A 71,290-nucleotide genomic window follows, 5' to 3' on the forward strand; every position below is an offset into this window, starting at 1 on the left:
TCTTACTTTTTATTATTTGAATCGTTTATTTAACTATAAAATGAAATATGAAATTTATATTAAGAATTGCAGCTTGGTTTTAACTATAGAATGAAATATGAAATTTATATTAAGAATTGCAGCTTGGTTTTAACTACAGAATTGAATATTGAATTTATCTATAGAATTGCAGCTTGGTTTTAACTACAGAATTGCAGCTTGGTTTTAACTACAGAATTGCAGCTTGGTTTTAACTACGGAATTGAATATTGAATTTATCTATAGAATTGCAGCTTGGTTTTAACTACAGAATTGAATATTGAATTTATCTATAGAATTGCAGCTTGGTTTTAACTACAGAATTGAATATTGAATTTATCTATAGAATTGCAGCTTGGTTTTAACTACAGAATTGAATATTGAATTTATCTATAGAATTGCAGCTCGGTTGTATTTAATAATTGCAGCTTGGTTTTATCCACATAATTGAATATTGGGCAGCTTGGTTTTATCCATATAATTTAATATTGGACTTATCTATAGAATTGCAGCAGGCCCGTACACAGCCGCCAAAACTCGGGGGCGCTCAAATTCTTTTTGGGGATGCCAATTCTTTTAGTCATTTTTATATCCCCACCTATGAAATTAGTAAATTGGGGATGCTTAAGTTCTCATTTGGGGGCGCTGAGCATCCCCTGGCGCCCCCCCCCCCCATGTACGGGCCTGAATTGCAGCTTGGTTTTATTTACAGAATTGAAGCTTGGTTTTATCTACAGAATTTCATATTGGACTTATCTATAGAATTACAGCTTGGTTTTATCCATATAATTGAATATTGGACTTATCTATAGAATTGCAGCTTGGTTTTATTTACAGAATTGCAGCTTGGTTTTATTTACAGAATTGAAGCTTGGTTTTATCTACAGAATTTCATATTGGACTTATCTATAGAATTACAGCTTGGTTTTATCCATATAATTGAATATTGGACTTATCTATAGAATTGCAGCTTGGTTTTATTTACAGAATTGCAGCTTGGTTTTATTTACAGAATTGCAGCTTGGTTTTATTTACAGAATTGCAGCTTGGTTTTATTTACAGAATTGCAGCTTGGTTTTATTTACAGAATTGCAGCTTAGTTTTATTAACAAAATTGACTATTGGACTTATCTATAGAATTGAATATTTGATTTATCTATAGAAATATAAAACTAAATCTACAATTCATCTATAGAAATATAGAACTAAATCTACAATTCATCTATAGAAATATATAAATACAGAATTCATCTATAGAAATATATAAATACATAATTCATCTATAGAAATATATAAATACAGAATTCATCTATAGAAATATATAAATACAGAATTCATCTATAGAAATAAATAAAGAATTCCCCTATAGAAATAAATAAAGAATTCCCCTATAGAAATAAATAAAGAATTCCCCTATAGAAATAAATAAAGAATTCCCCTATAGAAATAAATAAAGAATTCCCCTATAGAAATAAATAAAGAATTCCCCTATAGAAATAAATAAAGAATTCCCCTATAGAAATAAATAAAGAATTCCCCTATAGAAATAAATAAAGAATTCCCCTATAGAAATAAATAAAGAATTCCCCTATAGAAATAAATAAAGAATTCCCCTATAGAAATAAATAAAGAATTCCCCTATAGAAATAAATAAAGAATTCCCATATAGAAATAAATAAAGAATTAATCTATAGAATTATAATCTACAATTCATCTATAAAATTAAATATAGAATTCATCTATAGAAATAAATAGAGAATTCATCTATAGAAATAAATAGAGAATTCATCTATAGAAATAAATCTACAATTCATCTATAGAAATAAATCTACAATTCATCTATAGAAATAAATCTACAATTCATCTATAGAAATAAATCTACAATTCATCTATAGAAATAAATCTACAATTCATCTATAGAAATAAATCTACAATTCATCTATAGAAATAAATCTACAATTCATCTATAGAAATAAATAAAGAATCCCCCTATAGAAATAAATAAAGAATTCCCCTATAAAAATAAATATAGAAATCATCTATAGAAATAAATAAAGAATTCATCCATAAAATTAAATCTACAATTCATCTATAGAAATAAATAAAGAATTCATCTATAGAATTATAATCTACAATTCATCTATAAAAATAAATATAGAATTTATCCATAGAAATAAATCTAAAATGAAATCTCAATCGTATCTAAAGAAATGAATTATCGGATTTATTTTCGCCCAGATTATCCTATAATGTGTTTTAAGCTTTTCAAGGTTACAAACGAGCGTGGCAGCTGGACCCAGCTGGTCTACTTGAATAATTCCCGTATTCTTAATTCAAAACGACGGTTCGAAAAGAAACAAATGAGGGGGGGGGGGGGGGTGAAAATGTGTTCTTCAATTACTAAAAATCCCCAAAATATTTAATGACTCGTTTACCCCGGTGGGCGCGTTCGTGGTTATTTGCGGGAGGGAACGAAAGTGGGTCAAGACGCACGAGTGGCGGAAGGGGGGAGGGGGGAATATAACATTGAAAAGTAGAAAATACAAACGACTCCTTTTTCCGGCAACTTCTTTTTGTAAGAGACACACTTTCTAGGTGTATTTAACGCTGGATAAAAAATAGACCAATACATCTTTCAAAAAAGCCTACCTTAAAAACGTAGCGTAGAAACTTGGTAACGAAATTTTTAGGGTCAGCCTGTGGTAGAAAATTGATATTACCAGAAGCTCATAATAACCTCCTTTCGGAGGGGAGTGTCGAACTCATTATTAATTAATAATAAAGTATATTATTATTTCAATGCCATGTTGTATCTTTCTCTTAGTAAGAAACCATGCCAATTTAATTTTTAATTTATGGCAATGACTAAAGAAATTACTTCACGATATTAACGGAAAATCAATAATATAAAAAGTAAATGATAACCTCCTTTCGGAGGGAAGTGTCGAACTCAATATTTTCGTCCATGTTAATTAATAATAAAGTATATTATTATTTAAATGCTATTTTGTTTCTTTATTTTAGTACAGCCCAGTTCACACTATACATTTAATTGGACCACTTAATGGTATCCAACTAATTGTAAGCAAGAAAATTGTATAGTGTGAACAGAAAAAGTGGGAGTTATTGTTACAATTTTTCTGTTCACACTATACAATTTTCTTGCTTACAATTAGTTGGATGCCATTAAGTGGTCCAATTAAATGTATAGTGTGAACTGGGCTTAAGAAACCATGGAAATTTAACTTCTAATTTATGGCAATGACACATGGCAAGAAATTAAACACCAACTATATTAAAATTTATGCAAATATTTTTAATAAAAATAATTTTAAAAGTCACATTTGGAAAAATATTACTTTTAAAATTATTTAAATAAAAATGATTGCACAATTTTTTATATATTTGGTGTTTTTTTTATAATGAGCGTGCAATTAGGAATCGGTAGCTTAAGAAATTACTACACAAAAATGAACGAAAAATCAATAATATCAAAAGTAAATAGAGAGATAAAATCTCATACTCATACCGAAAACTCAAAGAACCAATAGAAAGTCTTTTAAAAATGTGCTCTTATAGCCAGGGGGCACAGGGGTCACGTACCCGCCCGAAACGTATGGTTGTATCTGCAATTGTTTTTTGAAAAATGTTCCACCTCCCCCCCCCCCCCCCGAAACAAAATCCTGACTACGTGAAATAAGTAATTGTTCAATTGTTAATTAAAATATTATTTATTATGACTGCAGATAGAAATAACTGCGTAAAGAGATATAGAATGCAAAATAGTAGACACTTAAAAGTTCGTTTTCGCCTCGAAAACAAGCGAATTACTTTATACCGCGGCGGAGTATACTTTTTAGTAAAATCTCTGTAAACATTTCTGGGGAGTAGATGTGAAATCTAAAAAAAAATAGTTTGCTCCACCAATTGAAGAGTTTGTACCCCAGCTAAATTTAATATTAGCAGACTCCTTAATTTTAAATATTTTAAGGGTCCGAAAGCTAGCCTATGTAAATAAATAATAATAAATTTTAGCCATGAAGTATCTCGACTTTTCATTATAAAAGTTTGCTTCATTTTTAATTAGCAGACTGTGTAGCGGACGACAGTGTATTTTTTAGCCTAGAAATTGCTAGCCTTGATTAGCGCTGAGAAAACGGAAAACGCGCTCAGAAGCAATTAAGTATCAATTGAAAAACGGCTTTGATTGACACAAATCCATCAATTGTTGAAATTAAACCGGCGATGAGCCATCTCGTTAGCGTACACGTAGTAAAGGCTACGAAGGGGGTACAGTCAGCGTGGAACGGATACTAGGCATCTCGCACGCTGGGAAACGGAATTAGGCATTGAGGTTTTTGGAGTAAATATTAATTCAGTAAATTAGTACGTTAATTTTATTTAAGTTATTCCGGTTTAATTATAACCAGTACTGAATATAATTGACAATATCCCCTTGTTTATGAAACCCTATCCATTTCCAATATACATGTGTTAAGCCTAATCAAAAATGCACCCCGAAGGGGGAAGAAGTCTTATTTCAAATTCATTGAACCCCTTAGTAAATAAATATATAGGCCTTTCGCGTAAATTATAAATAAAAAATGGCAACAGAATGTCAGCTTTCTTTCACGGCGTATACGGAACGCTAGTGAAAATTTAATGAAATATAACGATGTTTTGTTTATAATACAAAAAGGTATTAATTAACGCGTATTTACAATTTTTTTCTTTTTTTAACGTTTGCATTTTTCAATATTCGCTAAATATATTTACAACACTTGAAATAAACAGGAACAATTAAAAAACAACGGAAGATTTTGGGTCTATAAATATAACTCGCGAAGTAACGCTACTTTTTTTGTTAAAATATACAAACATGAAAAAATGGGTTTTTTAAACCCTATCACAGGCTTAATAAACAACCGACTTTGTGAATAATAAAAATATTTACACGACAAAACTAATATTGACCATCTGAATATTTTTTACCGAATAACGCGTAAAGGCAAAAAAAAGTCTTTTTTTTTAGTCTCTTCAAGGAGCAGTTTGAGCTCTGGTCCTGGCGTGGAAGCCGCGGGTTCCGTCAGGACCGAACGGGAGTCGAATGACGCCCTCAGGAACTAAAGTACGAGATTGAGTATGACTATTGAGCGAAGAGCTGGAGTCCCTAGCGGCCAACTGCATCCTCCTTTGAACCCAGGGACTGGCGGCGGTCTCGCTTTCGCTGAGGCTAAGATGCGGTCTGAATGGCCTGGAGTTAGAAGAGTGTCTTCTAAGAGCGGCCGGGCTGTGGGTGTTGTTGTTGTTGGCGCGGTTGACGCAGGACGGACCGGTGTTGCGTCGTTCGGCGAAGTACTCTCCGATAGACATCGACCTGGGAGAGCCGGAGTAGCAGGAACTGATGGAGGAACCGCTAGAGCGTCTCCTGATTTCGGGAGAGTACTGGTCGCTTTCGGAGCAGCTGCTGGCCGGGTTGGTGGTGTCGCCGCCGTTGCGCGCCGAGTTCTGCAAAGCGCTGATCTTCTTGTTCTTGCGCTTCTTGATGGCCGCCGTCCTGACGGACTCCCTTTTGGCTTGCTCGATGGAAGAGAGTTGTTTGGGCTGGGAGTGAGGCACGTTGGAGAGACTTTCGCGACGATGGCCGTTGTTATTTACGTTGCTCACGACGTTGATCGGGGCGGATTGAACGGGTTTGTTATTGTTGAGTGGAAAGCTGTCGGCGTTCTTGTCGGCCAAATGGAAGGCCTTGATCCCCTTCAAGTCTTTTCGCTTGTTGAGATCCTTCATGGCTTTGGCGGCGAATTCGTGTTTTTCGAATTCGACGACGGCGTAGATCGATTCGGCCACTTCGGGGTGTTTGACTAAGAATTTCTTGAGTTCCTTCATGTCCGAAGACGGGGCGCCGCCGCCCGGCCGCAAGATGCGGATGAGGGCCACTTCGCCGTATTTGGAAACCATCTCGCCCACGTTCTCCATGGTGGGCTTCTCGAAAGGCAAATCGGTGAGCAGCAAAGTGCGGGAGGGTACGGTCTCGTCGTGGTTGGGCAAAGGCTCGACGCGACGGACCTTGGTGTTCTGCTCGTTCACCTCCAACTTGGAGGAGCGCTTCAAACTGTAGGCGACGACCTTCCAGTTTTTGGTGAAGGTTTTGACTTTTCGGAAAGTCGCGATCAATTTAAGACTGACGTACCCTTCCTTGTTACGACGGACGTGTTTCAGCAGGAAAGGGTCCTTCAAGATATTCTCGTTCGAGAAGTAAAACTCCACTTGGTTGATGATCTTGGCGACCAGTTCCTTATCGGGCAGGTCGAAGGTTTCGTCCTGATCACCGGCCGAAAATTCGATGCCGGAATCTTTATCGTGGTCGCACTCCTCGACCATCTTCTTGACCGGCGAAATGGGAGAGTCCGATTCGGAGTTTTCGCCGTCCCCTTCGTGACTTCCGTGATTGGAGCCGGTCTCGTCCGAATCCTCCAAATTCATTTTGCCCTTGTCCGAAGGTTTCATCGAGGAAATATCCGAAGAGACGAAGCTCTCGGTGATGGTGGTGTAATCAGCCTCCGTGTTGGCCGACAGCAATAAATCGCTCTGAGGATGCATTTTCTTCGAATAACAACGTTCGCTGGTTGGCGGGAAAACGGGTCGAGAGTTTTTCGAAAAGTTCTCCGCGACGAAATCGAAGTCCCCTCGACACTTTCGGGAATCTTTTTTGCCAGCGAAACAGCGAGACTGAAATCGTCCGTTGATAATGAACGATTAGAAGAACTTAAATGCGAAACGGATTTGAAACAAACAATAATAATAAATCCGTGGAACGAGAACTCTGATAGAACGCGCGCCTTCGAGCTCGGAAAAACAACGAAGATATTCCGAAAACTCTAGGTTTTTCTACTACCACTTCTTTTAAGACCGTTGCTTAATAACACTCGGAACGCGCCTCCTCGCGCTTTTATAGAAAACTCGCGGCGAGCGCGAACAGCGCCTGCGCCACTCGGAGGGCCGCGATTGGACGGCCGCTGCTGTCGTCATGGAGAACACGCGGTTCCAGCGCGAGGGATGCCACGTTGTACGCGATGATGAAATATCGGCAGAGCCGGCTCGCGGGGGGCCCAGCGCCGACGGGAGGGGGGGACGTCGTCGACGATTCCTACCCGGAATATATTTTATATTTTCCAGAAACGATATTTTCCAGAGAAAGGGGGAATCAAAGCGGGGGTTTCCAAGGAAAGCCAACAATTTCGGGCGACCAGCGGATGCGTTCCAACCCACCTTCGCTTAATTGACAAGGAACAATATTACCATTTATCTGGCAAATTAGACATATTTGGCGTTGATGATAGTAAATCATGGGGTGAAAATACAAATATTTCGTAGAGATTAACGGAAACGGATTAGGGATCAGGATTAAATCGAAAGCTCTTTATTACACCTGCGTTATTTCCCTGCGCTGCTGATACAGACAGATAAGTCCTTGAAGAAAACTCAGATAATTTTTTTTACAACGTTGGTTTAGGGGTTACTTTCTAACCAAAAATAATAGATAGTATGTGTGTCACCTTCGGCACGTAAAATGTGTCCTAGATTTAGGGTGGATGTTTTCACACGTGTTGTGCAACTGTTAGTGAAAGAGAATATGACTACATGATGCACGACTTCACAATCCCAAGTTCATTATCAAATGTACAATTAATTCGTTTCGTTTTCAGAACCACATGGGCTATTTTCCACGATTCCTATTTAAACTAATTTCAATAATGCCGAAGCAAAGATATTAAATTAAATTTATTAAATTCCAAACGCAAAAATAATATTATTGTCCACAATTTTACCGCTACTTTGAAAACCAAGCAGTTTGGAAAATTTATAATACCGTAATTTCAATATAACTGCAGCAAAGATTAAATTTAATTTAATAATTTATAAACGCAAAGAAAACATTATTTTCCACCATCTTAACCCTTCTTTGTTCTTTCAATAGCAAAAAAATAATTAAAATTAATTTAATTAGTTAATTCCAAAGGCATAAATATTTTTCCCAGTGGTTTTTGCACACAGGTAAGATACGTGATAAAATACAGGTAGGATACGTGATAAAATACAGGTACAACCAAAATATAAACATAAATGAATCATAATCATGTGAAGAGGATAAATTCGCGTTAAGGTACTTTCCACGTCATTATGTTTTCTGGAATAATAGTTAAGCTCTTCGGGTGACTCATCGTCTAAACTTCCACGCGGTCAAAAGCGCGTGGCTGTGACACAGTCATCGAGTTTTCGGAGAAATCGGCCAGCGTTACCTAGAATTGCGTCAGCGTTTTTTACCCCCGCTTCGCCCCCCGTCCAATACGAATACAGGTATATAGCGAGATACGAGATATTCAAGGCAGAGGAACTTACACTTGTCCGCGTAAAAGTAGATTAGGAAATACGCGTTTCTGAGATGGTGGCGCCATCTATAAATAGTTTTCAACAACTCCATTTTCATTACGGGCAACTTTGTAGAACGGCGAAAGCCCGCGAAGAAGGTGTGGTCTGTAGTTTAATTTAGCTAGTACCTATTCCAGCTCACACTTTGCAGGGTATGGAAAATAACGTTATCCTTCGGGTAAGGGTTAGAAAATGGCTACATATAGCATCTCCCTGGAAAAATTCAATGTCTTCGAAAAAGTTTCGGCGGGGATAAACAAGTTAACCTTAAGAATTATTGGGTATTTCGATAAAATGTCTAGGTCATATTGCGGGTTTCTGTAAAACTGGCGGAATAAAGATAAAAAACATTCTCTAATACTGGTAAATATTTACTAAAATTCTTCGATCTATTATTAGTAAAAGCGTGAACTGTTAAAGCAATGAAATCGACCTTTTTCAGTGAAAAATCATTTAAAATAAAATTTTAACCAATTTTTTGGCACCGAAAAGGTCCACTTTTATTTGGGTGGCGTGTGGTCCAAGTGGCCCTCTGTGTCACATAACGGTACGTCTCTGCATTAGAGTATGCTACGAAGAAAAGCTAATTCCGAATTTCTGATCCGGCCAATATTTGATCTATTTACGCCTGTACAAGTGCTCCAACGGCAAGGTCATAGCGTTTTACAAATAAGCCGACCCTAGCATCTCTAAGGGTACTAATCATTTATCTCGTAAATCTATGGCGGCTACTGACGAACTAAATACCATTATTATTTTGTAGAAATTAGTTAGTTTATTTGAAAAAGAACTAGGGATGCACCGATATGGGTACAGCTATTAGTGGCCGATATATCAGCGGTAATATCGGTCGATATTAACCAAGTTATCTATCATAACAGTAGTGTATATGATAAAATCATTGTAAAGGACGGTTCAGTACACTGTCATCAAATTTAATCCAATTTTTCATGAAAAACGTTCGCACTAACATATCCGAATGTTTCTTTTCATTTTACGTTATACATATTTTCTGTCACAAATCGAATATCGTTGTTTATTATTAGTTTACACTCGTAACCCCGTGTCTACAAAAAAGGTATGATCTAGCCTGGCGTACGTGGCGCGGCCAATCAAATAAAATATTATAATTAGTTAGTTAGTCTATAATTTTCTTATTTTTAAATGATTTTCTGAAAATATATCGGTTACCGATGTATCGGTGCATCCCTAAAAAGAACGGGTCGACGTACCTGTCTTTAGCTGTGCTAATCGCGGTTTCAACCCACCCTCAATATCAGGAGCAGTTTTCGATAGCAATAAAATAAAATTGATGGCTTTGGCCATATCTTTAAAAAATATAGAAAGGCAAGTGGGAGATTCTGGACTAGATAAAGACATTTCTAACTGGATACAAAAAATCAAAGCAAACGTTCATTTTCCCCTGGTAAAGGTATTCTCTGTAAAATTATCTGAAAAAAATTTAAGCACCATTTTTCTATGCTTCGAGTAGCGCTTCCAACCAATTCTCAGATCTCAAATGCGCTATCTGAACCGATAAATAATTACGATAAATCTGATATCAAATTATCCGCATTTACGTTCGGATATTATCAGATCTGTTGATATGGGCTAAAATGGAAAACCAGATAGTTTAAAGCCGAAAGTAATCTGAATTAATTGTAAACCGAGCGGAATTAATTGTAAACTAATCTGAATTAATTGTCAACTAATCTGAATTAATTGTCAACTAATCTGAATTCATTGTAAACTAATCTGAATTCATTGTAAACCAATCTGAATTCATTTAATCTGAATTAATTGTAAACTAATCTGAATTCATTGTAAACCAATCTGAATTCATCTAATCTGAATTCATTGTAAACTAATCTGAATTCATTGTAAATCAATCTGAATTCATTGTAAACTAATCTGAACTCATCTAATCTGAATTCATTGTAAACTAATCTGAACTCATCTAATCTGAATTCATTGTAAACTAATCTGAATTCATTGTAAACTAATCTGGGGATAATGAATTCGATATAATTTTAGATCAGATTGCTGAGGGGGGGGGTATAACGTATAAACTTAATATCATTAACTAATTATCTTCAGATATATGAAAATTTAGACGCGAATAACCTGAACGTTTCTTTAATTTACCAATTTAAACAACCATACCCTGAGTAAAAGAGAACTTTCGTTAAGGGTAAATACAATGGAGTTCCATATGGGTCAAAGTTCTTGGCCCCGTGCGTCGCTTGCAAATTTTTCGATGGGGAAATGATTGGTACATCGAAAGAATATAGGGGGGAGGGGGGAGCTTAATAGTTTTAATATTGAATCCATCATCGCTTTATGTTTTTGCCATTTTTAGGGAGACATTGCCAATCACTCATAGAAATCAAAGATATATAAAGATAATATAAACTGTAATTCGATTATTTAACCCAAATAAACAGCCATTTACAATCAGTTTCGAAGGCTTTATAAATTTTCAATTAATTTTTTTTAATTAAAAGTGTAATTTATGTAATTTAGAGTGTAAAGAGGTTTACAAAGATGACGTCATGGTGTACCCTATATAGCGTGATTAATAATTTGATTAAATGAATATTTTGTTGATTTAGTTAATTTAAAGGTGCAGACGTTTTTTTTAGCAAACTATATTTCAGACAAATCAGACGTGTTTTTAAAATAATTTAGCAGAATATAATTCAGACAAATCAGACGCGTTTTTAAAGTAATTTAGGAGACTATAATTCAGACAAATCAGACGCGTTTTCATATATTTAGTAGACGACAATTCAGACGTGTTTTTAAAATAATTTAGCAGAATATAATTCAGACAAATCAGACGCGTTTTTAAAGTAATTTAGGAGACTATAATTCAGACAAATCAGACGCGTTTTTATATATTTAGTAGACGATAATTCAGACGCGTTTTTAAAATAATTTTTCAATCTATAATTCAGACCAAATCAGACGCATTATTTAAATAATTTAACGGACTATAATTCAGAGGAATACGACGCGTTTTACAAATAATTTTTCAGACTATAATTCAGACCAAATCAGACGCATTATTCAAATAATTTAACGGGCTATAATTCAGAGGAATACGACGCATTTTATAAATAATTTTTCAGACTATAATTCAGACCAAATCAGACGCATTATTCAAATAATTTAACGGACTATAATTCAGAGGAATACGACGCATTTTATAAATAATTTTTCAGACTATAATTCAGACCAAATCAGACGCATTATTCAAATAATTTAACGGACTATAATTCAGAGGAATACGACGCGTTTTACAAATAATTTAGGAGACTCTAATTCAGACGAATATGACGCGTTTTTAAATAATTTAGCAGACGATAATTCAGACTCCATTATTTAATAATTAATACTCTTGAATAAAATATTCTACACAAAATGCAAAGAATAGAATAATAATAAAAATAATGAATTTGTGACCAACTACTACATGGAAAATTGTTTAATTAAAATCTTAAAATGGGAAACTTTAAAATCGTTACAACTCATTATTTTTCAATTTATCGATTTAAATCATGGACCAATGTAACAAATCTTTTAGAATTAACCTATGCCTAGCTGGTTATGATTATTATTATAGTAATAAACTTAAAAATAGCAAAATGTATACCATCATAATTTACGAAATTACATTAAATTTTTAACTGATTTTTTCCACGAGCCCCGTTTATTTCTGAATGGGTAACTACTCTAGTTTAAAATTAATCATAATATCATTTGTAACAATGCAGCTTAACAGAAACTAGCGAACTGAGGTTTAGTTTAGTGACGTTAAAAACCAATCATAGCCCGTGTTAGCAGACGATGAACTGACATAGAATATGCTCCATTTAACAAACTATTCCTCGAATCACAAGTTACTTTCACGCTCAATTAAGTTTTTCAGTTTACAGAACCTGTTGGATTTAGGTTTGCTAAGCAACCAATTTTCTACTTTTAAAGTACAATTCGTCTGATTAGAAGCCAAAAATCCAGTAAACTGAAAAGATTATTTACTCAAAACATAAGGCCTGTTCACACGAGTCAACATTTTGAACCAACTTCGTTGGTAAAGAAAGTTTCCTACTCAAGTTGCTAAGATTTCGCAGTTAAAATTACCAGTAACTCTCCTAGTAATGTCAATTGGCATTATAAAGGTAATAAATTGTAATATTCGCGACCGAAAACTACCGCAACGCCCCCTTTGGTTCGCCGTTGAAACCTAGATAGGTATAGCGCCTAAAGCCGACGCTAATAGTTTTTCCTCATCGACGTTATTCGTAAATTTGACTTTATAAATAATGATACAATTTTTCCATCGTTTGCTTACATTTTGATAAGTTTATTTAAGAAAAAGCGTTCTTATAACTTTTTAATTTGTCTGTAGCAGACGCTATCATAGGAGAAGCTAGCGCCGTTACGCCACCTGGACTAGCTGGTTTTGGTCGCGAATTATCATTTAGTTTTCTGCGATTGACCGATTTCAAAATTACGTTTTTGCACGCGACAATACCTTTACATTATGAGGTATAGCGGGCTTATTTATTTGCTTTTATACCCTAACATGGCGGCGTATTTTCACTCGCAAAATAAATTTTAAAATCCACCATTAAAAAGCGTGTATATGAAAACTACTAGAGTAGATTTAAATATTTGGCTCTAAGCCTTGGCCATTTTGCAAAACTTGCCCAACAAAACTGTTTTCGTGGTCAACACATTCACGCCTAACAATTCGGTTTGGGCAACAATGATTTTCATAAATGTTGGCACTTGTGAATAGGTCTTTACACGGAGTGTCCTTGGTGTTACCATCAGGAACACGATCCGCCACATCCACGTGAGTTTTGCGCCTTTCCGGCAACACCATCACGGGAAAGTCGTTTTTGGGCTCGACACGAGGGTCTTAAGGAATATTTAATTAATCTTAGCCGCGTGATCTAATGGGTACCTCGGTACCCCTCCGAGAACACCACCCATTTTTTTTTGGTTTTTGCCTGTTACCGTTTTTTGACTTTCCATATTACGTCGCATCCCCGGCGATAACAAGACGACCCGGATCGCGACATCAATTAAGCAACGTATCGGTAACAAATGGACGGTTTTAATTCTTTATCGATTTTTACATGATAATAGAATATCAAAAATAAGAGTAACGCCGTCGGTTCGATGAAGTAATATTTCCTATATCTCTCTCTCCCAGAGCGATCCACGAATTGGAACAGACACCAAAAGGGTTGATGAACCTGAAAAGAGGGAACGGAGGAACGATACGGGCGCGTGAATACGCGTAGAAAATCGAGCATTACAACGCACTTCATTTGACCTTTTTTTTTCAGCATGTCGGGAATTCACGTGGAAAAAGTTCGATTCCATCGTATTTTAATCACTTTACGAACGCCGATATGGAACTAAAGCGAAAAAGTTTCCGTAGAGGTTGGGCCAGTGCCCTGGTATTTTAGGCCTTGAGAGAGACGAAAATTTCCAATTCTACACCATCATTCTACGAACTCGCGTACTGTTAAACAACGTAACAAGCAACTCTACTGTAAATTTAGAGAATTTAAGCAACTTTAAGCAACGTACTGTTTTCGAGAGTTACTTCGGTTAGTTAAATTACCGTAATTTTATTTTAGGTTTATCTTTGGGGATTTTTGGCGGGGTATTTAACCTGTTATATGAGTCATACGAACTGGTTAGAAAGAGCTAGACTTACTTCAGGGGACGCGTTTTCTCTGTCTGCTAAGGCTAAATGCGGCGTGCGTCAAAGCCATCGTCCGCGGCGGGTCAACGTTCGTGAGCCCACCTACTACCATCTCGTTTTTGGGTTTCCAAACATATCCTTCCGTCTCTTTTTAACAGCTAAATAACTACGCACATGTCTTAACAACCGGCGTTTCGTGAGCGTTGTCCGACAACCGTAGCAACCCGCGTGGTTGACAACCGTACCCAACTCTGGTAAGGAGACGTCGCTTAATCCACGCGAAGCTCGACCGGTACGAGTCCGATGTATCCTACGAAAAGGCAACCGCCGAATTGAAAGATTCTATCTATACCCTATCTTAGACGGCCGATGTCCGACCGTAACGTTACAAAATACACCGACAATTACGACACTGGAAAAAAACTAACTTTCGAATCCGTCCGGCTCCTGACTCTCAAGTTCGTCGTTCGGAGACACGAACGAGTATGTAGCTACAAGCTTTTATGCGTCGGACAAGACTTGTCGAGATTGACCCGTTATGGTTCCGCCGAGAGGGGTAAAACCAATTGGGAACGAGCCATTTAAACATCTCTGAAAAAACAATTGATAAGAAAGCGACTGATCAACAAGAATTGGGAAATGTATACAGCCGTCCCCCCCCCCATCCCCCCTTTAAATACAATTACTGAAATCTTCGACAACCGTTACGAGAATACAAGTCTGGCCCCTGAGGGTTCGTAAACTCCTGTGGGTTCGCCAACCTTCTATAAGTATCAAAACCCCCGACCAGTAAAAACGTTGCTTTAAGGTGCCTTTCACCCCGGCGCTCGTGTTCTCTACCGTTTCTCCGAGATGGAAAAAAAATTTGTTGATCAGCGAAGAGTACAAATAAGCGAAGTTGGGAACTTCACATTGCAGGCCTCGTGAGCCACCACTTGGCGACGTATGGTAATCGCGGCCTCTTCACTTTAATCGCGCCCCATCCGTTTTTAGAACGGCAAATCCCCCCTTATTTCGATATTTCCATCAATTTCGGAGGATAATAAACTTTTAATTCTTTCTTCCTGTTTTGTTTTGGATACTCGAGCGTCATTGCGCTACTTCCCCCATTGTGTGGAAACTTTATACCGCACTCGATTTTATTATTTTGCCATTTGCCAATGGCTATCCATTAGCTTTAACTGGAAAAGGTCGCGAATATGCCATCTTTGTTTTCTTCAAATTGCGTTATTAATGTTTCAAACCTTTTAATGAGAGAAATCTGTAGTAGTCCCGTATCAGGCTTCTTAAAGTCGTTTTTCTAAGCCTAGGCTTTAAAAAGTCGATAATCCCATTAATCGGTCGATCTCAAAATTCATTTTGCGCGTGAAAACACGTCGCCATGTAAAAGTGGGTAAATAAGACTGCTGGACCTCTTAATGTAAAGGTCATTTCGAAATTGGTCCTTTCGAAATAAAGATTGAAAAAGTGGTCGGCCAAATTAGGATAAATTTTCTGCGGCGGAAACGTCCGCCATTATCGATGCGAAGAAAGCGCTGCCAGCCTGCCAGCAAAACGTTTCATCAATCCCATTTTATTTAAAAAAAATTGTGATCGGCCAAAGTCATGTAACTCAAGTGATAAAAATTCCTATTTTAGTTCTGAGTTTACTGACAGGTCAAGCAAAATGTTGGCTGTCCTTCTGGTTTTTATTATTTTATAATAATAATAATAATAATAATAATAATAATCAGCTAGGCTAATACCCAAGGCACCACCTTAGGCCTAAGTCATCGAGCGACTATTGAAGCCATTAAATCAGGTGGCCGGGTTACCCCCACTATTCAGTGACTACGAAAATAAATTAAAATAGGAGGCTGACTACTTATGTCCAACCCTGGTTGTGCAAAGATAATTTTGAACGAGCAGACAGCTTTCATATATTCAATTTAAAACTCGGTCGGTAGGCGGCGATAATTATGACCAAAATTTAAACTATACGTACGAAGCCTATAGCTGATATTAAATCGCTTCAATAAATGTTCGGTTCTTCAATTTCGCAATTTCTGATTAATGATCTATAACTAATTAATCGATAAGCCGTTGAAATTAAAGTTAAGCTGCCGATTTTAATCGCGCTCGTCATGTAGGACGCGAAAATGAGTCGCTTGAACTAGACCTAATTGGCCGTGCGAGCAAGGACTAATAGTTAGCCTCCAAATCTTTTTTGTTTTTCGTCCTGACGAGATAACTAAGTTAACGCTAGATTTCTTCAAAAAGGTTGGAATTGATATAACTTTGAATGCTGTAATTCTGTAGCTTAATTTTTGTAAGAAAACTCAAAAATATTTATGCGTATATTAGCACCTCTTAAAATAGTTTTTGTTCAAAATGGATGAATACGTGCAATACTACTTTTTCTTGAAAATTTAAAAATAGATTTCTTTGTCGCTTCGTTAAGATCCACTTCTTTGCATGGTTTTTTCAAATTAAACAATAAACTTCTAAATCATTAGGCTAAAATCAAAGTTTACTTTTCACTTCTGCGCATTGTTTTTTCAAATTAAACAATAAACTTCTAAATTGTTTTTCGAAGATCAAAGTGTAGTATCTTTTCACTTCTGCGCATTGTTTTTTCTTCAAATTAAACAATAAACTTCTAAATTGTTTTTCTAAGATCAAAGTGTAGTATCTTTTCACTTCTGCGCATTGTTTTTTCAAATTAAACAATAAACTTCTAAATTGTTTTTCTAAGATCAAAGTGTAGTATCTTTTCACTTCTGCGCATTGTTTTTTCTTCAAATTAAACAATAAACTTCTAAATTGTTTTTCTAAGATCAAAGGGTAGTATTTTTCCGAATCAAGAAAATAGATAACATAGTAATTGACGGCTTTTAAAATTCATTTTGCGCGTGAAAATACCTCTACATGTTATGGTCAAAAAAGCACGCAAAGAAGGCTGTGTGCCCAAGACATGTACCTGTAGTGTCGCGCGCTAAAACGTCATTTAAAAATCCGTCAATTGTTTTTCAAATTTAATAATACATTTGTTCATCGTTTGTCTAAGAACAAATTGTAGTTTCAGCTTTTAAATATATATCGCCACTTAAACCATTAAAATTGGATCTATATATATAGTACATACTAGTTGCATCGTAATTAACCAGTAGGTCAAACATAGGGGGCGTGTTTGTACTCTTACTTAACGTGTCAAAAGGTCACGCCTATTTTTAAATGGCGTTTCCTTTTTTTTGGGGGGGGGGGGGGGACTGTTAATTAGAAAGGGGGACGATCCGAACATTCTAATTGGGAAAATTAGTTCAAAAAGGCAATGATCGTTTCCCTATTTCGAGATATTGATGTCCGTCGGATGCCGATGTTTTTATGCAACATTGCGAACGGTTACGTCAATGGCAGTCTTTTGACTATAGCGGAACCGCTTCCGAACCGGTTAGGGATCGTCATTAATATTCAGTTAAAACGGATGGAAGCGAAAATATGGGCCAAACTATATCGAAACGTCATTGAAAGACGTACGGCACCCTCTCCCCCCCCCCCTCTTCGCCTGTGGATCCCCCCCAAACCGGGGGTCTAAAAATAAATATGAAAAAAGTGGTAGAAATAAGCCCATGTTTTCACTGTTTAATTTTGAAAGTGTTTTTTGTTGGAAATAGAGAGCAAAAAACGGAAAGCGTTGTTGGGAATTAATTTGGGGAAAAGGAGCACTGTCGGGGTCGATAACCGTCGAAGTTGGCCCACACCTCCGCCTTAAAACGCGTTCCGTTGTTGGCCTGTGACTCAGCCTTTGCAGTGACGCATTACCGTCATCGCGATTGCCTTGCCGCCTGATTGTGAATCAACCGGCGGCCGTCTCGGACATTGAGACAAAAGCACGTGTACTAATAGGCCTACCTACTCGCTTACCGCCCACATGACGCTAGCCTAAGTTGATAAGGTACGAAAACAAAGTGTCTCGTGAAACCACCTTGTAAATATTTCGTATTTGGAAGCAACAAGATTAGCGCGAAAGTTTTGCGTCAATTGATATTTATTAACTGCTTAATCTGGGATGACGGATTATCTCGTTTCAACGAAGAGTGATGGGACGTCATACCAGTCGAAAATTTATAAAATAAAATAAAAAAATTTAGGAACCTAAAAAACTTTTCGAAAATAAAAATATTGTGAAAACAAAAATATTTAACGAAAATAAAATATTGTGAAACCAAAATATTAACGAAAATAAAAAATTGTGAAACCAAATATTTAAGAAAATAAAAAATGTGAACACCAAAATAATTTTTATAAAATAAAAATTTTTAACAAAATATTTTAAAGAAAATATATTATGCGAAAATTAAAATGTAAATATATTTATGGGAAAATAAAATGTAAATATATTTATGGGAAAATTAAAATGTATATATATTTATGCGAAAATTAAAATGTATATATATTTACGGGAATATATGTTTATGTGAAAATAAAAAAATGATTAAGAATTAAAAATATTTCGGGAAGACTAAAAATTAAATATATATCGGGAAGACTAAAAATTAAAAATATTTCGGGAAGATTAAAAATTAAATATTTCGGGAAGATTAAAAATGAAATATATATAGATGTGAAAATTAAAAATTAAATATATATAGATGTGAAAATTAAAAATTAAATATATATAGATGTGAAAATTAAAAATTAAATATATATAGATGTGAAAATTAAAAATTAAATATATATCGATGCGAAAATTAAAAATTAAATATATATAGATGAGAAAATTAAAAATTAAATATATAAATATTGTAAATTAAATATATTTATACAAAAATTGTAAATTAAATATATTTATGCAAAAATTAAAAATTAAATATCTTGGGAAATTTAAAAATTTAATATATTGGGAAATTTAAAAATAAAATATATTTATTCGAAAATTAAAAATTTATTTTTTTTCGGTAAAATTACGTACTTTGGGGAAATAAATATTTGTGTGCATATTAAAAATTTTGCATTTTGGGAAAAATATTTGTGTGCATATTAAAAATTTTGCATTTTGGGGAAAATATTTTTGTGTATATTAAAAATTATGTACTTTCACTACTTTGGGAAAAAAATATTTTTGTAAGTTTTTGCAAGTTGACGATGCGACGCACATGAAGACAACTAACCAAAACACAATTAAAGTTACAAACTCAATTAAACCTATAACCCTACTACAATCCAACCACGTTATTTGTCGTCGTGTAACCCTCGATACTAAATCCGTGCTCGTTCTCCGTACGTGTTTTATTTTTTACAGGCTTAAGGGGGAAGAATACAGTAAAAGCCTCTTTTTCGTTCAAGCTGAACGTTTATTTTTAACTATTACATAATTGAATTATATTTTTCTTGTTAGGCTGAACCTTCCTCTAGTGCTTAAAATAATTTGGATAATTCTAATTTTAATAGTTAACGAGATATAAGGTCCTAACTAAAGGGTAGTTTGGGCGCTTGCCCAACTGTTTAGCTCCGGGGGTCCGAATTAAAACATAATAACTTAATTACTTTTAAATTTAAAATTATCAAAATTATTTTAGTCACTAAACCAGAGGCTGTTTTACACTAAAATATTAATTTTTTAAGTAAAAATACTAAATTAAAAGAGTTCAGCTTGAAATAGCGCGAAAATAGGCAATGGCCACTGTAGTCTTCCCCCTTAAGCTCTCTTTATATGGAGCTATTTATAGACATTCTTTTAACATCGAAATTCCAATATAACTTTTCTTACCCACTGATTAAAATCCCCCAGCCTATATCAACACCTTTTTATTTTGAATATTTCAAGGACTTTACTTACACCAATCATATATTCAGGTGAGCAGATAATACGAGGGCAGTCTCCTGATTCCCCGGAGAAAAACCACGCCCATTCGCCTTTCCTCGAGTAATCATTCTCCCGGGAAGGGGGGAGGGGAAACACTTCGGTACAATCACCGGCTCTATTTACGTGTGGGCGGAGAATATCGTCCGGGCATCATGGAAACAGAGGATATAGTTACGCCTTCATATTCTCTGTTGACCTGAATCTATTCTTGCTCATATCTATATTTTTATTTTTATCTCTAACGGTGCAATGTTTTAATTGAGTCAAGACACTATAATTAAAACCGGGACGTTATCAAATTAATACGTAAATGATAACTGAGCTTCCTCATCAAATGAAACGTGAGAACAACCTCACATGAAAACACTCGAGAACAAATCAAGGACATCAAACACATTTAAATTAAACAAAACGGAAAAGATTACATAAAGTCGTTTTATGATTTAAAAAAAAACATTTTTATTGATAATAATAATTTAAAAACTTTTAACAAAAAGTGAAATATATTGGCACAAAACGGATAAAACGTTATTTCACGTATTACAAGGGAGATTACGGAGTTTCTATATAGTATTTTCGTTATTTTGACAAATCTATTACAGAATTATTATTCTTCGCGTGACCTAATAACAATAAAATAATTTATCCCGATTGAATTATTAAGGTTACGTCGTTATTTTTATATTTCGAGGTTGCGGTTACCAGTAAATTGCAACTTTGTATTGGCGCCCTTATAAGACCCTGGGTCGTTCGCGTTAAGGAGTTTATGTTAACGAATCTTATAATATTACGTTAAAACCTACGTAAATATAAAACATCTTGTTACGGAGCCCAATAACGTAAATTTAACTTTGGAAAATTTTATCATTAATAACAGGGGGTTTTTTTTTATAGAAGTTTGAACAAACTTAAATTTGTACCTAAGGAGGGGGCTCAAACTGGAACAGGGGGAACGAATTTAGGGTTCAAAGGCACTTTCTTATATTTTGTTTTTTTCTCCTAAATGTCAACTAACTTTGATACTCGGGGTGAACGTGGCGACGCGAAGCTGAGCGTATGGATTGAGAACTATGGGCACACCACGAGAGATTTCAACATACGAATAATTACTTTTATTACATTTTATTATTAATATTTCAAAATTAAGTTAGTTGAAGGGGATGAGTATTTAGGATTGGGGGCCCCCTATTTTGGAAACAAATCTCACAACTTATTCTGTTAAACTAATTTAAGTGATAATTAGTCAACAGATTTCCAACTTTCTATTGACGGGTTCAATTTATTTAAAACAATCTATTTTATATCAGAAGTTCATAATATATAACTTACGAGAGAAGTAAGCATCTAGGATATTAAATTGAAACGTGTACCTTTGTAGGCTGGACTCGTATTCCATTGGGCGCGACTTTCCCGTCAAACCGCGGATGTATACACCGCATTACGGCTTATCATTTAATAAGCGATGTAAAATGTAAAGGTTTACACTGCTTAGGGATATGTACTTATTTATAAATTATATTTTCTCAATGGGAGCCTGTGAAGTTACAAGTTACAAACAAATAACGTTAGCGGGATGGACACTTCTCTCCTAAGAAAAATATTATATACTTCTGACTATATCTTCAAATTTAAAATCCCAAAGGCTAATTTTTATTACGACTTGTTATATTAAGTTAATAATTAAAATTAAAAACCGATTTTAAACTTTCTGAAGATGGTTTAATGTAATTATATTTCGGACAAATTAAAATCGAAATCGTATTTATAAAAATCTAAATGCCAAGGGCGAATTATTTATCGAGTTGTAAATGAGATAAATTTGAGCCGTAAATTCATAGTTCCAAATTGTTAAGAATCCACTTTGAACGTTTTTCAAAGGAACTTGAAGAAAACAGAATTTTCCAAGAATAGAATAGAACCGAGAATGTGAAGAGTCCACTGCTGCAACGACGTACCCGAATTGCGCACCCTTTTAATATTCACTGATTCTAAGTTGAGAAAGGAGAAACAAGCAATTTAGTCCCTAAAATATACTTATTGACCGATACAAATTTGACGAGGGAGAAGATCCATTCGAGGACGATTTTTATATATCCGAAGTCTTACCAGATGGCGCCAGCTGTCTTGAAACGTAGAAATGTTAAAACTATCTAAATACCATGAAAAATATTAATTGTTTCGCATTTCTTTTTAAATGCTGAATTTTGGAATATAAAACATAACTTAAAAATTGGTTAGAACATGGACAGTAAATTAAGAGGACAGGTTTTTGATAGCCTTCCACAGTGCATTTGATTTCTCCCCGCGTATCAATCAGCTCGAGAGACTCCGAGGGAGTCTTGCAAGGTCGTTTGTACCACGTGATCTTAAAATTTCAATATGGCAATCTAACGCGGTTGATATTGTTACGTAATTTTTTGCGCTTTATATTTTAGTAATTTTTAATTTTGGTTTTTTAATTCAATAAAAACTATCAACTGATATTTAGTATATCATATTTAATCTATAAAAACGTGAAAAAATACTTTTTGGCGTAAAAATGTACTTCGTGTTTATTTTTTCTCTTTTTTCGAACAGTATCGTCCACTCTTAGCGATACTTGTTTTTTCAAATAACCTTGGACGACTCCCTTAGTGTGATTGGTTTACGGGGGCTAAAAACCTAGGCTTTTTACCGATCCTCTAAAATCTACTATCCATGGTTAGAAGTTAATTTTGATTATAAATTATAATTTATTTATTAACGAAAGGTTTAAATTAGCGCCATCTAGTATAATTAAAAGCATTAAAAGATAACCTCAATGGGATTCGCTATAAGTGTTTTTTTGTGTGATAAATTAGTGTATATGTATATCCTCACCGCCAAATGTTGCAATTAGTGCCATCTAGTATAAATAAAAACATTAACATCGTACCTCAAATGGCTTCGCTCTAAATATTTTTTTTGCTATTGTAATCAGGAATCCATACTTCTACTTGGAATGCTTATCCTGGTGTATCGCGTATGGTAAGATCACTCTGACGGCTTTGGCCCCGCCTACGAGAGAAAAAACCCCTCTGCGCGCGCCCCTCTCACGTTGTTGTTAAGTTAATATAGTGACGTCAAAAAACAGTCAGCCACATCGAGACGAAAATCTGCCGCGATAAGCATTCCAAGTAGAGATATGGATTCCTGTTGTAATAAATGAGTATATATTTCTTTCCTTCGTACTGAAGTTGCAATTGGAGCCATCTAGTATATCTAAAACCATTAAAATCGAACTTCTAAGAGCTTCACTCTAAAGCCACGCAGTGGCGTCACCGGGATTTCAAAACTGGGGGCGCTTAAGCCATAAGCACTGGTCAGGGCGTCCTAGTGAGAGATATGGGGGAGGGGGGGGGGAGCTCCTAAAAAGGTTTGTAAAGTTGAAACAATGAGGCCGCCTAGGTAAAATTAAATTTTTTATGCCCATTTTTAAGTTCGAAGAAACTTTTCGACAAGTGAATTGGAAAAATTTAGGAGGCGCTTTTCGGAAATTTTAGGTGGCGCTTCAGAAATTTTACAGGTGGCTCAAGCGCCGCCTAAAACACCCTAGCGACGCCACTGAAGCCACGGTCACACTAGATCTTTAGTTAGTCAGTTTGAATGCCAGTTTTGACCAATGAAATTGAGATAAACTTTTAATTAAAGCTTGGATTCAAGTGACAGTGTGAACGTGGCGTAATGTTCTTTTCCCCATTTGCGAATCGGTCTATTCGGGTGTTACCTTTGACGCTGCGAAATTGGTAGAACGCCTCGAAACCCGTTCCGTCGAATCGATCATTGGACTTGAAAGTAACACGGAAATAGTCGCCGTCCGAAGACAGTTTATCCGGTTTCTTGATACCACAATGACGCGGAAGTTTCCGATCCACCGACCGGAAGTTGGAGAACTCCACGTAGTCGCTCGCCGTCTCGGTCGTGCAACTGAGAACAAAGATTTAAGTACAATCAAGGCCTGTTCACACGAGCCGATATTTTTGTAAAACATTTTTGGCAAACGCTCTTAAAGGGAATATAACCTCTGGTATTTCTGTCGCCCTCCGAGGGTTCCAATATTGTCCGCTGCCTCCCATGGCTTTTCACACCTGCGGCGCTTATAATCGCTGATTGTGAAGGGAATAAAGGAAATTGATGGGGTCTTCCATAAAGAACGCGTTGGAGGTTCTATTCCCTTTAAAGAACGACCGGTTTTTAGCTTAAAATATTTAAATTTCATAATTTTCTTAATAAACCATGAATCATGAATGTATTCATTTCAATCATGAACATCCAACTGCATAAGGTAGTCTGGCCTCAGTCGCTAGGATGGGAGGGGCTTAGTTATTATGACTAGCTTATTAGCGTGAAATTTAGTTTCTAAAATTTTAATACACATCTTTTTGATTGAACGAAAATACTATTATTAATATTATCAAATAATTTTGTAAAAGTACAGATATTTTTCTAGGAATCACAAGTCATTTTCTTCACGAAACCCCTTAAAGGCCTAGGATTTCTTCTGCCTGTTTTCCTTTAAGTTTACTTCCCGCCACGCAAATATCCTGGTGGTAGGCCAACGTGTTCCGCGGTTGGCCTAACACCAGGATATTTGCGTGGCGGGAAGATAACTTCAAGGAAAATAGGTAGAAGAAAACCTAGGCCTTTAAACGTTTTGTGGATCGAGTCGACGATAAAAGTTTGTCTCCTGATTGGCTCAACTGATTACGTAAAACGTAGAAAGGCCCCATATGGTAGAAAGGTAATGATATAGTTGGATATTTATGGTATTAATTAAACTAAATGATAATATTAATAATAAATATCTTTATTAATACATATTTTGTATTAGAAGAAGAATTTTTTTAAATTACGAGTCATTAGGAAGATTTTTACTCCAACTATGCAGAAGATGGCGCTACACAACATTTAATAGGCGCGCGACGCACGCTCGGTGTCACGTGTTAATTGAAATGCGCGTTCCGTTATACATGGACCAAGAATCTAAGGGGACTCACTATTCAGGCTTTAAAAAGCACGCGTGAATACTGGGAATAGGGAAATCACGGCTAATTTTAGTTCAATGTGGACAAACTTGGCGTCGCTGAAGTCGATTTCCGGTGAAGTTTCGAAGTGAAGCTGGAGCATTCACGTTTAATTTTGGCAAAATGGCGCCGTTGTTGTCGGTTAAATGATTAAGCTTAGTAAATTTTAGACCTTTTATTTTTGAATTTGCTTCTTTAAAAGTTTAAGTAACGGTAATGAACCATTGTGTTAAGTAAAATTAACTCATTTCTGAACTTAAAAAATTTAATGAACTAAGCCTAGCCTAACTTGCTCGCACATACTGTTGCCCTAGGAGCAACAAACACAAAGAGAACGCAGCTAGCCTTTAAACACGCTAACTCAGTGTTGTGTACAAATTTCATTGGACGAACCTTTAGCTAGGAATTTATATCGAGCAAAAATCGAAAGCAGACCAAGAATTATAATGGAGATCGAGTCTTCATTCTAATTCTTGGTCTGCTTACATATAGTTATTTTGAAACTCGGCCGCTAGGGGCGAAACTTCTACCTACGCTCTGAATGAGTCCTTATAAATCAAAAATGAACCAAGTTGAATTTGAATTCGCTCTTACTTTGTTGTTAAAAGTTTTAAACGACAAATTTATAATTTCCATAATGGTTGTAAAAACAAATTCACAATATTTCATTAGGGGACCGTGTTGTCCCCTAGTAGAAATTTTAGGAGGGGACATTGTACCCTTGTCACCCTGACTGCATAGATTTTAAAAAGTACTCTCGCATTCTTTGTATCGAAAGCTTTTCCGCGTTAAATTTTTCCTGACATTCTTACAGACACACTATTGCCATCTATGTTTATGTTTTGTGATTACAAGAATACGAACTTTCGTTACGAAGTATGCGAGACAGACTTGAAAATAATAGTATTTTTGACGGGGGTCCTTGGGACCCTTGATCCCTCTCATGTCTATTTCATGAGGGTCACTGACTCGCGGGGAAGTGAAATGGGGTACTGAAAATTAAATAAATATATGCAGAAACGACAGGAAAAGCGTAAAATTTTATAAAACGTTTTTCATTTAAATTGAGGGTCCTGGTGACATTCGACCCCTCTTTGAATGATTTGTTTCGAGTCCCAGCATTTATATATTTTTCCCCAAATTGCAAGTCTGGTGCAAGAGGCTAATGCTACTGCTCCTGGTGCTCCATATTCTTATCAAGATCTTTTTATGGAGAGGTCAGCACAAACGTAGTCTGCGTCTGGTGGGGAGGGGGTCTCGTCGCTCCATCAAACGACCGCTAGTGGAACTAATAATCTTTTTAAGAGATTGAATCTTAACATTTCTTATATGATATAATATTTATTTTATTATTAGGATATTATTAGACATAACTAAAATAAGTCAAAATAATTATATTGGTACCATAAAATAATTATATTGGCACCATAAAATAATTATATTGGTACCATAAAATAATTATATTGGTACCATAAAATAATTATATTGGTACCATAAAATAATTATATTGGTACCATAAAATAATTATATTGGCACCATAAAATAATTATATTGGCACCATAAAATAATTATATTGGCACCATAAAATAATTATATTGGTACCATAAAATAATTATATTGGTACCATAAAATAATTATATTAGTACCATAAAATAATTTGTGATATATAATTTCTTATTCGTAGTTTAGGGCACCAGTATAGATGGCGCCAACCAGCACAGTGAGATATTTTACCGACCTGAAACTGACGATCAAGTTGAGCAAAAGACCGGAATCGAGTTAGCCTTTCCATAAAAAGATCTTGGTTTTTAGGCATTCTTAGCGCCCCTTTAAGTACATCCAAGAACATATTTATACCAAGAACTAATTTATGTATAAGAACGATCTACTGTAGCTTTGAAGCCTGCTGCACTCATGTACGTTGTAGTTCCACCCCTTTTTTTAATTTTAAGTACAGACCGCCATCTGCCGAGCCACTGTGGAACTATTATACAAGATTTAACATGGAGGGATCCGTAGATCCTTAATTCCGTTAACTCCAGCTTTATCGTTTCTTTTTATAAAAGGTGATATATTTAATGTTGAGTTAATTCTTAATAGTGAAATTCCAAACAGTTTCGCGATAATAATAACAACTCGGTGTCATTTTCACTTCCCTATGGAAATCAGAATATCGTGGGTTCGTGACCGGCTCCCGACCGAACAGTTTTTACTATAGAGTTTTATTAATTTATATTTTATAAAACAAATTTAACATTTATTAAAAATTATATATTTTAGAGAATTATAATAATGAATTATTTAGAAGAGTTAAATTTCAGTTTTGTAAAATTTAATTTTAAAAACTCTATAGTGAAAACCGTTCCGTTCGGAATCGGGCGCGAACTCACGATCTTCAGATTTACAGAAGCGCGTGCTCAGAAAAGAATGCCTGTGTGGAAGGCGGCCATAATTCCTCAGTAGATGGCGATGTCAAAAGTCCAAATACGAAACTCCGCCCATAAAATAAAAACAAGCAGTACTTGAAGCCGAGAAAATATGGCTTCTAGATCGTTCTTATACATAAATTAGTTCTTGTTTATACTTAATGATAACAAAGATAATTTAAACTTCGTACCCTAGATTCGAAATCACTCTCTCGCGCGTTGCCGATAGCGTTTACCCACTTCCCGCCGGAACTCAGAAAAAATTCGCTCCAATGGTGGCGCACTACTGCCATCTAGGGATATAAACTAATTTTTTTTTGGAAGTTGCGGGGCGTAATTTGACGCGTTTTGCGTTCAACTCGAAGTTTTAAAACATGGTGGCCCACAATTATAGCACTAAAAAAGTTTCAAATCGAAAGAAAAAACCTAGACTTACTAAAGGTGAGTAATATAATCTTACAAGCGATTCAAGCATAATTTGACTAAACTTAATAGTTCATTCAATTTCATTTACCATTTTAATAGGGTTCGTGTTTAACATCCGATGGAGCCGATTTTTCTGAGGTCACGTGCCGGAAGAGGGTAAACGCTTCGTAACAAAACCGTGAATGGGAAAGCTCTCAGTATTCGAATCTAGGGTACGAAGTTTAAATTATCTTTGATGATAATAACTATGTTGAGACTATCCGAGGGTATGATGGTCTATTTTTTCATGAGGGTGGAGCAAAACGTTAATGCGCTTTAGAAGTTTTAACAACAACGTCGTCCGAGAAGAAACATTCTTTAAAATCGGCTAAGCGCGCTTTCAGTTCGCCGGCTAACGTTTGAAATCGTATTTTAACAAATTGTACACCTTTCGCTAACGCAGGGTACACGAAGAATTAAAAACGTCGTTTGAACAAAACTAAAACGGCGTTATGTATGGGTATGATTGTTTTTTTTTTGTTTCTTCGTGTGCTCGAGTGTCTCTCATTGTATACTCGTACGTATTTCGCTGAATTCGTCTTAATTTTACAAAGCCTAGGTGTATTTTTATCAAGTATGCTGCTAGCTAGAAAAACAGCACTGCCAGTGCCGTATTTCCGCCTAGGCCAACCTAGGCCGTGACCTAGGGGCCCATCCATGGAAGGGGCCCTCCAGTGACCGTAATTACTGTATTCGAAGGCATAAATCTAGAATATCAATCGTAATTTATATTGGAGAAATTCCTAGGTAGAAGATTTTGTTTTAAAATTACCAAAATTTCTGCCTGGCAGTTTACGGACGCAGCCTTAAATCGCAATGTTGCATAATTATCGCGTATTTAGTCGACGATTGTTAAGAGCTTTTATTTAGTAATATAACCGTAGAGCTCAGACTTCTACGCTGAATCATGGAAATTCAGGCACAGCCTAGTTCCAGGGATAAGAGAAAATGCAGCGCGTGAAAAGGGGGCCCAGGATCTCTAAGTCTGGCCCTGAGCACTGCCCACACAAGGAGAACGCAACCCATCAAAAGTCGTGCATTTTCTCGCGTACGGTTTTCATTGGTTAGACGCTCTAGCGCCTGCTGCCGTCGGAAGGGAAAAATTCCGAAATTGTCTTTCACCCTTTCCCGTAAAACACTCACCGTAAAGGTTCGTCAAATGAAATTTGTACACAACACTGCAATAGCGTGTTTAAAGGCTAGCTGCGTTCTCCTTGTGTTTGTTGCTCCTAGCTGCTAGATAAATAATAAGTTGTCATAACTCTGTCTCCATTTGTTGAGTTGGAAAATTAGAATTATTAGTATTTTTACTTAAAAACTATAACTATAAATATATTATGACGTGTCACGTAAGGTCGACAGAAATACGGCGTCGTCTTGAAGTTGTGAAATATTCCACTCCGAAGTACAAACGGGAAAAGTAAAAGGTCTAAAATGTTCATCATATGACCCGTGGCGCCATCCACTATTTTTGAAAAAAATTCTTTTTGCCGGAAAACGCGTCTTATTTGAACGAACCATTGAGAGATAGACGGCGCCACGGGTAGAATGATAAAGTGTTCTCGTCATTTGGGAGCAGACGGCAATATTCTTATTTTTAAAAACTTGTTTCGCGTAATACTGAAATCCGACGTTATGATTGGACCTCTAGATTAATATTCCCAACTCAATGGCTTAGCCTCTCTAGTCTCCTTAAGTAGAGACACGGCCAACTTTGACACTCGCGCAATAGCTGCCAACCAATTCGCCGAAATTCCATGAACAAGGATTTTCCCGCTATAAACCACGCTATATCGGCGTTCAGCGCCACGCTCGTTTTTATATTGGCTTCAGTGCAAAAACTATTCTAAAAATTATTTTCCGCTAGGGGCGCTCAACGCCGAGAGATATTTTAGTTTGTAGGTTAACATAGAAACTTCAACGAATGGGTTAGCCGCTATTGCGCGAATGTCGAAGTTGGCCGTGGTAGGGAAATATAGGTTAACCTGAAAGAATATTAAAAAAGAAAGTGTAGTTTTTACGGGGAAACTCCCTCGACGTCGAAATAGGCGAACGTGATGTGAAGCCTTTGGTCAGGGCGCGCGAAGAAGAAGTAATGGCACTCGGTGTCCCTGGGGTAATAGCCTGGCCAGTTTGGAGACGTGAAAGTCCCGTTGGTACGAACGGAACTGTTGTACTGGAAACCGCACACTATAGACCAACAAACATTCCACTTTAGTAGTGATATCCATATCCCCCAATTAATGAATTTTTTCATACCTTCCGCCGAATCCTGAATGCCAGACTGAATTCCAAAATCTACGGCGGAAATTTGGGAGGAAAGAATAAACAATAAGCGCTTCAATAAAATAACGCTCTCTTTTTTTTTCCCATAGTCTACACTACACGCATACGCGCGAGTCACTGAATAAAATAGTGTTTATGTTAGCCTACTGCTATCTTGTGCACAATTTTAATTGGTTAGACTCTAACCAATGAAAATTGTGCACAAGAAAATTCATGACTTATGACGGGTTGCGTTCTCCTTGTCTGGGGTGCTGTGTTTGTTGCTCCTAACTGCCAACAAGTTTAACAGAAGCTAATTGTGATTGGCGCTAGTTACGTTAAAAACTAAACGTATCAGGTGTTCACGGATGATTTTTTAATTTATTTTCTACTCCCTTTAAAGGTTATATGGAATATAACAGAGTGCGTTTGAGGTTATATTTCTTTTAAAAATTATTTCGATAGAAGTCTAGCAATGGACGGATTTTGAAATGACGTTTTAGCGCGCGACAATACAGGTACATGTCTTGGGCACACAGCCTTCTTTGCGTGCTTTTTTGGCCATAACATGTAGAGGTATTTTCACGCGCAAAATGAATTTTAAAAGCCGTCAATATAGTTCTTAAATGAAAGACCCTCTCTTTTTACATATCTCCATACTTGGCGAAAAGGGGATCTCTGAATTAAATACTTTCGGTTGGTTGGTTACCATCATAGATATAAGAAATTTATATAAAGGTCTAGATAAAGTTCGGGGTGTCTAAGCCTAACATAAAATACGGAATTGACACCTAGCAGACACCGAGGAAGGCACGTGACCAAGAGCGCGAGTTGAGAGCTCTCTTAGCATTTTAGTACTAAGTGCTTGATCTGTTGGTGACTTTTAATATAATTTTTAAGCAGGAGACAATGGCTCTAGCGACGATAGCACGAGCTTTCTTATCGATAGATAGCGCCTTATAAGGATAGCCTGCAGAAATTACGCGTTTCTGCTAGCTGTCACCTCCGTATTAACTCCCTTTGAAATATTTTATCTAGACCTTTATATACGTTTCCTCAGGGGCGTATTAACCATTAGGCAAAGTAGGCACGTGCCTAGGGCGCCATTTTTCTAGGGGCGCCAAAACTCTGATAAAGCCCCACTGTCCATGTACTTGGCTTGCCCCCGAGGGGCAGATCACATTGTTACAGGGTGTCCTAATAATCATGATTAAAAATTTAATCATTTTAATCTTTTTACAGCCAAAGCTACAGATTTAATTTTAATTTAATCTAATCATGATTTAATCATACGAGGGTGTCCTAATAATCATTGGAGTGAGCTGCCCCTCGCTTGCCCCTAATCAAAATAACGCCGAAAAGGTTTGGGGAAACTAAAATATATTTATTTATTTATTATAAACCGATACGCCCCTCCTTAGCTGACCTTTGCCAAGGGGCGCCAAATTTTTCTGTGCCTAAAGGCGCCGAAAGGGTTAATCCGCCCCTGCGTTTCCTATATCTATGGTTACCATATTCAAGTCAAACCAAGTCAACTAGGTTTGTCATTCACTTTATAAACGCAATTTTAATTTTTCAAATTGCACAAACGGCGCGATGGCGAGTGTCGACGCCAAAAATCTCGGTTAGGCTTAAGACAATTTTTTCTATTTGACGCAAAAATTATCCGTTAAGCCTAACACGAGTTTTTCCCGTCGACGCTCCGGAAGGGTGACGGTGGCGCCATATATTATCAATTTATCGTACTATAGCTACAAGGATAAAAGCAAGGAGTATTTTATTTTACCAGTGACGAATCTGTATACCGCCTGAAAACCTCGGACGTTGGCCGAAGACTGAACTCCTTTGAACTCCACCACCATAGACTGACCATTGGACATCATGGGGGGAGGCAAACGGGTACCACAGAAATTGTCTATCCTCTCTTTCTGACCGTTGATAGTCACAAAGACTGTCAAAACGTCGATTCCGTCGCAACTAGACCAAACAACAGAATTGTCTTACTTCAGAAGTATTCCTCTAGGTGTATGTACCATCCGCGGGTTCCAGCCGGGGTGATATCTCAGTCAGCCTGTTTGGGGCATTAGCAGTTCACCCGGGGCTCCGAGGATCGAAAAGGGGCTTAGAGAATTTTAAAGGGCCAGATAATCGTTTGGAAAAATGAGTAAAATTTAAGGTTGCTCCTCCCCTTCCATCACGTAATTCAACAATAACTTATCTACCCGCTTCCCAAAACTCGTGATTATGTTACCGCACACTCAAATTTTCGGTTTTGTTGGTAAAACCAAAAGCGACGTAAGACCCAAAAGTGTGTCAGTCCTACTTTTGCGCCTTTTGAAATATTTACCGAGATCTAGTCTCACCATCGATATGGACTAATTTGTCTTGGGGCTGTTTTCTCAAGGATTCTACATATAGAATCCTTGGTTTTCTCTCCATTTTAGTCGCGCATAGAGATACGTTCTAAAACGCCACACTTGATGGCACGGAAGCATACCGCACCACTGCTCAACTGTGGGTGGCAGCAAGATGAGCCTGGTTCGATAGCAGATTGTGGCACTGGGTGAAAACCCCTCCTTAGAGGGATTTTCCACAGACAAATTAGGTTTATCCTTTCCATAAAAACTTGCTGAGGTTAACGGTAATAGCATAAGCCTACCATAAGGTCCCCATAAGCAGGGCCGCTTTATCCATAAGGCAGATTAGGCAAAGTGCCTAGGGCCTACGAAACTTTTAGGAGACATTAGGGCCTACGATTCCATATAATAGGGCCTACGAAGGTCCGAAAAGTTGTTAAATGAGATATTTTTACCTAAGGCCTACGGAAAGGTTAAAACAGCCCTGCCCATAAGCAAAGTTCTAGACCAAATTTTTACGTTATTAAGAGGCAGGTATTTAAAATCTGCACCCCCTAGTGGCTACATCCTAAACTATGCATTTCTGAAATAAATTTCGCGAAATGCATTATGAATGCACAAACCGTACGCGAACGTTTTTAAACACGTAATAGTTGATTTTATAAAATAAAAAGTGGTCTTGCCCAACTTGTTAAAATGTTGCTCTTACGTCACAAGACACAGCTTTATTAGTATATTTTGCGCACGAGCGATTTGCACGCGCGCTAAAAAAACCTATATTCCTGGCGACTGTAGCGCGCGCTCGTAGCCTTGTGAAAGTAAGAGACTGTGACGTAAGAGCAACATTTAAACAAGAAGGCCACGTTACATTATAAAAAGAACTATTAGAATCACGGGGGATAAATCTCCGCCGCGAGCCCTTAGCACCGTAGCCAAGGCTTATTCACCATTTTATCGCTTTAAAACTTAAAATTAACACAAGATGATTAATCAGAACCTAAAACTGGCTATTAGAAATAAGAGTGGTGTTTTTCAAATGTGAGATTTAGAGGCGGTTTGTGTGGAATTTATCAACCCGAGCGTGGCTGCTCTACCAAGTAGAAATTTTGAAAAAGAAGATGTCGCTACTGCCCTATCGTCGTACGTTCATTTTCTTCTCGCATGGTCAATGCCGTAAACATGGGGCTCTATGCTATACCTTATGATAGGCTTATGGTAATAGTAAGTGTAGGGAGCTGTTGGCCCACGTGGTTCGAAGGGCTTGAAAATTAACCCGGCAACCGCGGTAATTGGTTTCCTTGGGTATTAGCTTAGCTGATTATTATATTTTTATTTCCAGGCGTAATTCTTTTAGAACTGAAGAATAGGGGAATAGCACTTTCAAATTCCCTAACTTTTTGGCGCCATTTTCCAATTCCCTAACTTTTTGGGACCATTTTCCAATTCCCTGACTTTTCGGGGTCATTTTCAAACTCCCTGACTTTTTAGGGCCATTTTAAAATTCCCTAACTTTTTGGCGCCATTTTCCAATTCCCTGACATTTTGGGGCCATTTTCCAATTCCCTGACATTTTGGGGCCATTTTCCAATTCCCTGACTTTTCGGGGTCATTTTCAAACTCCCTGACTTTTTAGGGCCATTTTAAAATTCCCTAACTTTTTGGCGCCATTTTCCAATTCCCTGACTTTTCGGGGTCATTTTCAAACTCCCTGACTTTTTAGGGCCATTTTCCAATTCCCTAACTTTTGGGCGCCATTTTCCAATTCCCTAACTTTTTGGCGCCATTTTCCAATTCCCTAACTTTTTGGCGCCATTTTCCAATTCCCTGACTTTTTAGGGCCATTTTAAAATTCCCTGAATTCTTGGAACCATTTTAAAATTCCCTAACTTTTCCAGGTCATGTACGAATCCTGTTCTATGGCGTCATAGTGGCAAGTCTCTATTTGGGAAAAGAGCCATAAGAATCAGGCTCCTCTTGATGGGAAGAGACAGTGCTATCCAATCCGGCAGCTCACTAAGAGATTACCAGCGAATGAAACCACTCACTCTTTTCCCGTGTAATCTTCGGGTTTGTGCAGATCAAAATCGTTGAAAATGATTTGTACCCTCTCTTTGCCTCTGCCCGAAAAATGATAGCTACAGTGGATTTTCGCCGGGTATGGACCGGAGTAGTTTGGGCTCGCAATCGTTCCGTTCTTGCTGACGTCGCTGGTTGTCCATTGGTCGCACGGCGTCAACGCGCCCGAAAGACCTACGAACGACATTTTCACGTCACGCCGAAATACCAAAACGAAAGTTCGTATCCTACCTGAAGGCGGAATAGTAGACATCGACATGCCGTACTCGTCTTGATCTAGAAAATGGATAAATCTTATCAATCGTTGAGCTAGGTTCGACAAATGACCCCCCAACAAGGGGTACGTTCCGTAACTCTCAACAGGTTCTTACTAAACGCTTTTTCGCGTTTCCGGTTTGACGTCACGCAGCTCATCGAAGTCATCGACTGACGGAGTCGGTTTTTACGATGAGTGACGTATTATAACGATGGTTTTGGAATGGACTGACCTAGGCCTAACTTTATTTTACTATATAGCGCTCATAGGTGCTTAAATATAACATATTCAAGGAAATCGCCAAGAAGGAATATATCTGAGAGCCAGGACCTGCAAGTTACTGCTTGTTGAAATAATGGAAAATTATCTTCTGTAAATAGAACGTCGTGTTTTTGCTAAGCCTTAATATTAAAAAAAAAGCTATCTGGTCAAAAGGAAACACTTGTTGCATACCGTCATAGACAGTATATATCCTGTCTATGATACCGTAGAGGTGAAACGTTTCCATTATTTCAACAAGCATTATATAAACAGTAACTTTCAGGTCCTGGTTCTCGGAAAAATTACTTCTTGGCGATTTTTATTGAAGCGTCTATTACGCAAAATCATTATTAGAAAGTTCATTAATTTGTTAAAGTAAATATTTTTTTTCGTATCCGAAAGTATAGCAGACGGTACTACGATAAGAAACCGAACTTTCAATCAAATCACACCGTAAATCATCGATTTATTTTCTTAGAAACCGGATTAATTCCGGTGACTGTTACTGAACGCAGCCAAGGAGAGCGCATTAAAGCACTATTCCAAGACAAATTTCATTGGCCGTCTTTATCTGCAGAGTTTTTAAGGCGGGGAAGACAGCGTGAGAATGGGGGCTGAAAAAAAGTGGTTGACACCTTGTGATCAATCCATAGTTTATTCCTCTAGTTCTCTCTGTGACGACATCACGCCCGAAAAAGACACCCTTTATTGTCAGCCTCCTTTCTCCTGTTGGCAACACATTTGAGCCTTAATTATTTTGTTTTACAGTACGACTCCTTATCTTTACTCCATACCGACGATAACGACTTTAGCTAATGAAAAATATCTCGGAATACTTGTGGGTTGCGCTTACTTGGTGTGGGGGGTTGTGTTTGTTGCTACTAAATATCACGAATTCCACGTCTTAGAAGGAAACTTACAATAAACACCCGAGGTGTTTATTGCCGATTTGGTTCAAAGTCGGCCGTAAGGTAGACCTATATGAGATAAGAAATTTCCCAAAAGGAGACGTTGCACTACCCATTCGATTTGCCATGGCAACCGAAAATGTTTTTGACCACTTAAAACAAAAATAAGATTTTTTCCTTATTTTACTCAAACATTGTTTAAATTTTACCTTAAAAATGTTCCTATTTACCGAGGGGCAGGTCACTTCCTTGATTAACGACGCACCCCTCGAAAGATTAAATCCGATTTAATCGTGATTACTTTGATTTAATTCAATTTAATCACGATTATGTTGATAAAATCACGTTTAATCAATAATTATAATGTTCGAATCTGATTTAATCATGATTAAATGATTGAATCTGATTTAATCATGATTAAATGATTGAATCTGATTTAATCATGATTAAATGATTGAATCTGATTTAATCATGATTAAATGATTGAATCTGATTACAATTATTAAATCCTGATTGAAACGTTTAAATCGTGATTAGTATCATTAAATCGCGATTAGAAATTAGAACGAGAATCAGAATGATTATATTGGTGATTGGAATGATTAGAACGAGCTGATCAGAATAACTTAATATGTGATTCGAATTATTATTTCGTATTTACCGCGCTCGATAAAATCTCGATTCGACGATTTTATTGATTAAATCGTGATTAAAATGATTAAATACATTTAAAATTTTTAAATCTGATTAAAATGATTAAATAAATTTAAAATTTTTAAATATTATTAAAATGATTAAATCCTGATTAAAAAGATTAGGTCATGATTAGAATAATAAAATCTCGTTTAAATCGTGATCAGAGTGATTAAATCGTGATTAGATTTTCTAATCTTAATTATATTTTTTAATCTTGATTATCCTGATTTAATCACGATTACCCTGATTTAATCATTTTACTATGATTAAGACGCAAACAAAATGGAGGTGACCTACCCCTCGCAATTTACCTAAATGTGGTCAAAATTACTCATTTAGTGATTTTAATTTTTTTTTTAAATTTTCGTAAGTGAAACCGAACCGAGAAAGTTACGTGCGTTTTTAAATGGAGATTTTTTTGTTTTAAGTGGTCAAAAATATTTTCGGTTGCCATGGCAAATCGAATGGGTAGTGCAACGCCTCCTTTTGGAAAATTTCATCTCTCATATAGGTCTACATTACGCCCGACTTTGAACAAAATCGGCAATAAACACCTCGGGTACTCTCCGTGTTAGAATACTAACCAGAATGTATGAATGTTAATCCGGGAATGAAATTTTCTTTCTCGAAAATGAAGGAAGCCTTGAACCCCTGTCCCGGGAAATGGCTTCTGCTCACAAATTCAATGTAGAGGTCCGGCCCAGTGGACACTTGCTCCACGAAGGTGTTCGTGTTACACAAATGACCAATGACCGGACTGGCCGTATCCTTGCCATCGTGAATTACAATCACGTCGGGGCTATTCAAACAACTGAAAGAGGTAGACAAGTTCATTTTTTTTCCAAGGTCAAGATGGAAAAAATTTGACCTTGACCCGTGGATTAATTAAATAGCTTCGCTAAAGGATGTATCTGCTAATTCCCATTCCATCGGCATCAGATGTCAAGAAATTTATCTGTTTGTAGCCATGGTGATGTTGTGTTGGATCCAGAAAACAACCTATCCCACTAGGTGGAATTTTCAGGTGGAGGGACACCTTATAGCGAAGCTGGTAGTTTAATTTTTTTAAACTACTGGAACCGAATATAGATTACCAGAGAAGCGCTGCTTGTAGCGCCACCGTGTCCGACATTGGAAAGATTTCCACTCAAAAATTGGACACGCGCTCAATTGAATGAAGAAAGTAAGTTAGGCTTCATATATTTCGTTTATTCTTAACCTTTTGACGCAAGCACTTTGTATTTGGGTGGAAAAGTTACGGAATTATCTCGGTAGGAACGCTGGCGGCCGATGCAATTTGAAGAATGGTGTTTTTTGCTTATAATTCGGGTCCAGTAGCTTAATCGTCTAAGTTTAAATAAGCCATGCTTGACCTAACCTAATATCTCCTCTTTGTAGTTGCACTTGTTCGAAGACAACTTTAACTCGTTCGTTCGCTTTACCGGCGAACTGATAACTGCAGCGAACCTGGTTTCACCAAAAAAAGTACTTAGTATTTGACACTTCTTCGTAAAGGAATGTAGGCTAACCTGTTGAGGATAAGTACTGGGATACTGTGGCGAATAGAAACGGCCACGATTCAAACTAACGTTTCCACTGATAAATTGAAAGTTACAAAGCGTTCCGTGACTCAAATCTCCGTTCGTTTGAAACTGATCTATACGGTCATTTGGGTCAATTTACATATATTATTAACATCTAAATTCAGGTTGCTAAGAATATGGGACTGTGGAGATTCTAAGCCGTTCAGCAATAGCGTCCTATTCCAAATTTTCGACAGTCTTTCAGCCAAACGCCTTCTATGTTTACGTTTTGCGATTAAAAAGCCGATAAACTTTCACCTCAAAATACGCGAGGGTGGTAACAGAGGCTAATGCTATTGCCTCATATCCTTAGGTACCTGAATCATTTCTTGATACTGTTTGTATCATGGAGAAAAGGTGGCGCTGTTAAACAATATTAACGCGTCACCGGCCAAAGATCTCAAAAGAAGGGGTTAATAAAAACCCAGATCTTTTTTTTATTTTAGAACGCGAAAATGCTATTGGAGAATTACTTTATTTGACGTCATTACGAGCGGTGTCGACCCCCTTTTCCGTCATCCCCTGGCATAGTAGGTGGTTTCTTTTCGCTTGATCCCGGATTTCGGAGTAAGGTAAGAAGAGTAAAGCTATGACGTCATTTTACTCCGATTCTGTGGTGGCGAATAGTTTTAGTCGGAGTAAAAACGTTTTTCCAAAATGGTTTGCCTGATTCCTTTTTAGCGGATAAATTCGGGCTAGCAGACGACAAAATCCGATTTACTCCTTTCCAGAAGGAGTAAAAAGAGTAGCCCTAATACTCCGGAACCAGCAAATAGTTTCTGGGGCGGAGTAATTTTCATCCCCGGTACAGGCGAATAAAACGTTTTAGGGTAAAAAGAGTACACTTTTAGTCTGAGAACAGGCGAAGAGAAACCACCTAGTAGAGACGCTATAAAATTGTTCTACAGAACGACTCCTTAGATTTTCTCGGTGTCCGTATTATCCGCATTACCGTGGCTGAGAAAACGGTAAGTTCCACGAAAGCCAGTGTTGTTACCCCTCTGCCAGTCGGAATGAAACTCGAAAATGAGATGATTTTTAGAAGAATAATGAATTTGGTCGATATCGGCCACTTTCCCGCAAATAACCGTGTTGAAAGAGGATTGCTCGTTCACGGAGGGTTCATCCAAATGCAGAAACAGTCGGACGAAATCGCCGAAGATACAGCTGGTACGAGAGAAGGTGGTTATATATCTTGGAAGTTACATACGCAAATAAAAAAACCAGTGGTAATCTTACTCGATGGGAGATCTTTGTACGTCAAATTCATCGAAAGTAAGTTCGATAATTTCATTCTGATTGGCCACGAACGTGTAGAGTAAGCAATCTAAATTATCGTGATAAGGCGTGGGCCAATTCGGGGATGTGAACACCCCAAACTCTTTGCCGAATGAATCGTCGAAGATTACGCACTCGCAACCTTATAATTTACAACGTAATTATGCTAAATTATGCCAAGAAATCAACTAATATTTTAATTACCAGCGTTGACTGCGACAGTTCTCCTAAACGCCAATAATAAAATGAAGCAAAATTGTAAACACTCGTCTCGGTAACGGACATACATCTAAAGGGTTTCCGGGGATTTCGCGTCTACCGAAAGATTTATATCACAAGGCTTAGCTTCTAATTGTAATTTTTACTATCTTTGAAGGAATTATTAAGTTTTTAAAACAACTAGAACACAATCCGTTATACTAAAACGTCTAAAAAAGGAGAATGTAAAATGCCTACAGTTGTTTTTATTTTATTTTGATCTAAAAGACGAGTATTAAGCGGCGAAGCTAACCTACAGGAGGCAGCCAATCCGCCATTACTCCATCGATTTTCTGAAAATTCACAACTTCGATGTTTTTTATTTTAAAGACTGAGGCACGGCATATATTTCGCACATATTCGAACAGGAGAAAAACGAAAACAGCGTTTTAATTTTAAGAAGTTTGGAAATAATAAATTCAAATTCGAACCGCCAACGTGATCTAATTAAGTAGGCCAAAATGTCTACTGGGAAGCAATCCTGACGAGTGTTCAGGTAGAAGTATTGAACTTTTCGCACTTTTGAAAAGGTTGTCTACCGAAGCGTCTTAACGGAACAAATAAAAATAAATTGAGCCTAGTTCGATCTAATGTCAGTGAACTAAAGAACAAAGAAAAAAAAATTAATAAATCAAACAATAAATTTCCGGGATTGTTTTTTAAACAAAACCGCTTGTTTCGCAAAATACTTAATATTACTTTTGGATACCATTTTTTTTCGCGGGGGGAGAATTCAGCCGATATTATGAAGGTTCGTGTAAACATCGCATTGCAACTTTACAAGAAAAATAACATTCAAAAGAGTATATCTAAAAAATATATTTTTTTAATGAGGATTATACACAGGGAAACAAACCAATATTACTTTTTCATTTATAATTAGAAAATACCTATACACAATCATTTGAGGATATTTTCTTCATAGCTATATCAAATCGTTGGGTCTTTAAAGACTCGTTTTTTTAAGTCAAGAATTAAATATTAATTTTCTATACGATCAACGTATGTTAAACTCTTATTAACAGTTTAATTTGGAAATCTTTGGTACAAAATGAATTTATTTTCAGAAATTTTAATTTTCGCCGCATACAAATTATTTTTTTTTTAAATCGAAATTTAATTCGGTTAATCGGTAAATATCCCTTAAAGGTTATTTCAATATTCTCTTATCGGTAAATTGGTAGACAAATAAAGATTTTCCTTAATTTCTTAACCAACGGATTTTATTAATGAAATGTCAAATGATAAACAAATTCTCGGAAAAATTCGGTTAACCGATAAGGTATTCGATAATTCACCCAACCCGGAAAATTTATTTCTTAACAAGTACGAAACTTCTGAAAAAATTCTTTATCACCAAAGACTTTAATTGCACAAACTGTGTATAATAGGTTATGACAAACAATTGCACACTGAAAACGTCGGTTGGGCGGCCTACGAACTACCACTGACCCTGCCACTTCCATCACTTTGGCAATTTTGTTTCAAGGTCAATGTTTCTTATCAGCGTCATTTGGTTTTATGGCGAGTTTGGTAATTACCTTAACCTGTTATCAACCGCTCAATTTTACTACCACTAATGAAAATGAAATCCCTCAGAATTAAAATGACAATGTAAAATCAATAAAAACTCCTTTTTAAGAAAATCAAAATTCTATTATAATAAAAACACCTGATTACAAACAAATAACTATTATATAATTTTATAGAAAACATTGCTTAATTTAACTTTATATATATACTAGGGCATTGGGGACTATAACCAATTATCCCTTTCGCAAATAATTTAGCAGGATTATTTCCTTACTTTCATTGCACCAACAATGCCCCTCATTTTGCTTCGTAAATTCACTGGATAATATATAAACTAATAAATAATGTAGGAATGGATAAATACTAATAAATGTAAATAGGAATTTCTCTAAAAAAACCAAAGTTCTTTCGCCCCATTTCGATTTCAACATTGAGCAAAACTGTAAATCGTACCCCGATTAATAAAAACTCAACAAATTCCCTCATATTTCCCCGTAGAGTTATTTTTCCTTCGATACTTTAGGAAGGAATTTGAAAACAACAAATGCCAAAATAAAAGCTTTGCCAATCTACAAATCTTACTCTTTAGCAAATATTCACCTTAAATTTTTTTGTGGTATGTCAAAGCCATAAAATGTTCAAAAGTCTTTGAATTATTGATATTTTCAAAACTGCGTAATATTCGAAGGTGATGTTTTAATTTATTTGTATATTATTTGAATGTGGAAAGGCATTTTGTGATCAATGCAATGTATTTTAAGTTTAATTGGCTGTTTATTATTTAATTGTTCGTTAAATGCATGTTGAAAAAATGCGCGTCTATAATCTCACTTATCATGGTTGCTGTCATAAGTTCATGATCAAGAAGAGAAGAAGATACCCCAATTTCTATAAAATAACCTACTTGGTGACTATTTTCATGATATTATTATCACAAAAAACTTGCAAGCTATTTCCTTTGTGCCTGAATTCCTTTGACGTTACAAGTTTTCTCTAAAAGCTGTTAGGGCACTCTAAAAGTTATTTTTTAAGGTCTGAAATAGTGGAAAAAGCGTAATAAACGGGTTATAACTTGGATATTCTTGATCATGAGCTATTGCGGTTACCAATATTAGCAGAATATTCCCTATTCAAACGAGCTTTTAAATACTGATAACGCAAATATATTTATATATATCATAATTTTAAAATCGCACGATTATAGCATATCACATTACAAATGGAAACACGCATTGAAAATGCATTCCAAATTGAATTTCCATTTTGTAGAACCCTGCATTTGATTTTTGTCCAAACCACTTTTTACTAAACAAAAATGATTTCCTAGTTTAGCTTCTGCCAGCACAGACTCAAACTGAGAAAAGATAGCCCAATGTACCAAATCCTATCTTGAAATTAATATTTTCATTTGTGTGTAGTCATCACGCAAGAAGTTTTGAGAATCCTGCAAGAAGTTTTGAGGATCCTGCAAGAAGTTTTGAGAATCCTGCAAGAAGTTTTGAGAATCCTGCAAGAAAGGACTCTTCGGCAATGTTCTTTTTGATACTGGCAAAAGCTGAGATATTATAAGAAGATGCGCATAACAGAGATCAGGCAACTAGAGAACCATTAGTCGACGAGACTCGTTCAACAGAGTGGTGGTTCATCTATTTAAATTATCTTCATTGTTGAACAACATTTATGCAACACAGTAATGTAAGAATATGGTAAGAGGAAAGTTTTCAAATGCAGGAAATTTTTATCACTACTTTTAAGGACCCATTCAAAAATTGCGTAACAAAAAATCTATTTAATCGATATTCCCTCATAACAAAGACTCATGCACCACTTAATTAATAATTAATACCTCCCTTTAATTTTTAACACATTATTTAAAAATAGTAATATTAATATTTAAATTATATACACTACACATAAAAAATTAATAGTTTATCCCTGAAGTATAGGAAAGGGGAAATTATTTCAATTATTAAACGCTCTCATATGATTAAACTATTGTAATAATAATAATCAGCTAGGCTAATACCCAAGTCACCACCTCAGGCCTAAGTCATCAAGCGACTTTTAAAGCCATTAATTCAGGTGGCCAGGTTACACTGCGTAGGAGGGTGGTGGCAAGCCCTTCATGCCACGCGAGCCAACAGCTCCCTACACTAACTATTACCATTAACCTCAACAAGTTTTTATGGAAGGGGAAACCGAAGAGCTCAGCATAAAACTCCTTAAACCAGTGGGGAGAGAACTTGCAAACTCAACGCAGGAGTAGTTCCGAGTTTTCACCTAGTGCCACAAACTGGGATCAAACCAGGCTGCTCTTGGTGCGAGGCGAAAGTGCTAACCACTCCGCCACCCCACTTATAATATAATTAAATTTAATTAAAATCAAATCGATAGCGTTCGCTGTATAAAGATTAAAAAGTTTAATAATGAAAATTAAGAAAACATTAGGGGAAAATCTAGAAAATTTAAAATATTTTTTAAAATTGTGACTTTTCTTAAAAATAAAATTTCTTTAAAAGCGGATTTCTATAGAGCCCTCCCCCGCCTCCCTGTAACATATAAGCAAAGCTCATTGGTCAACCACAATACAGAACAAATATTATAAGCATACCTTCTTTGAATGAACTGAACAGCTTCCGTTTCCATTCATCTCCAGGCCCGGTACCTTGTTGTATTTCCTACGATGCATTTCGTCAATTGATACCAAATACCACGTTCCTGGAAATAAGTCATTGTGACTGCCTTGTGGTTGATAAGGAGCTGTAATAGCGTTTTAAAATAATTGAAATAAAAAGATATTTCCCAAATGTTATTAATTACAATGAATACAAACCTAGATGATGAGTTTCTTCCCTCAATTTGAGGATTTCCGTGAATTTTTGCGGAGATATTTTAGATCTAGATTCCAATCTCGTCACCAAATCAGCCACAGACTTTTTAATTTTTTGTAAGTTAAATTTTCCAGTAGAGTGTTCGATAATTCTTAGGGAAAATAGTGTAGCAGCGCTACCTGAGCCATACGAAAATAAACCGATTCGACGACCTGATAAATCACTATCAAGTTCGCTAATTTTGAGAATAAAATGAAAAATGTCAGTTTTCTTAACATAAAATTGATGTTGAATAATTTCTATACCTAGCTATGTAAGATGCCAAACAGGTGTAAAGCGAGGCGGTGTAGGTATTCCCCACATTTGTGGCTACAGTGAGGCTCGGTTTTGTTTTCTTCAAGAAAATATTGTTGCTGGCAGACATTAACTGTTTCTCTAGATCCCTATCGTAATATGTTCCTTCCAGCGTTACTTCCCTGTTTATAAAAAAATAAATAAAAAAATTATGTTACCCACTCTTTGATTAGATAAATATAGTATTAAAATTTTAAACCATAACTATTATAATGATACATCAATTTCCTCGTTGTCAAAACTACACCTACACCATTACGTTCAGATACGCTAGGTGTAAACACTAAGCAACTGAAAAAACATTGCGAAATTATCTGGATGCATATGAGGAAAATAAAAGGAGTTTTCTAGTTTAGAAGGACAATGGAAACTATAACATAAAAAAGGGAAGTCAGGGAAAAAACTATTAAATTATTTCATTTTTCATAGCTAACAATGGCGAAGACAAGGGGAGGGTTTCCATATCCTAATCCTCCCTTGAATGTACCTTTGGCTGTACTAAAATTTCTCCCCCTTCTCGACCCCTCACAGGTATTTGGCATAGTTTGAAGGATTTCTGGTTACGCCACTGATAACTAATATGTAGAAGCAGGTAACAACAATTTAATTATTTATTTTTACTTAAAACAGATTTTATTATATTTAGAACGAAATTCCACAGGATAAACAATAAATAACCTTCAAATTACCGCCCAGCTATTTTGACTATTCAATTACGTTCAAAAGTGTAATTTAAATTTAATAAATTAAATTCAAACTTTGCTATTATGTTTTATCGAATTAACATAGTGTAAGTAAGACAAAGAGTGCGCACCTGTAATTTTGCAATCCTTTGTATTTAATTTCCATATTGGGTTTGGGATCACTAAGCAAATCAGAGAGTAAGAGGCGGGCGAGAGATTTCTGGACCAGTTTGCAATAAGGCGTATGAAAGAGAATGGCGTCAAAATCCTCCAATGAAATATTTTCTACAAAATTTACTTATTATTACCACTCAAACCCACAAGTCAAAACGAAGAGCATCATACCTTTTCCAAAAACAGCGGAAGCTTTTCTCCTATACCCTTCGTAGCATTTATCTAAGGCTCTGAAATAACAGGAAACAGACAATTTTCCATCTACGGTTGGGTATTCTGAACTTAAATTGGGTTTATAGAAATCGTACACGTGTGTCATGTAACTGGCACGTACTCCTACATATAATAAAATTATTATGTAAAATAAATTCACGTAAAAATAAATGTACAAATTTGATAAATACCTCTATCAAACACTAGGGGCGCATTAGGTCCAATCAGCATTGCTACAGCACCACATCCACCAGTTGGTCGAGCATTTCCAGAGGCGTAAATTGCAATATCCGCAGCAACAACAAGGGCGTAACGGCCTAAAATATTTCGCATTGTTTTTAAATTTTAAGCATTTAGTGGTTAAGTCTTTTAGATGACCATAATAACAATTACTCACCATCCCAAGAGCTGGACTCGATCCAAGAAACTGCATTCAGAAGGGCTGCTGTGCCTCCGTAACACGCGTTGGTTGTGTCAATACCTTCAACATCAGAGTTACCACATTCATCAAACAGTTGCATCAGAACAGTTTTCACGCTTTTGGACTTGTCAATAATGGTTTCAGTTCCCACTTCGAGCCTACCAATGTCTTTGTACCCAATTTTGGTATTTTGAACCAATTTTTGTACAACAGTTAAACACAGTGAATGAATGTCTTCGGCGTCGGTACAGAAACCCATCCCTAACTGTCCCAAACCAATAGTGTACTTCCCTTCGGAAACACCATCAAACTTTTCGAGCTCACTTTGATCAAGGTAATAAGATGGAAAATACACTTCAAGGGCCAAAATACCAACATCGTCTGGCCAATGACTATTACTACCACCCGAAGCACGAGATGTAGGCATGGCTTTTCAAATGCCACCAATTCTTCACTCGATTTACCTGATATTAATATTGAGTTCAATTAATTCAATAAAACAAAAAAATTATTAACATTAAAATTAAATTACTTACTAGGGACAAATTTTCCCCGTAATCTCAGTTGGATCAAGAACAAAATAAAGCCTTCAAAACAAATCTTTCAAATCGGAGATTGGTAAGTTGGTTTACACCCTAAAGGGAAGAAAAAAGAGAACTCTGAGAAGAGTCCACGCGGCTTTTTCTTTAAGATGCGTACCAAGAAGTCAAGGACCGACCGGTTCCACGATAAATATTTCGGTTCGAATGTGAACTCGGAAGTGAAAATCACGTCACCCCGTACGACGCCACCCGCAGCGATAACAAGCGGAGTTTCAAGATTGCCCTTTGATGAATACCGCTATGTCGATTGCGGAGCAGAATTTCCCTTTAAAAAAACGGTGCAGCTGCCCTATAAAAGGAAAAATAATGAATATAGCACCATCTGCCTTCTAAAAGGAAAATCCCATAGTGAAATGATTATATTAATTAATGACAATCGGTAAACCACATTATACTAATGGGAGTTTCAGAAAATATTTCGTAACAAAGCCAACTTAAAACCTAGGATATACAGCTACGATTACAACGCTACAAGCGGCGGATATATTCAAAAGATAGACCGCGAAAAACATTATTATTAGAATTATATGATATAGGCCTACCAAAAGTGGATAGATAAAAACACTTTTGGATATACACAGAGATAAATTACCCCCTTTTTTATTTTATAATAATACCCTTAACGTTAATAAAAAAAGTAGTTAAGAGCTCGAGGTAATAATAGTTATAATCACTTTTCAATGAAGGTTTCAACTCTAATGGGTTATTGTTTCCGTTAACTTATAATCTTAAAAAGGTGATAAGATTTTCGGTAAATGGAAGACTAATTATAGATAGTAGAGAAGTTCCTTCTACACCGAATTCAAGGATGCCACTTTTAGAGCATCATCTCCTATTAACATGAATTAATTAAATTTAATTTAAAGCAAGTCTCAGCTCTTTCAGAAACTAATTAAAAGATACTATAGCCAATACTAAATGAGGGATCCGATTTCAAAACCCATCGTGGCTTGTCTAACTTGTTTAGATTTTATTTTCGTTGACATCAGGGCCGCGTCAAAATTCTGAGAAGGAGTTCTTCTCTTGAGAAGAGTTCTTCGTGAGAATTTTCTCCCCGTGAGAATTCGCTAAAATGCGTCAAATGTAAAAAGACTCTTCTAAAGATGGCGGCTTACGAAGTTACGATAATCCCACGAACTTAGTAAACTAAGCCTTTGACAATAAATATTATTTTTAGACGATTTCACGACAATATATGAAGGAAGGAAAGATTTTATTTTTAATTTGAAAGGAAAGGTTTCGTAGGAAATTAACTAACCATTCTATATTCTCTGAAATTAATTTTCGTCCACAAAATATCATAATGTTTATTTGCAAGTAAACTTATTAGAATATTAGCTGCCATTTTTATTTGTAATTTGACCAAGTGAGAATCATTGAGTTGGGAATATTAATCTAGAGATCCAATCAAATCTGCTCCCCGCGAAACAAGTTTTTGAAAAATACGAATGTGCCGTCTGCTCTAAAATGACGAGCAAACGTTATCATATGACCCGTGGCGCCATCCATTATTTTGAAGAAAAAAATCTTTTTGCTTGAAAACGCGTCTTTTTTGAACGAATCATTGAGAGATAGACGGCGCCACGGGTAGAATGATAACGTTTTCTCGTCATTTGGGACGCCGATGGGAGCAGACGACAGTATTCTTATTTTTAAAAACTTGTTTCGCGAAATACTGAAATCCGACGTTTCGATTGGACCGCTAGATTAATATTCCCAACTCAATGGTGAGAATGCTCGGAGGCATTCTCACTTTTCTCAAGAGAACTCGTGAGAAGAGATTACGTCACCTCCTGTGAGAAGAGATTACGTCACCTCCTGTGAGAAGAGATTACGTCACCTCCTGTGAGAAGGACCGTCAAAATTTTGAGAAGTGAGAATTCTCACTATCAAGGGAAGAATTCTTAGAATTTTGACGTGCCCCAGCTCTATTGAGCGACATTAGAAACGAGTCGGAGCCGATACTTGCTTTAAATTTAATTACAATAAATATTTAAATTTAATTTAATTTAATTTAAATAAATTTGTGCTATTATTATTCCAGTATAAATTTAAATCAAATCTTTTTTTAAAACCATAGAAATCTCATAGGTAACTAGAATCATGGATTAAATAACCTTACAGGGATAGTTCTCTGGGGTACAATATTTGCTCCAGACGTACCCTGGTGGCCAGATTTGTCAACGACCGGAAGTCTCGATTTTACCAAGGGGGTGCAATCGCGATTGATGAAATTATTATTTTTGTAGGCCAAGGCCTATCTATTGAAAACTTGTTTACAGTTTGAAAGCCTATAAACAATTTAACGAAAAATTAGGTGATATACATAAATGTCTTAAAAACAATATGAAAAAATTCGCTTACAGTACTTATTTATTTCCCACATTTAACCAGGAGGCTCCAGAGCCACTGAGGTACTGACCACGATTGAATATTTCAATTTAAATTTTTCAAATGTATTTAAATCAACCGTTGGAAAAAGATTAAATTCGCCAAAAGCCGCCGCGAGATGGCGACGTGTCAAGAAATCTTGTTCCGGATTTGTATCGGTAAAGGGGTAAAATTGAGGGGACGTCAAAAATATCTGGCAGCCTTGTTTGAAACAAACATCTACAACTCGTAGTATAGTAAAATGTATTAGAGAGAACTATCCCTGTAAGGTTATTTAATCCATGCTAGAATGCTGCCGCCTACGGCCGAGCTTGACGCCAGTTCGCCTTGATCTGTCACCTGTCCGGGCTAGGGGGACGCTGGCGTAGGGCACTATGATGATAGGCCTCCGGTGGTATGGTCTCTGTTACTAGATACACCGGGCTATAAATTCTGACACACTGGGTCACGTGCAGAGATGGGCGCACTCTCAGCTCAAAAGAGTGGGAGAGCTATTTTTGAGCGCCAGCGCCACTCTCGGATGAAAAAAGAGAAGAGCGCGAGCGCGAGCTCCACTTTCGGATATATAAAGAGAAGAGAGCGAGCGCGAGCTTAATCTTCCGCCAAAAAAGATAAGAGCGCGAGCGCGAGCTCAAGCTTCCGCCAAAACAGAGAAGAGCGCGAGCGCGAGCTCAAGCTTCCGCCATATAAAGAGAAGAGCGCGAGCTCAAGCTTCCGCCATATAAAGAGAAGAGTGCGAGCGCGAGCTGAAGCTTCCGCCAACAAAAGAGAAGAGTGCGAGTGCGAGCTCCAACATCTGACTCTAAAGAGAGGAGTTTGAGCTCTGAAAATTGGTTTTTGCCTATCTCTGCTCGGCAGTGGCGTCGCTAGGGGGTTTTAGGTGGCGCTTGAGCCACCTGTAAAATTTCTGAAGCGCCACCTAAAATTTCCGAAAAGCGCCTCCTAAAATTCCCAATTTTTCCAATTCACTTGTCGAAAAAATTCTTCGAACTTAAAAATGGGCATAAAAATTTTCAGTTTTCCTAGTCGGACTCAATGTTTCAACTTAACAAACCTTTTTGGGAGCCACCTCCCTCCCCCATATTAATTACCAGGACGCCCCTGACTAGTGCTTATGGATTAAGCGCCACCAGTTTTGAAATCCTGGTGACGCCACTGCTGATCGGGCCTCGTCCTCCAGTCCCGATTTTTTTTGTTTAGACTGCCAGCAGCTAGCACCGACCGCGAATACGATATTTAAAACTGAACCGAACTGAATTTTTCAGACTTTTTACCCCCACGCTATTACATTGCCCCCCCCCCGCAACTAGGGAATCGCATGGTTAGACGGGAGCCCGTAGGAATCTCGCCGCATTTCCAATCTAGGGTACGTAGTCTAGATTATCTTTGCTAAGAACTATGTACGATAACATTGTCCTATGCTGCCATCATGGAGCCATCTGGGAAATGAAAAAGGAGGATATTTTTACCCAGCTCTGACTCAAGATTCAAAAATGGGAAAATATTTTTTAATTTGCATTCGCTGATGGATTATAATTTATTGTTATTTTTATAATTATAAGAAATTATAATTTATACTTTATTTTCCACCACTATATGAAAATGTAGGATCTAGAGGGCGCCAGTAGTAGTAGTTTGTCCATGGTGCTAGTTTTCAATATTCTCACAGTTCTTAGTGGTACAGAAATGATCTTGTATGTTGTACATTAATTAGTCTAGGGTTTAAAATCATAGAGGAAGTTCCTCTATGGTTAAATAGTGGGGCGCCATTATCGGCGGACAGTTTTTCTCTATGGCCAATTGGCAAGGGTAACGCCACCCTATTTTAGTCCTTGAACGCAATAATACGAAACCAAGAACGTCTTTGTAACTGAGAACGTGTGGGGCTACATTCTAGACGCGCTAGCCAGACTAGCGCCGCCGCCGAGTCATTTACTTTTCAGCGCGTCGACAACGCCGATAAATTTTGATCCCGCCGCCGAACGAGATTGTCAGAGAATATACCGACCACACCCAGTTTTCCACGAAATTCCCGGAAGAAAAACCACGCCCTTCCGCCTTTCTTCACGTAATATTTATCCCGTTCTCTCGGTAAGGCGGAGAATATCTTCTGGTAATCATGAAAATAGTTTAATCTCTGTTAAGTCGAATAAATTTTTTGGTACTACTTACGCCTTCTGTCAAACGGTAACTTACAAATTTCCCAATTTTAAAGTTAATTCGTGCAGCTTTAATTATAACTGAATTTATCGATTAGTTCAATTCGTATAAATAACGAAATAGTTGATAGATTTAAAAAATTTTGTTCAAGTCGGGTCAAGTTAAAATATTTTTCAAGGGTTACTTCGCAACAAAAAGGTTAATAATGAATCAAAGCTAATTTCATATACAGGGCGTTTCAAAAGTTAATGCACAAATTTTAGAGAGTTGTTGAGACGTTGAGCAGCCAAAGCATTGTCCATACACGAAATTAATATCCGCCAGTTCTTCCGAAGTGAACTCCATTGTTGCAGTTTGAAAGTGATGAGAAACCGCGGCAAAACCAAGCAGCAGGGACTATTTAATTTTACTTTTTTACGCTGGTTACCTCGATTTGTTTACAAAGTCCTTTTTTCTATCACACCTTAATGTTCGCATTTCCAAGCTGCTTGGTTTTTCTCTTCCACGGGCTAGTAGGCCACACTTTGAAGCTCTCTGGTGCTCTTTTAACTCATCGTAGGAAAATGGGAAAAAAACAGGCATACTTCTCAACTCACCCCTTACAACTCCTTAAAATTTGTGCATAACCTTTTGAAACACCCTGTACACAGGAATCCATACACTACAGCAGAGGCGTACCGACCCGGGTTAAGGGGGTTAATATTTAACCGGGCTGGCTATCATGTAGGGGGGCGCCAAAACCCTCCTATCTTTAATGTCTAATTGTTCCTTCAACCAGTGATAGTTCTGACTCTTCGTTCAATAGAATTTTAATAATTCTATAAAGATGGGCGCCATTTTGAAACTTTTTAACCAGGCACCATATACCACAGATTTTGAAGAAGACGACGTCATGCTAAGTTTTGGGATTTATTTTTTATTTTTTAATAATAATAAGCTAGGCTAATACCATATGTAACATAATTACTCATAAGTATGCCACTCTGTACCTTTATTCCATTCAAAAATCTTCACTAACGGTTTGTTTCACCACGAACCAGTAAAAAGGTGGACTACGTTAGATTTTAACCTTTTTATTCATCCTAGTAATTTTGGGAGTCACACTATTGGCTAGTAACATATTTATTTAAGCCAATGGAAAACCTCTAAATTGAGATGGAATTTTAGTAAGCCCAGTGTAGCTTTTTTGAAATTTATAAACTCGCTCAGTTTGTGCGGATGAAGTTAAATAATGAGTAGTTTAGAAAAAGAAAAGGTTGTGGAAAATGATCGCTTTCCGAAAATGGAACAAGTCGTTGAAGTGGGATATTCCACCAGCGTTATTAAAACCCATACCAAGCCTAGAAGAGATAGGCCTAGGCTCAATGAATCTGCAAAGACTTCAACCTTGTAGATGCCCCAGAAAAGCTCAGCCTGAATTTCAACTATTTTTTCCAATAAACCTGCTTCTTGACAATGCAAATTTATTTTAGCACCTGAGTCTCCGAGAACTTCATTAACTTGCAAATTAATTACATTCACAGAACTTGACACTATATTGTAGTTCATTTTAGATCCTAAGCCTTGGTTGTTCAAACCGGTTTGTTTACTAAAATAATGGCAGTCGGTTTATCAGACGTAGAGCTAATTGGGCGACGGCCTTATCGGCATTTGAGATTCGATGACGTCAAATATTACGTAGGGTACGGATGACGCAATATCTGTGAAACAAACCGTTAGTGAAGAAATAGAGCTAGTGGCATACTTATGAGTAATTATGTTACATATGCTAATACCCAAGGCACCACCCTAGGCCTAAGTCATCAAGCGACTTTTAAAGCCATTAATTCAGGTGGCCGGGTTACAATACGTAGGACGGTGGTGGAAAGCCCTTCATGCGACGCGAGCCAACTGCTCCCTACACTAACTATTACCATTAACCTCAACAAGTTTTTAACTCAATGAAACACGCCAAAAAAATTACAAATGATTCGACGTCAGAGGGAGGAGTTAAAACGATCAGCCAGATTGAGACGAAAAAAAGCCGCGATAAGCATTCCAAGTTAGTGAATAACACTAAAATACTTATAAATTAAGTTTTAAATAAAGTAATTAGTTCAAATTAAGTAAAACCAGTTTTAAAATTGTTCATTTAAAAGTGTCAATTTGTTTCGGCTGCCACCCTTATGACGTCGTAAGTAAAAAATCCCCATGGTCTGAATATTTGGGAGAGTTTAGTTAACATACAGACAGATTTTTACCATTATTTACGACTACGACGATTGGTTTCAATTAATAATTTTAGAAATAATTTATAATTACGGGTTCATAGTTATTACTATATTTAGTGTATACTTGGCTTGGCTCTGGGGGCGGGGGCAGAATAACAAGTAGCGGGGATTGGTGTACATAGCAACAAGACCTTCACACCAGGCGCACAGGACGAAAAATTACCCAGCCAAAAAAAAAGAACACACAAAAAAATAAAAAAACAAACGCGCTCAAAGAGCAACACATCAGATATATACAAAAAGAGCAATAATAAACTGAAAAAGTAAATTACTTTTCTTAACGGTTTTTCCGTTAGATGCCGCTACGTGCTCTATGACTTGCATTGAAATCTACAAATATATGTACATTTTCGGAATCAGAAATTAAATTAGTAAACTATAGCCTTGGAGAAAACAAGGTTGTTCTGTAGGGGAAAGTACGATACCTCTAGCTTAGTTTGTTGTACCTACCTCAGCCCGGGACAGGAGGAGTTCAAGGTTCCTGACGGTAGTAGTGTTGTTAGTTCGACGTACGATTTTAAAGACACCTAATGGTCAAGGTTAAACAATATAAAAATAACATTGCTAATTCCGAAGACACCTAATGGTCAAGGTTGAATAATATAAAAATAACATTGCTAGTTCCAAATTCCTCTAAGTGATGGCAGCTAGGAGCAACCTAGGAAGATGAAGTCCACTTTCATCATCATAGGCCCAACAAACACAGCACCCCAAACAAGGAGAACGCAACCCGTCAAAGTTGTGCATTTTCTTGTGTACCGTTTTCATTGGTTAGACGATTTTGCGCCTGCTGCCGTCGGAAGATGAAAATTCGGAAATTGTCTTCTCCCCGCCCGTAAAAGGTTCAGCTTTAAGGCTTGTTCAATAAAATTTGTACACTAGCTAGCTGCGTTCTCCTTGTCTTTGTTGCTCCTAGATGGCAGCACTAGACGAGTTTTGACCAAAATTAAATTTCCCTCCAGAAACACCATCTCTTCTCCAAGCCACGGCTTATATGCACAGGTTAGAATTCAAAAGCGATATGTGGGGGACTGTTACGACTTACGAGCTGCAAGATGGCGGCCCAGGGGAATTATTCCATTCTACGCGCCATCTATCGATGAATTATTGAAACGATTTTTAGATAGTTTCTTTGTATTTTTGTGGAATATGGAGTCGTGACTCGTGAATTAGCGGAGGTTTATTTTAGTTTCTGAAAATAATTGAAATAGCAGTGTAGAGGTAAATAATTATGTTACATCTTCATATTGCTTATTAAATAAAGAAGTCTTTGAAAAATGTAAACGTGTCATCTACGCCAATTAAACGAGATATCTACGCCAATTAAAACGAGATCTACACCAATTTAATCGAGATATCTACGCCAATTTAAACGAGATATCTACGCAAATTTAATCGAGATATCTACGCCAATTTAAACGAGATATCTACGCAAATTTAATCGAGATATCTACGCAAATTTAATCGAGATATCTACGCAAATTTAAATGAGATATCTACGCAAAAAGAAATATCTATGCAAATTTAAACGTTTCATCTATGCAAATTGAAACGATTCATCTACGCAAATTTAAAAGTCCTGAATATCTATGCAAATTTAAACGATTCATCTACGCAAATGTAAACGATTCAACTACAGAGTGTTGTCGTCTGATACGATTTTGAAAACTTGTAACGTCACCGCTGTAGTGTTAATAGTGGCCGCCATGACAGTTACCGTTTTTTATCAATAGGCAAATTACAATGGTGACGTCGCAGGGTTTCAGACGACAACACTACACAAATGTAAACGACATGCCTACGCAAATTTAAACTAGGTCTAAATTGTCTAGCTAAACTTAACCTAGATCGAGGCAAACCAAATTTATACCTACTTGAATTTAGACTATACGTCTACGTACAAACACGGACTTAGAATTCAAAGTCCGTGGTACCTAGGAGCAACAAACACAACACCCCACACAAGGAGAACGCAACCCGTCAAAAGTCGTGGATTTTCTTGCGTACATTTTTCATTGGCTAGACGGTTTAGCGCCTGCTGCCGTCGGAAGGGGAAAATTCGGAAATTGTCTTCCCCCCGCCCGTAAAACGTTCAGCGTAAAGGTTCGTGACCCTCGTCCAATGAAATTCGTACACAACCCTTCGTTAGCGTGTTTAAAGGCTAGCTGCGTTCTCCTTGTGTTTGTTGCTCCTAGGTGGTACAAACTAGATATTTAGAAGTTTCATTTACAAAAACGGATGTGTTTATAATAGATAGAATACGTTATGCGCTAAGCCGGAATACACAGGTGTTATTGAGTCTGTACCAGTACCACGAAAACAGATTATCACACTAGCTGTACCCAAAAGCAAAGTAAATATTGAGATAAAGTCTAATAGTGCCTTCAGATTTTACATTCCACCATGCTTGACGTCCTTTTTCAAGAGCTATCGATCACGTGTTTTTTCCACCAATAGAAAAGCACTTTATTCGACATATTTTCCCGCGAAAAGTAGTGCATTCCGGGGAATTTTGGGACCAGGGTGAGAAATAAGGATTTTTTTAACTGGACCTGTGGCCAGTAGAGCCGAGGTAGTTTAATTAAAAAACTGGCCACTGACCACTTACCATTTATAAACTTCAAAATCAGGCTTTCATAATTTATGGTCAAAGGCAGCAAGCTTCTGTTTCCCTATAGACCCGACCCGAACAAGCCTACTGAGAGAGACTGTTTGTATTTCTTTTTGCTAACTGCTAAATTCGCTTCTTCTATACTGTGTGTAGAGTGTAGAGTAGACAGACTCACGACACTCAGTCACCCACCCATACACGCAATTGACGGTATTGACCCAAGGCCAAGCACACAGCATAGAAGCAAAGACCAAACAATTTGGGGATTAATATAGAATTTTTTTAATGAATTAAAATCTTGAAGGGAAAAATTTTGAATTAATTAAGTGGTCACCAGGGCCACTAACACCCCAAGCATTTAATTTTTAAACTGGCCCAGCTAATTTTTAAACTGGCCATTGGCCTGTGATAGTGCCTTATTTCTCACACTGTTTGGGACACATTGTTTCGGTCCTCGCTTTCGACGTCTAGAATCGTCCGCTTCTGTTTCAGAAACGCTAGTCTAGTATTTTACTTCGCACTCGGTTTTGTTTAAACCTCGTTTAAAGATTTTAATTAAGTGATTAGTTTAATACAGTGACTAAAAATGCCACGTAAGCAACCTTTGCCGCCGATTGCAGTTTTAAACGTTCAATCTACACAGTGTAATTTTTATTTGAGGGATGAATTTGAAATGAGTCAGTAAACAAACCCAAACCGAAATTTTAGGTGTTGTTTCCATTATCTGTTGTATTTTAAGCGATTTTAAGCATAGTTTATCTAGCCTTAAATCTGGCAAACAATATTCTTCCTTGAACCCAATTGTTTTCATTAAACTATCAATTGTTTTTTTATCCGTGAGGCGAGAAACTTTAATGACAAGTGGCAAAAGTTCATTAATGTCCTTTTAGAAATAAAATGAGTTTGAAGACAAAGCCATTTTAATTTTATTGACACAGTTCCAAATAAAATAAAAACATTTTGTCGTTACGAACGATTTTAATTATCAAAATTAAAGATAAAAGAAGTTCAAAGATTCAATCGTTCGTCTATTTGGTAAAACAAACGAAATATTATTTGTACCTCTCTCCAGGTTACATGCCAATCACAAAAAAAAACAATGTTTAAACTTTGTGTCGATCTGACACCAGTCTTTTAGGAATCTACTGCTGGTTGAATCTTGGAGCTTCTAACCCATTTTTCTTGAGCCCGTCCGTGCAATAAGCGTTCCTAGACCAATGTACCATATTAGCTACAAAACGAATTAGACAATTTTAAAACTATTCCTTTAGAATTTTTATGAAGTATCTTTAAATTTAATAATTAAAATCGTACCACTAAATTAAAATGGCTTTGTCTTCAAAACTCATTTTACTTCTAAAAGGACATTAATGAACTTTTGCCACTTGTTATTAAAGTTTCTCGCCTCATGGATAAAAAAACAATTGATAGTTTAATAAAAACAATTGGGTTCAAGGAAGAATATTGTTTGCCAGATTTAAGGCTGTGTCCGGTTTTTGGGGGTAGTTTTTTGGGAACCCATATCTCTGAAACCAAGCACTTTAGGACCCATGTTTATTAGAAATTTTTTACTCATAGAGACCCATAGAATGCACATAGAAAGTTTCGGTACTCTTATCCGTAACACCCTGTATACTTTTGCGCAAAAAGTACATTATATATCTAATCAATTTTCAGGCTGTAGAAATGAAACTTGTGACTGCGCAGGCTCGAAGCAGTTTCAGACGGGGGCCAATTTCCCCGCGTTAATATGTAATTACACTGGATGGGTTCCCGATTTAGAATTTATTCCAATGCAATAATATGAAGAAACGTGTTCCGGATAATCCGCCTGCAAAGATGGACACTTGAGGGGTTTATCTACCTCGAAGATAAGAAAAGTTTCGAAATTAACACGAAAATCGTACTTTAAAATCTCAAAATCAGATTTGGATTTCAGATATCACTTGGAGATATAAATTACCGTACGTAAAATTTCTCCTAGGTTTGATCAAGCGACTAATAAACTCAAAGATGCTATTAAAAATAATGATATGACCGCAATTAAAGTAGCGCAAGCTATGATGGAAGTATGACTTAAAAGTATCACATTTTTGCTTTTTTGGGGAAAATACGAATCAATAACAGTGTTGCCGTTTTTTGCAGTTTCTTCTCCTCAACCTTTATGACATTAGCCATGATTTTCTCTTCAGTACGCTGTGACCCATATGCTATAATAATTAATAAAGTGTGTCATAGATAACTTTTCGTCGTTAATAGATAACTCTATGAATGGTAGAAAGTTCTCTATAAACGATGAAAAGGTATCTATGAAAGGTAAAAAGTTATCTATAAACGATGAAAAGTTCTATACGAAAGCTAAAACGTTATATATAAACTATGAAAAGTTATCTATGAACGGTAAAATGTTATCTATGACACACTTCATTAATTATGTCCTATTTGGCGTGCCATATAATATAACCTAGGGACTAGGGTTCGGCAAATGGGTAAAAGTTATTTACCATATACAGGTTATTAAATTTTTCAAAATTAATTTCGTCAATAGCAAAATGTAGTATCGTTAATTTATAAACCGTGATTTACGCCCGCTAATCGGTTAACGGTAGCTTTGTACAAAAAGGTACTTAGTAAAAATTATTAATTCAACAATGCATTAACGTTAATAATTTGAACTTAATCCTTGAAGATTAAACAAACATAACATTTTATTTTTTGGTAAACATTATTCACGCGAAGCAAAATATTATCAAATATAAACTACCCCATAAATTTTAAATAAAAAAACCAACCGTGTTTCTTTACAATATTTAAAATGCGCGGATGTATTAGTAAACAAATCGATTATTTTTTGGGTGTTTGTGAAATACAAATTTCGACTCTATGCAATGGTTTTTTGGGTCGGTTAATGACGAATATTATAAACCCGTGAATGTTAAACAAGTCTATCCCTTTCATTGTAGTCTGTTAAACGATTTTATATCACTTCATTATCATTCCCTTTGATTTTATTGGTATTACCAAGAATGTATTTATTTATACTCAGGGAGAATGAATATGTCGAGACTATCGACGGACACGTTTAGGCCTTAACCCCGTCACGGTAAGGGGGGGGGGGGGGTAGGAGGCGGTCTTATTTTTAGCGTCCTCGCAGCAGCGTTAATCGCGTCGAAGTGCGTAATTTTTAAGAACCAATGAGATTGCAGTATTATTTGATTTTATTAAAGCGGAGGAGCATACCGGGGGGCCCAAAGGGTGGAATTGGAGAAACGCTAAAAATAATCTCGACATATTCATTCTCCCTGAGTATAAATAAATACATTCTTGGTATTACTTTTATGTTATAAATTTCGCGCTGTTGAGCTCCGATAGGAGTTGCTCTGTTCCAAAAGAGGGTAGTTGCTACGGCACCCAATAAACCTGTCGATTTCTCGAAAAGGTTTTCTACTACGCGCTTGCATAAATATTTCATGAATAGTATCTAAAGACTAATATCATGGCAGCTAGGAGCAACAAACACAAGGAGAACCTAAGACCATTGTGTACAAATTTCATTGGACGAACCTTTACGCTGCACGTTTTACGGAAAGGGTGAAGACAATTTCCGAATTTTCCCCTTCCGACGGTAGCAGGCGCTAAAGCGTCTAACCAATGAAAACTGTACGCGAGAAAATGCACGAATTTTGACGGGCTGCGTTCTCCTTTTGTGGGGTACTGTGTTTGTCGCTCCTAGATGGCAGAAGGTCCAACTCCAGGATGTGCTGAAAAAAAACCCGTGGTTTCGTGTGGGAGCATTTTAAAATTGAAGGAAGAATGGCTATTTTTAACTATTATTAAGTATTATTTCGGTTTCAACAGAAGTGAGTGAAGCAAAGATATCAGACCGATATTCCCTATACACTGGAGACGTATTTCTTAAGCGATCACCTTTTCAAAGCCCCCTTTTTCAAATATGCCGAGCTACGTCGTTGGCAATGTTAGCTATACCAAGAATGTATTTATTTATACTCAGGGAGAATGAATATGTCGAGACTATCGACGGACACGTTGAGGCCCTAACCCCGTCACGCTAAGGGGGGGGGGGAGGGAAAAAGGAGGCGGTCTTATTTTTGCGTCCTCGCAGCAGCGTTAATCGCGTAGAAGTGCGTAATTTTTAAGAACCAATGAGATTGCAGTATTATTTGATTTTATTAAAGCGGAGGAGCATACCAGGGGCCCCAACGGGTGGAATTGGAGAAACGCTAAATATTATCTCGACATATTCATTCTCCCTGAGTATAAATAAATAAATACATTCTTGGCTATACGTTTTACTGTTTAGAGGGGTTTTTATTACTTGGCGTGTATGTTTTGTTTTGACACTTCTGACCAGGGTTGTTTTATAGATTCGTTTTAAGATTTTAACTAGCTTTAGATGTTTTACATAATAAAAACCATTTTACGCGTAATTCAAGAACTTCGGTTAATTTACTTCTGGTTTCCGATTCCATCTATATGTGAGAAACCATGTTTGTTATTTAGTTGAATATTATTAAAAACCACCAGCAAATAATAATACCCATACCATGTCAAAAAACATGGTTGTGCAGAAGGGGGGCAGGCGATTAAAATGGGGCCCGGCACAAATATGATCCATGATGGATCAATAACATTGGGGCTCGGACTCGACTCAAAGAAATATAGCCCATACGGGCCAAAATATATCGAGCCGCGATTTTAATGCAACGCGATACTTTTTAAAGAATAATTTAATTGTTTTTGGTGAAGCCCAACAAATAATAAATCTTGGAACCGCTTGGCTGGGTCGTTATTTTTAAGGAAGTATTCAATGGAAAGTGGGCAATGGGTCGCGAGCAATGAAAGTGGGAAATGGAAAGCGGGCAATGGAAAGCGGGCAATGGAAAGCGGGCAATGGAAAGCGGGCAATGGAAAGCGGGCAATGGAAAGCGGGCAATGGAAAGCGGGCAATGGGAATCGGGCAATGGGAAGCGGGCAATGGGAAGCGGGCAATGGGAAGCGGGCAATGGGAAGCGGGCAATGGGAAGCGGGCAATGGGAAGCGGGCAATGGGAAGCGGGCAATGGGAAGCGGGCAATGGGAAGCGGGCAATGGGAAGCGGGCAATGGGAAGCGGGCAATGGGAAGCGGGCAATGGGAAGCGGGCAATGGGAAGCGGGCAATGGGAAGCGGGCAATGGGAAGCGGGCAATGGGAAGCGGGCAATGGGAAGCGGGCAATGGGAAGCGGGCAATGGGAAGCGAGCAATGGGAAGCGGGCAATGGGAAGCGGGCAATGGCAAGCGGGCAATGGCAAGCGGGCAATGGCAAGCGGGCAATGGCAAGCGGGCAATGGCAAGCGGGCAATGGCAAGCGGGCAATGGCAAGCGGGCAATGGCAAGCGGGCAATGGCAAGCGGGCAATGGCAAGCGGGCAATGGCAAGCGGGCAATGGCAAGCGGGCGATGGCAAGCGGGCGATGGCAAGCGGGCGATGGCAAGTGGGCAATGGGAAGTGGGTCTCGGGTAATGGGAAGGGGGTAATGGGTAGGGGGTAATGGGTAGGGGGTAATGGGTAGGGGGTAATGGGTAGGGCGTGGCTGCTTGAGATTCCGTTATCTAATAAATTTATTTATTAAGGTTCGACCACAATTTAAGTTAACGTTCTATCACTAAACCGTTCTATTTTGTTTTAAAATATTAATTTTTTGATAATGTGATAACTGTTTATTTATATCTAACCGTTAACAGATCGCCGAGTCCTTATAATTACCAAAATCAGATTTATAAACAACATCATATTTATTAACTGCAGAGTAATATAATGGTAAAAACAATTTCAACAAATTTTGTTAGGAAATTGTTGTTATAAATTGATAAAAAATTCCGGTTAATAAATGTAAACGTACTTATACCTATTAACGAAGTCGGAAAGTCGAGGGCTGTACGGTTGATAGTTATTAGTTTTTAAATATATATTTCAAAGAATTATATCTCAAACGATGAAAGTTAATGTTTTTGCGGTTAATAATAGTTAACCGTTTATTTTTAAGTTAATTTTAACGGTTTGTCGAACCCTAATATAACCTATCATCTTTATATTACTTCTGCTATAATATAAATTAAGGTTTCCATTTGAGAAAACACCAAAATGGAGATAATATAGTATCATTCTTATGTTACTTCTGCTATAAATTAAGTGTATTTTCATTTTAGAAAACCCTAAAATTTACATAATATAACCTGATATACTTATGTTACTATTTTACTTAATTAGGTTTTTAATTTGGAAAAAGTCAAAAATGTCGATAATAGAATGGACGCTTCAATAAAAGATACTCGGTTTTTACTCCCCTCTCCAAATTCATCTGGGAAGGAACTATTTCCGGTCGGTCGGTTAAACGGTTAGGATGGCTAGCTAAAAGTCACATTTAAGCCAATGGAGACGCGTTTTTGCCCTCATGAGAATTTTGCGTCAGATAAGAAACGCGTCGGCTCACGTGTATAAGGAACATACTAATGTTCATTTTCGATAATATATTTTAAGGTAAAATATATAATGTTACTAAAACTAAGTATAAGAAGATAATTTTATTTATCCTCTTATGGTATAAATAATTAAAATTATACGGAATATTTTTATATTACTGGGCAATTTTAAGGCTTCTCATGGAGGCAGAGTTAATTCATTTCGTAAAAAATTAACTTTCGGAAAAAGATGAAAATAATTCCTTTAGAACTAAACGTATTACTTTTGCAGTACGGTATGCAACAAGTGTTTCCTTTTAACCAGGTAACTTTTTTGGCATGTTAAGGCTTAGCAAAAAACCGTTGTTATGTTCGAGAAACGTTTCCAGCTTTCTAACATTTCAACAAGCACTATTTAAATAGTACTTATGAGTCCTGGCTGTCGGAAATATTACTTCTTGGCAATTTCTGGGAAGATGTTTTATTTAAGCGCCTATTGGACAAAAATAAGATGCAATGAACATTCTACGCGGACGTCAGACTGAAGAGGTTTGAGAAATCGGAATTGGCCATGCATGCATCACAATTTCATCACTTATGTTATTACGTTACTTATGGTACTTCGGCTATAAATTGGGATTTTACATTTTAGAAAAGAAGCCAATTTAATTTCGCAACGGATGAGTATCAATGAAATGACGAAATGACGGAGTTTCGAAATGTCTATCGTCAAATAGGCGGTCATCACGGGCAAATTGGGGTTCCTGCCAACACCTTAGAGATAGATGGGCCCTTATCGCCGTTCCGAACGGAGCGCCACAGATAATGTTCCTTGACGTAATCTGAAACGTCTTTTCGAGTGGTGGACTACTCAAAAGGTTTCGAGAATCCCGACCAGTACTACTACACTTCACTTATATAAAGAGATGCCCTTTGAGATGGGAAACTTCATTTTTCAGCGAGCGAAAATAACTTTGAAAAACATATCGAGGCAGGCCTTGGACTATCGATACAATTAATTAATTATGCGTAAAACACTCGTCTCTAAAAGATATAATTCGCGGTTAGATAATTTATGCGAGATATGTTTCCGTTATTAGACGCGTTAAGAATGGTTTGCCTTTGTATGGTTGCAAATTGCAAGATGTTCACTAACACGGGCTAAAATCACGAAATAATTGTACTTAGCGCGTTACAAGTACCAAGAAGAACGTAGCGCTTGGGTTCTAGGGGTGCCATTTTTTAAAGGCCAAGGTTTTCTTCCGCCTGTCCCCCTTTAAATTAGACCAACATGTTCAGCGGTTGGCCTACCACCACGGTATTTGTGCTCCACTAACAAGGAGACTACCCGAGGTGGTTATCACCGATTTTGTTGAAACTCGGGGGTTAGGTAGATCTTATGGTAGTATGAAAATTCGCAAAGGGAAAAGTTGCAATGGCCTTTAGCTTTCCTATGGCAACCCAAAATGTTTTTGACCTCTCCATTTAAAAAAGCATGGGATTTTCTAGGTTACCCAAATTTTGTTAAAATTTAACCAAAATTTATCAATTTTAACCAAAATCATTGATCAATTTTACCCAAAATAGGTCAAATTAATCTTTTTGGGTATGTTTTGAAAATAAATTTTTTTCAATTTTTTTAAGTAAGTAAGTACCCTGTGAAACCGAGAAAATCCCATGCTTTTTTAAATGGAGATTTTTTGTTTTGAGAGATCAAAAACATTTTCGGTTGCCATGGGAAAACTAAAGCCCATTGCAACTTTTCCCTTTTGCAATTTTCATACTACCATAAGGTCTACGTAACCCCCGAGTTTCAACAAAATCGGTGATGACCACCTCGGGTAGTCTCCTTGTCAGTTATTTAAAGGGGGACAGGCAGAAAAAACCTAGGCCTTTAAACATTTTCTGAGAAAAAAATTCTGATTATTTTACGCAACTAATATAATAATAACGAATTTTAGAATCGTTAATTTTCCGGAAAACTAAATGCGGAAAAATTCCGGAAAGTTTTTCGCAAATCGGAAAAATTTAAAATTTAAACATACATCACTTTTGAAAGGTTTTTATTCTAGACTAGTCTAGAGGTTTAGTTTTACATTATAGGATACGACAAAATGAGGCAAAAATGCCGCGAAATTTAAATTTGCGAACAATATTAGGCTAATCATGGAATGATAACATTTTTTTAATTTTTTTCGGAAACATACGGAAAATATTTCGGAAAAAGGCCTAAAGTTGTAATTTTCCGGAAAATTTTCCGAGCGGGAAATTTTTAACTTAATTCTCTAATGGATTTAATATAATGATAACGAAATTTAATTACTATTTAAGTGGGTTTGTTCAGTTTTGCTCTAAAATGGAATAGGCCTTTCCATAAAATAAGCTACGCTTGATGTTCGATATCTAACCGATTATTACCGATACCGATATCTAACCGATTATTACCGATAACTAACCGATTATTACCGATACCGATATCTAACCGATTATTACCAATACCGATATCTAACCGATTATTACCGATATCTAACCGATTATTACCGATAACTAACCGATTATTACCGATAACTAACCGATTATTACCGATAACTAACCGATTATTGCCGATACCGATATCTAACCGATTATTACAGATAACTAACCGATTATTGCCGATACCGATATCTAACCGATTATTACCGATAACTAACCAATTATTACCGATACTCGGCCCATCAATAGTTAGAATATAATAACGTAATGGTAATATTCGTAGAATAAATAAATGACTAAATACATGCTGATGTTATAAAAAAATTAGAGTTCGGAACAAGGATTTAAACCATTATGACATAAAACCAATTGATTTAAATCGGTCAACTCATTTCGGAATTTGCCAGTTTCAATAACATTACCACCATCTAATAATTTCAAATAGTTAGAATTGAAAAAGGCAGCGTAAAAGTACCATATTGTCCAATTTCGATAAAATAAAAGCGCGTGTCAAAACTATTGAAGTTGGATGCACTAGTGGTATTTCAAAATACCTTTCCATTATTGAAACTGGCTAATAGGCAAAACTATAAAGTCCAGGGGGGCTGAAAAGATGGTAGTCACGTGACTTTGTGGAGAAGCAGCGCCATCTATCCTAAGAAATACGAACTATTATTCATTTTATTAAATTTTGATCGATTCATTTAAATTATCTAATTATTATTATTAATTGAAACATTTTGTAGTAGAAAGGTGTAAGTTAGCTGTCTGCAGTATTTGGAAGGAATAATATTTTCTTTACCATCGCACAGCCAACTATGAGCACGAGTTACCGAATCGAAGTTGGCTGTGAAATGGTAGTCACGAGATTTTGTTTTCCCATTTCAACAAGTTGGTTAAGACCACATTTACTTGATAGTTTCAAGGATCCTAGATGTTAAAAGGATATGAGGCGAGGGACGAAAAATGGCAGCGCCGTCGGTGGGTCATGCGCGATAGAGAATCCGTCTTTAGATTCCGTCAAGGACAAAACATGGAGGAAGCACCGCCAAAATTTGTCCTTGAGGGAATAGAAACAAGACGTCCCACGTTTAGAGGCTCACTTAATATTGACGGCGCTGCCGGCGTTTTGAAAACACGGGCTGGCCGGAGGGCTACCTATCCTTCTAACATATAGGATCCTTGATAGTTTCGCCCGATCTTTGAAATCACGGAGACTAAGATTCTAATTTTGTTCCTCAACGTATCGATATACCGAAAGCGAATAATCAACGAAATCAAAAGAACGTTTTCTGTACCCAAAAATAACAATTAGGGGCGAGTCCCTGGAAGTTGCCCCCTTACTCGGGGCTTATCAACGATGTAGGAGGATTGAGGATTTCTCGTGATCGGGCCAATTTCTCACGGGCGTGAAATATGTCTAAAACCAGAGCATTCCCCCCCAACGACCTACTCATCCGAACGCGTCGTGATTTATTCAGAAAAACGGACTCGCTTATCTTTCTTATCGAAGGAGCCATAAACATGTAAACAACCGCGACGAACTCGACTCGACGTGATTCATCGATTTCACGTTATTCGAGGAGAGCAATCGACACACTCGTGTCGCGAGGGTACATTCTTACGAAGAAGGTTCTAGCATATCCATTATCAGAACTATATAATATATTACGTAACATAATCAATCATACGTATGCCTCTGTATAATATTACCTTAGAAAAATTTCAATTAAATCTTGTTTCACACTGAACATACAATAAGCGGACCCAGAAATGCAAAAATTCTTATAATCTTTGCGCTATTAAAAAGGTTACCATGGAAACGAAACCACGTGATCACGAGGAACGAGCTACACCGCTTTCATAAAAACGTGTTGAGGTTAAAGGTAGTAGTTAGTGTAAGGAGCTGTTATCTCGCGTGGCGTAAAGGGATTGCCATCACCCTCCTACGCGTCGTAACCCGGCCACCTGAATTATTGGCTTTAAAAGTCGCTTGATGGCTTAGGCCTGCCCTAGGGTGGTGCCTTGGGTATTAGCCTATGGTGGGGCCTTGGGTATTGGCCTAGCTGATTGTTGTAATTGTTACTATATAGATGGTTTAATTTAGAAGTGCGCAAGGGATTCTGCGCGTTTCCAAAATCCACTTTCCTAACTTCCGTTTCTCTTCTATAAAGTTGATGACGTAATTTGCCTCATTAAAGAAAATGCTTTTATGGCATACTTTTACGAGAAATTATGTTACGTGTGCAGGATGTTTCAAAAGGTTATGCAAAAATTATAAGGAGTTGTAGAGGGTGAGTTAAAATAATGCCTGTTTTTTCCCATTTTCCTACGATGAGTGAAAAGAGCGCCAGAGAGCTTCAAAATGTGGCCTGCTAGCTCTTGGAAGTAGGTTGCAACAAGCGCAAAACCAAGCAGCGGGGAAACGCGACCATTAAGGTTTGTGTTGTGTGATAGGTAAAAAAGGACTTTGTAAGCAAATCGAGGTAACCAGCGTAAAAAAGTAAAATTAAATAGTCCCGGCTGCTTGGTTTTTCACTTGTTATAGCCTACTTCCAGGAGCTAGTAGGCCACACTTTGAAGCTCTCTGGCGCTCTTTTCACTCATCGTAGGGAAAGGAAAAAAAAAACAGGCATACTTCTCAACTCACCCCCTACAACTCCTTCACATTTGTGCATAACCTTTTGAAACACCCTGTATATTGCTGATGTTATTCGCTTCAAATATTTATACCACTCCTTCCGCGTTGAGTTTGTAAGTTCTCTCCCTGCTGGTTAGAGGTATTTTCCATCCGAGTTCTTCGGTTTCCCTTTTCGATAAAAATTTTACGTTTACGGTAATAGTGAGTGAAGGGAGCTGTTGGCTCGCGTGGCATGAAGGGCTTGCCAGCACTCTCATACGCATTGTAGCCAGACAATTCGCTAATTGACTTGTGCCTAAGGTGGTGCCTTGGGTATTAGCTTAGCTGATTATTATTATTATTAGCATAAGTAACATAATACCCCTAAGCATATGTAACATAATTACTCATAAGTATGCCACTAGCTCTATTTTTTCACTAACGGTTTGTTTCACAGATATTGCGTCATCCGTATCCTACGTAATATTTGACGTCATTAAATGCCGACTATGCCATCGCACAAGGGCGTATCCAGAATTTTATTTCAGGGGGGGGGTTTTGGCGGAAAATTTCCAGGGGGGGTGCTGACGGAAGTTTCACTGATTTTTATTAGGCAACCCCCCGACTCATCAGCATTTCAGGGGGGAGGAGGGGTTGAACCCCCAAAACCCCCTATTAAATACGCCCTTGCCATCGCACAATTAGCTCTATGTCTGATAAACCGACGGCCATTATTTTAGTAAACAAACAGGTTTCAACAACCAAGGCTTAGGAGATAAAATGAACTACAATATACTGTCAAGTGCTGTTAATGCAATTAATATGCAAATTAATGAAGTTTTCGGAGACTCAGGTGCTAAAATAAATTTGCATTGTCAAATACAAGAAGCAGGTTTATTGGAAAAAATAGTTGAAAATCAGGCTGAGCTTTTCTGGGGCATCTACAAGGTTGAAGTCTTTGCAGATTCATTGAGCCTAGGCCTATCTCTTCTAGGCTTGGTATGGGTTTTAATAACGCTGGTGGAATATCCCACTTCAACGACTTGTTCCATTTTCGGAAAGCGATCATTTTCCACAACCTTTTCTTTTTCTAAACTACTCATTATTTAACTTCATCCGCACAGACTGAGCGAGTTTATAAATTTCAAAAAAGCTACGTTGGGCTTACTAAAATTCCATCTCAATTTAGAGGTTTTCCATTGGCTTAAATAAATATGTTACTAGCTAATAGTGTGACTCCCGAAATTACTAGGATTAATAAGAAGATAAAAATCTAACGTAGTCCACCTTTTTACTGGTTCGTGGTGAAACAAACCGTTAGTTAAGATTTTTTAATGGAATAAAGGTACAGTGGCATACTTATGAATAATTATGTTACATATGCCCTAAGTATGACACTTGAAGCCTTGTTCATGCATTTTTTGTTACTACACTCTTTCTTCATCAAAAATGAATCAGTAAAACGACTAGCAACTCTGTAACCCGGAAGTTTAACCCTCTTTGTGATTTGAATTTTTTTATTGGTCATCCAAAAGGAGTCAAATTCCGAAAGTCACATGGTACTCCAACAAAATTTCGTCTGTTGCGTAACCATAGTGTTACCTTCGAGCGACAACGAAATTAGGGCGGCTAAATACGCATTAAAGGGCCACACCGGCATTTGAATTTAATCTGTTTCACGTGCTAGTTTATTGCTAGTCGTATTTGCTACCACGTGCTAAATTTAGGCCGAATTTTTCAAACGCCGGTGTGGCCCTTTATGCCTAAAAATGACGGTATTCAAAATCGTGCGCCAAATTCTCGGAATATCACGTTACCGAAAGTTAGGTTAGATTAGTTCATGGCGCCGCTAACGAATGGCGCTATTTCGAAAAAAAATTTGCGTGAAGAAAGGATGTAGTAAGAAAAATTTCCAATGACATACTTAGGGGTATTATGTTACTTATGTTATTAGATACATGTTTAATTTGTACATATAAAAGTAGTGGCCTCCTCAATTTACGCGAATATCTGTCAAAATATAAAAATAACTGTTTTTCCGTGAACGACCTTGAAGGAATCACGTCCATCACTGGTGATCTCTTCACCGTTTCGATTCCATCAGTTTATATAAAACAATATCTTTCTGCATGACGTAGATTTTACATTTTTCTAATCAGATAAAGCGTTGGAAACCCCTTTTGAAAATGTCAAACTGATAAAGACGTAAACGTGCAGATCAAGCCGCCTAGGTGACTGTTCATACCGGGGGAAAAACCTTGAGAAAAATCAAACGTTCGAACAACGTTTCTTACAGAAACGCGTAATTTTCTTACGCCGTGCTAAGATCAGGATCGTTTTATGGAGAGGTTAGCGTACTAACTCATCTCTACCAAAGGAAACTTATTTGACAAAAGCGTGGTCTGACCTGGTGGGGGAATGAGTACATAGAGGGGGAATATCACAGTGTCGGATCGCGACATATAACGAACGTTAGGAGAATTTTTAGCACTAAATTGTAGCCTGTAAACTACGTTGCTTCATTTCGTCTGTTGATTCAACATTTCGTCTGTTGATTCAACATTTCGTCTGTTGATTCAACATTTCATCTGTTGATTCAACATTTCATCTGTTGATTCAACATTTCGTCTGTTGATTCAACATTTCGTCTGTTGATTCAACATTTCGTCTGTTGATTCAACATTTCGTCTGTTGATTCAACATTTCGTCTGTTGATTCAACATTTCGTCTGTTGATTCAACATTTCGTCTGTTGATTCAACATTTCGTCTGTTGATTCAAAATTTCGTCTGTTGATTCAACATTTCGTCTGTTGAAGCAACATTTTGTCTGTTGAAGCATTTCGTCGGTTGATTCAACATTCCGTCTGTTGAAGCATTTCGTCTGTTGAAACATTTCGTCTGTTGAAACATTTCGTCTGTTGTTTCAACATTTCGTCTGTTGAATCAACGTTTCGTCTGTTGAATCAATATTTCGTCTTTTGAATTCACATTTCGTCTGTTAAATCAACATATTAATATATTATATTGTATTAAATTGTATTACATAATTTTTTTTAAGTATTAGGATATTATTAACAATTCTATTGTTACCTTAAAATAAATTTTATATAATTTCTACACTTTGAGATAGGATTATAGATGGTACAAAACAGCGCAGTGAGATCCCCCCCCCCCCCGCCAGAATCTGACGAACGAGTTGTCGCAAAAAACTAGCAGTCCACTAACCTTCGCGAAAAAAGATCTTGGTAATTTCAAACGGTGTGTTTAGGCTAGGCGTTTTAGATTGACCTCCTTAATCTCATTTTCTTTTTATAACGGTGACAGAAATGGCAATCTCAGCTCAATGTCCTCGCTGTTGGGGAAACCTTTTTCACGAAATCGGGTTATCAATCGTTGAATTTCCTTTTTGTCGAGTTGGCCGAATTTAGAGACACACACCCCCACCCGCGTATCAATCCGGGGTTCAGAAGCAAAAGTCCAATTTTTAAGGGCCCCTTAGAAACAGATAAACGACGAATATTCTAATTACATTGCCACAAAGTTACCCAGGAGGACATACCTTACCTGTATATTAACAATATTTACAGCGTGCGTAATCAAAGG

General features: G+C 37.0%; 3 protein-coding genes across 3 annotated transcripts; all 3 read right to left on the reverse strand.

Moving 5' to 3' along the window:
* Window positions 1–4,636: 4,636 nt before the first annotated feature.
* On the reverse strand, window positions 4,637–6,936 carry Achl (La ribonucleoprotein translational regulator Achilles). The gene has a single exon (XM_090177833.1). It carries the CDS (start codon window positions 6,619–6,621, stop codon window positions 5,056–5,058), a length of 1,566 nt encoding a protein of 521 aa, XP_090033959.1. The 5' UTR covers window positions 6,622–6,936; the 3' UTR covers window positions 4,637–5,055.
* A 13,599-nt stretch (window positions 6,937–20,535) lies between these two features.
* On the reverse strand, window positions 20,536–40,170 carry LOC149942723 (suppressor of lurcher protein 1-like). Its single transcript, XM_090177142.1, has 13 exons — window positions 39,839–40,170; window positions 39,596–39,776; window positions 39,309–39,523; window positions 38,303–38,430; window positions 38,152–38,240; window positions 37,358–37,584; window positions 34,884–34,928; window positions 34,622–34,826; window positions 32,006–32,196; window positions 30,214–30,252; window positions 29,976–30,144; window positions 23,767–23,966; window positions 20,536–22,009 (listed from the first exon to the last, which is right to left on the reverse strand). The coding sequence occupies exons 1-13, from the start codon at window positions 39,921–39,923 to the stop codon at window positions 21,894–21,896; spliced, it is 1,890 nt and encodes a 629-aa protein (XP_090033268.1). The 5' UTR covers window positions 39,924–40,170; the 3' UTR covers window positions 20,536–21,893.
* Window positions 40,171–40,702: 532 nt separating this feature from the next.
* Hmgs (hydroxymethylglutaryl-CoA synthase) lies at window positions 40,703–46,920 on the reverse strand. The gene is made up of 10 exons (XM_090179797.1): window positions 46,801–46,920; window positions 46,638–46,736; window positions 46,078–46,565; window positions 45,872–45,997; window positions 45,639–45,803; window positions 45,425–45,578; window positions 44,562–44,732; window positions 44,259–44,491; window positions 44,037–44,185; window positions 40,703–43,071 (listed from the first exon to the last, which is right to left on the reverse strand). Exons 3-10 carry the CDS (start codon window positions 46,526–46,528, stop codon window positions 43,015–43,017), a joined length of 1,506 nt encoding a protein of 501 aa, XP_090035923.1. The 5' UTR covers window positions 46,529–46,565; window positions 46,638–46,736; window positions 46,801–46,920; the 3' UTR covers window positions 40,703–43,014.
* Window positions 46,921–71,290: the final 24,370 nt, after the last annotated feature.

Source organism: Leiobunum rupestre, chromosome 6 (genome assembly GCF_980474605.1).
Source record: "Leiobunum rupestre chromosome 6, qqLeiRupe1.1.hap1, whole genome shotgun sequence".
Lineage (NCBI taxonomy): Eukaryota > Metazoa > Arthropoda > Arachnida > Opiliones > Sclerosomatidae > Leiobunum > Leiobunum rupestre.

Bases quoted from the DNA above. Each gene is read 5' to 3' on its own strand.
- Achl (XM_090177833.1), bottom strand. From the start codon at position 6,621: ATGCATCCTCAGAGCGATTTATTGCTGTCGGCCAACACGGAGGCTGAT.
- LOC149942723 (XM_090177142.1), bottom strand. From the start codon at position 39,923: ATGTATGTCCGTTACCGAGACGAGTGTTTACAATTTTGCTTCATTTTA. The intron at 39,524-39,595 runs GTAAGATTACCA...CTCTCGTACCAG, and splicing joins GTACAAAGATCTCCCATCGA to CTGTATCTTCGGCGATTTCG. The intron at 22,010-23,766 runs GTAACACCCGAA...TTCTCAACTTAG, and splicing joins CCAATTTCGCAGCGTCAAAG to AATCAGTGAATATTAAAAGG.
- Hmgs (XM_090179797.1), bottom strand. From the start codon at position 46,528: ATGCCTACATCTCGTGCTTCGGGTGGTAGTAATAGTCATTGGCCAGAC. The intron at 45,579-45,638 runs GTATGATGCTCT...TAAATTTTGTAG, and splicing joins TTCCGCTGTTTTTGGAAAAG to AAAATATTTCATTGGAGGAT. The intron at 44,733-45,424 runs GTGCGCACTCTT...TTTTATAAACAG, and splicing joins AAAGGATTGCAAAATTACAG to GGAAGTAACGCTGGAAGGAA.